Below are 71,200 nucleotides of genomic sequence, written 5' to 3' on the forward strand. Positions count from 1 at the left end.
GGCCTAGTGGGACAGGTAGTCGGATGGCGAGGAGGCTCTCCTATTTGTTTGTCCTGAGTGTGACGATACCAGAGCCAAGCACACAGAGTGAGACACAAACTGCTGTCAAGTCTGGATTTAAATGCTCAGTGGAGGTGTGGCCTCTGTGTGGACAACTATCTCATTTTCCTCTTTGACAACATTTCCAATAAGGTTTTGTGTCATATAAGCACTGCATATCCCTGTATATCTTATCCATTTCATGTTTACAATTGGAACTCATGACACACTTTAAAAAATTGTATTTGACTGCTATAGCAATGACTTTAGGTGGACATATTGAATCCACTGCCACACCCACCCACACAGAGACACACTGTTTCACCTGGAAATCGGCATCCACATTTACTGGAAATGAGCTAAATTTCACAACTTAAAATGTTTTACTATTGCTTCCATTCATACTGTGAAATTCCATTTCAGAAACATACATGTTCAAGATTCAAGATATTTTTATTGTCATATGCACAGATAACAGACAGTTACTCTGTACAATGAAAAGCTTATTTTGCTGGGTCCTCTTTACACACAGAATTACAATAAACTTAAGGTAAAAAAATTAAGGCACAGAAATATGGTAACAGTATTGCCCAATCAGTGTATAAAGTGCACTATGCATTGCTACAATATTCAAAGTAATCAATGTATAAAGTTGCATCTGTTCCCTGAAAGAAAGGCCCTTTATATTTCCTGTGAACACAATCCTACTGTTAAGTCTGGTTCAAGTCAAAGAGGGTGACGACTGAGACTCGGAGGCTGAAACTCGATACAAGCATTATGTTGTGTTCACCCTGTATAACCTTTTTGAAAACATAGTTATATAAAATTGAGAAAGAGTTTGGAACTTGAGCCGGTCATGTTTCTGTTCAAAAACACTTTGACCCGAGGCATCAGTTAGCGATAATAGTGGCACTTGACATTCAACTCCCACACAAAGAAAACTTCCTCTTCCTTCCTTTATGATACTACTGCATGCCCTAACATGGAAAACATACTGCATGATTGAAAGCAGCTGGAAGGATATTCTTGATCTTTAGAATAATCACTTCTTTTTTTTTACCCTGGGATAGTTGGGTGCAAGCTGTGAACAGAACACTGGCATATTATCACCTTTTAATTCAATATGGCAAACAGGTTAACAGTTAGTTAACAGATTAGCATTCATGTTGTGTTTCTGGCCACCTGGCAAAGTCCAATATTTACTCTTTCTTTTAGTTTTCAAACAACTTCTGAGGGAAACATCTGGCTCTTACGCAGTTTTGTGTATTGTGGGTTTTCAGAATTTTTTTTGCGAAATAAACAACAACATCTGGGTTCTGCCAAAAAAAACAGCACTATGGGAGGCATGAGAGTAAAACCAAACATTTGTGCATAATAGTAATTTGACCAATTGTTACGACAAAAACAGACCATGATAAGGTGCTTTAAATCAATCAGTGTCTTATATAGCACGGAAACATTTTAGTTGTAATTTCATACTGTGCATCACCGCTCTCTTTTCCACTCATATAATTACAACTGTTGTATTTTCCTGTAATACTGGGTCAAACATTAACAATTCAGTTCTCACAGAACGGGCTATTCCTTTTCTTATGCACAAGACCTACTTGTGCTGTCAGGACACGAGTCGCAACAAAACAAATGTAAAAAATGTCTCCGAGCAACACATGCCGGGAATGACACAGGGAAGAAAGTATCCTGGAAGTGTCACTTCCAAGCTCAAACTAATTATTATCAGGTTATTTGCCAGTCTTGATGGCAGCTAATAGCTGGTCAACAACATTTGGGTCAACAGTAGTAGAAAAAGGGAAAAGTCTGTGTGGCGTATGTCAACAGCGACCCTGTAGTACCGCTGCATGAGCAATAGCTTCACTTGTGTTTTACCGGCAGGGACTGCACTTCTTTGAAATACAGTGTTGTGCAATAACATCAGAGGAAGACTATGAAAGAGTTCAGGCAACGGGACAAGGGAGCTGATAACCACCACGTTTAATTCCAGTCCAAACAAAACAGATGGGATTCTTGGAGTTCGTGGCCTTAAAAACAGATTGCATCTTTCCATGCCGTAAATGTGAAACAAGTATAGGTAATAGTCATCCAGCTATGTTAGAATTGCTGCTCCTATGACTGTATAGGAGACAGAGGAGACACACCTATCCCGTGCCATGCTTAAATCAAATGACACATAAACAATGTGAGGCAGATGCAAATACAGATAAACACTAGGCAATTCACTTGTATGCATTTGACACTTAGCCTTGTGACACCTTTGAGCTTCTTCAAGGAAAGTGAAGTCAGGAAATTGATATGACCAAGACCTGGAGCAAAGATCAATGACAGAGCTATTGACGTAAGACCTATTTATTGTTGTATTTTGTGTTACTATTTCACAGAAGAGCACTATAATATTATTTGAAGCAGTTCCTGGATAAAAAAAAAGAAAGTCATTTGGTACTTTGCACAGTCATCATTGGGTCAGACCTGTTCTCCTTGTGTGTAATGGCTCTCTCTACTGGGACTCAGTGTGTATTACAATAGCTTCCTTTTCCCCCTACAGTCATGCCTCTTCTCATACATTTACTGTGTGGGTTTCCATGGGTTATAATAAAGTTATAAATGTTAGTAATTCATTAATAATTAGTCAAAGGTTTTATTGTTAGTGAACCATCAAGGCTGCAGTCAAAACTTTTAGTTATTAATTAATAAACTATCAAGGAAAATTATATCACTTGATGAATCATCATGTCTGCAGTTTTTATTGTAAGTCATAAAAAAGGGATTCCTCCACTGGAATAATCTATTATGTTTACGGTTGTAAATGTTAATGTGTTGTCCATTAAAAGATTGTTTTTGATCCTCTGCAGCTCTTTTACTAAATGTAAGTGGTTCAAACCGTATATTGCGTACTTACAAGTAAGTAGTTAGTAAATAAACCACTTATTTATGTATGAAGTGTAGGTTTATGATAAATTATAAAAATAGGGACCAGCATTCATATAGATTTATCAAAACGTGATAATAATCAAAACAATATTAGTAGTAGTAGTAGTAGTATTGTTATTATTATTATTATTATTAGAAGAAGGGGAATATAAGATTTTTTTTAAATAATTATTCACATTCTATTAAAAATGTAAATGTTTGCTCTTCCCAACCCCCCTAAACTGCTTGATTATGTCTAAAGTCCTTTCCTTTTAGTTGATTAAATACGCGTTGACCTTGGCTCTAGTAGCTTGCATCTTAAATGATCTGTTTAATGACAAGTCCTCGCGATATCACAAAATAGCCACACAGTGTACATTTCCACACACCAGACTGGTGAGCTATTCAACAGATGTATAGTGGAATACTAAAGCCTGTAGTCTGCAGGAAAGGCTGCTTAATCCACAGAAGGGACTTAAAAAATAAAAAAAAGAGGCTAAACTCCTTCTCCTTATCATCATTAAAATAATTCCTGTCATGATGCATGCATCCAGTATCAAGTGTTACATTGTAATACATCATATTTCTATTCAGGACAATCTGGAATACAAAGGCAAGGTTTCTGAAGCCTGTGTAATGATGATAGGGCTGAATTACCTTTAACCTGCTGTCAGTAAGCTGCTCATCCTGCACTGCAAAAAATAACAGTCTTGTTTTGTATGCATAGATTGGAATTTGTTATAATAATCCAAATAGAGATATCTTAATAGTGACTCATCGCTCCTCCTGTTGCAGTTGATCCCAGGAAATGTCGTTAACTAATCAAATTACCGTACAGTCGCAAACAAAATAAAAGATTTATTCCACAGCACTAGCTATTTTATATTTATAATTTTATATCAGTATTATTCATAGTTTTATATCAGTATTATTTAAATTATGTTATTATTAGTTAGTATTGTTTATATTATGTTAATTTATCCTTTTAAAAACAAATATATATTAGTAGGCAATATATATATCAGTAGGCAATATATTAGTATGCAAATATATATTAGTAGGCAATATATTTAGTAGGCAATATATTAGTAGGCAATATATTCAATATATTAGTGGGCTTGGTAAAAACGGGGAGACCAAATTAACATTTTTTTGCAGTGTGGTTGCATCACATGACCCGTTAATCTTCAGTGTATTTCCGCGTTCACGACGGCCGAGCTGTTATCAATGACTCTCCACGGGTGTGCAGGGCTTCCCCTCACGCATCGTAGCGGCTCTCGTCATCCTCTCCTCCGGCTGCGGCTGTAGTCTCCGCTCTGGATGAATGAAGCTTTAACCGTCTGAGGTCCTCCTCCTCCTCTTCCTCCTCCTCCGCCTCTTGTTCTCCATCGAGGCTGCCGTCGACCAGCACGGCCGAGCTGGGGGGGAATCCGGGGAAAGGGAGCCGCGGCGCCGCGCACCGGCCGACGGACGCGCCTCCGCGCCGCGCCACCAACATGCTCACCCGGGTCAAGTCCGCAGTGGCCGGGTTCATGGGTGGAATCATGACCGGGGGCGGCTCCGGCGGAGGGGGCCACGCTGGCTCCGATCTGCCGATGAAATTCCCATATATGAGACCCGAGTTCCTTGGCATGTCCCCGGATGAGATCGAGTGTTCCGCGGACCACATAGCCCGGCCCATCCTCATCCTGAAGGAAACGAGGAGATTACCGTGGGCCACCGGATACGCAGAGTAAGTAACCTGGCGGCAGCTGCTCTTAAATCTGCTGATAAAGTGTCACCAACACGAAGGAATTTAATATAAAGCATGTGCGTGCAGTCTTGTGGAGGCCGAAGTGCTTGCCAGGTATCCGTCACAACAGTTTTCTTTCACCACTAGACAAACACATGCTCAGCACCATGGAAGCAGACCTGCACCTGTTGGGACACCACGTGCATCTGATGCATTGTTTTGAAACCACCCAACACCTAACCTTTTGCTCTCCAGGCGTTGTTTGCACTTTAAACGTGCGTGTTGTGGATAAAGGCATTCATCCACTCTGAGAGCCAAGCTGGTTTTCACGTGCAAGAGGATGAGGCATCCACTTCTGTACCAGCAGCATCTGGGTATTAGTGTCTGTCTACATGGTGCTCTATTTACAGGCCAGCTGTATACTGTCTGGGTGTGTGGGATGGCTCGTTAATAGGCTCTAGATACACTATATCCTAATGCACTTTGGTATGCTTGCCATTGCTGCCCTGTCAGAATCCACACACTGAAGTATAGTGCAAAACCATCAGTGTACTAGTAGTAATCATGTCATATTTCTCCTTATAATCTGATATGAAAGCAGTGGACCCAGGATATTGTTCCATGAGAACATGCATTTGGCTCTTTAGTTTGTTATTGGAACAATGGCGTGTCACCATATCAGTGTGAGGGTGGTTAATTAATGGCCAACTCCGGTACATGGATGAATTACAAGTTGACTCCCCTCATTACTACGTGTTTACTACAACTGTTCCCTCTGTTGACTTAATGATAAGTGTTGCGAGTCGTATTGTGTGAGTTAATAAATTCAACCCATAACTGGCTACTACGACAACAAATTTCCCCTTGGGGATTAATATCCATCCATCCATCCATCCATCTATCCATCCATCCAACCAACCAACCAACCAACCAACCCTGTCTAGACCCAAAACGGTCTGTAAGGCGTCGTAGAACGCACTCCATCGAGACGCCAAACGAGCAGCAATGAATGCAGGCTCGAAGTCGTCGTATACGACGCGCCAAATAAAAAAACAAAATTAAACTTACAAAGCTGTCTGCCCGTTTAGCAGCAGCGAAGTACAGTGTGTTTCGTTAGCTGTTAGCAGTCGGCCAAGATGTATCGTCAGAAAAAAATAACATTGAGCCACGCAGTGGGTGTATGGTAGTTATGCTAACTAGCTGTTAGCTAACAGCGTCCAAAAGTAAAAGTGAGCCAGAGAACAACGGGCCCGACATACTGGAGGAAGAGCGAGCTCAAATTGTGGCAGCGGCAGCTAGCTGTGGCACTTCCTGTTAAAGCTCAACTGTTAGCACTGTCTGTGGCAGCTGCTGTGGCATGTTGTGGCAGCTGAACTTGCAACAGGAAGTGCCACAGCTGGCTGCAGCTGCCACAAGTTGAGCCAGCTCCCACTGACATAATGGTTTGCAGCATGCCAATTTTCTCATTATTGAGGAAACAAGAATGCGTTTCAACAGAATTGAAGCGTGCTTGAGCAGCTGTCGTTTCCACCCTCGGTTAATACATATCACAATAAATTAATTCCGACATGACAATCTGCCTCCCCACCCTGATACCAGTAATGACTGTGGTTAATGTTTCACAGAAAGATACACAGAATCTTGAGTGATGACCGAAGGACAAATGAGAGGAATTGCTAATTAATCAATAGTTATCACTTTTGCTCCTGCATGAAAAAAGAGTAGATAAAGATAAGAACAGGGTGTGACTTAATGTTAAATGTCCTTAGAGGCCTATCTGTGAATTTATAACGGCTTTTCTTTCGAGCAGTTCTTCAACAGTTTTTGTGCTACAAAAAAAAAAGTTTGCTCCCATTCTGAATCTTGTACAGTTTGTCCCACACAGACATTGATTGTTTTATATCGGGTCCCTCCTTCTCTTTTCTCCCACTGGATTACAATAGAATAATACTGAAAGTGTTTGCTAACCGGGTCTTTGGTCACGTCTTCCTTTCTTTTTCTTTCCCTCTCTCTTTAACACACACACACACACACACACTGACACACTCACTGATACTCAGAGCAGACGTGAGTGTCTCTTTGGGACCGGTGTCGTTAATGAGTTCAGCTCGTACCGGCATTCATCTGTAATTAAAGCCGTCTGTGTTGTCATTACAGCAGCCATTTTGGCTCTCACCTCTACAAGTTGGATTTCTCCATATGCTGAAGTGCTGTGCATAGGAGTGTAAAGAGAGAGAGAGTATATATTAGTTAGTATATAAAGAGTTTTTTTTTTCTTTTTCTTTTTTTACCTTTTTAAGAAACAAAAACCTTTCATGTAAACTGTACATATAGCATGCCCTGTTAAGTTTGTGAAACACTTTGGTTTGTCCATATCCTGAAAGCCTTTTCCCTTTATAATGGTATAGATTGCACATACTATTTGAAATATACAAACACATTTTTAGTGTACATTTTCCACCATTCAATAATGGACTGCATAGTTCTCCTCACAGTCCCATCACAACTTCATATTGAAAACTCTCCCATTTTGCCATTGTGTTTTCTTATCTCTGATATTCAGGTGGTGCAATCATGACCAATACCCTCAAGAAAATGTACTAAATTTAGACTTTTTGAAAGACTGTTTCATGCATTTTACTCATAGCTCTTTCGCTGTTTTTGTTCCTTTGATGTTCTGAGTTAAACAAAGGCAAAGCTATATGAACAATTGTGCCTCGCCAAATAATTATCTCGGCCCAGAATCTGTTGCAGAGGGTAGAGAAACAAAGAGGGCATCAAATGTCTGACAATGGAGGGGGAAATTAGGTTTTGTTCCTAATGGGAGGAAAGCTAATTGTTCTGAATGAAACTTGATTGGCAGAGAAATAAAAAAATAAAAAAGATCAGTCTTCCTGCAAATGGTGAAATGAGGATGAATTAGATACAAGGGCACTTTCAATTACACACACACACACACACACACACACACACACACACACACACACACACACACACACACTGGCATCAGCTGCTCTTACCATGAAATAGAGTACCACAGAATGATCCACTATTGATTGGACCCATTAAACACATTGTAGTCCTGAAGGATGAGGACTGTTTTACAAATAATTTGTAGGGTTCAAAAGTTCATATAAACGTGTCTTTTTTCAAGTAAAACCAGCAGGACACACACACACACACACACACAGGTCATCACATTACTGTGATTGTTGACAGCAGATTCGATGAAGCAGACAAAGACTTCCCGGACTTGTCCATCATGAGCTCCAAAGCGGTCGATGCGTCAGAGTGTTTTATGGCCGCCATAACTCAGAGGGCATATTCGAGGGTGCAGTGGAAAAACATATTAGGTTTGAAAGCAGAGCTGCGTAATCATGGTGAAGACCAGCCCTCTGGACATGATGGCTTTCATACCATGCATGCATGGTGAATGGCACTTTATAACCAAAGCAGGGCCCGTTTTAGCTCGGTCGCTCCCTCAATGCCACAAGACGTAGCATGCAGTTGAACTGTGAACACATTGTGCTTCGTGGGACTTGATAGCACAGTTAAAAAAATCTGATGTAGTGTTGTAATATTTCCACTGTTTGTGCAACCTCAGCAGTGACTAATTAACAGTGTTCCAGTGGAACATGTTGACAGTCTGAATGGAGACCAAATATTGTCTTCCTGTGAAATCGGCTGTTTGATACAATATTTCTGTACACATTTTAAAAAGGGCTCCCTGGTTATTGGATTTTCTCTGCAGTCCACTAAAGCAAAATGGCTTCACTTGAACCAGATTCCAAACACAAAAGCCTTTATTGATTTGGTATCCTCCCATTTAACCACTGCCTCATCTGCAGTGCAAATGGAGCTCGACAAGACTTTCAAAGACAATAACTCTATCTCTCTCCCTTTGTCTCTCTCTCAAATTAAAAAAAATATTTAGCAAAGCAAGCATGTAGAAAAACATAAAATAATGTGGCAATGAAACAGCAAAAGCCAAATATAGAAATATATACACGTAGGAATACATGCATAAAAGGTCACTTTTGCGAAACATCGCTGTGCTTGTTTCACCGCTTCTAGTCCCTATCTGTCTCTTTCCATCTGAGGTGAAGAAGCATTTGAGGCAAAGAACCACACGTTTGATGCCGCCTAGTAGCAGAAAACATCCAAAGTCTGAGTCTATAAATAGGCATGCCAATTTCTCGACTCGCACACACATTCACAACACCCTCCAGAGACGTCTGTCTGACTCGCCAGCCTCACTGGAGCTGCCTCCACAATCTTTATTTGCTCACCATGTATTGGTACATACAGCTCCCATTACTGCAGCTATTGGCTCATTATTCGGCAAGTGTGTTTTAGTTTAGGCGTTTATTTTCACCCCCAGAATATTTTGGGGGACTCCATTACTGTTGCAAGTACAAACTGGAGTATATTCGTTGAAGTATCACTGCAATGTAAATAATAAGATAAGATAAGATAATCCTTTATTAGTCCCGCAGTGGGGAAATTGCAGGATTACATGTACAATATGCCATGACTTTCACAGTCGGAGCCGTAGATAACATTGCAGACAATCAAGTTTATCTCTCTGGGATTTGGAGGGTGTAGTAACCGGGAGGAGTCGCATGCTTAAAGGAGGCCAGCCATCTTCGTGTGTCAGCAGTGAACACAAAGTGCAGCATCATTATTTTTGAAAAATAATGAATTGAAATATAAACAGTATTTCTCCACCAAATTGTATTACTGGCAGTTTGTAGAAGTCTTTTAACCAGCATATTCTATGTTTAGTTTGAATGTAACTTTTAAAATGACAACAAATATATATCATTGAACAGTTATATTCAAAATCCTCGCCTCAGCGTTGCTCATATGTGTATTTTTTGCAAACTTCTTGTGCTGTTTGTGACCACAACACAAAAAAAGAAGCAAAGCAGTACGTAAAAAAAAATGTTGTCATATCATTTCTATACAAACCGCACAGTTATTGTGTGGCCGTCCTCAAACAGTAGTGTGGATTTTGTCCCTCTCTGTTGTCTGCCTAGTTAAATAAGGGACATATAAAGATGAATAAGGCAACACATACACACACACACAGCTTTGAGCTTGGACGTATAGACACACACAAAACAAAGACTTCTAATTCTCCCCGAAGCGAGTGTCCTGATGCATCAGGACACTCCCGGCAGAGAGGGGACCACAAACAAGCTCTCCCGTTTGATCTTCATCAGGAACATGAAACGCACAAAGCCAGCTGCTTCGCCGGGCGCACAGATAGAAACCTTGGGCTGCGGCTCTGACTAATTGCTGTGATCCTGCAGTGAGCAGTGAGTAATAACCATGAAAGACCACGGCCCTGTTTCATCCAACAACAAAAAAAAGCCTCTGATGTTCAGCTTTTATTCAACCGCTTGTTCCAGACCACAGCCGTCAGACTGGGCAATCTGTTGCTCGCAGCAAAATTGTATGATTTGTATGATTTTGATATTAGGACCTCCCCATGTCCGACAAACAATCAAAGCCTATAAAAGATGAGTCAACCGGTTTATATCATGCCTTTTGTTTCCAGAGTGATTAATGCGGGGAAGAGTGCACTGAACGAGGACCAGGCCTGCTGCGAGGTGGTCGTGGCGAGGAGGAGGCCGATGAGCTACTGCCCTCCCTCCACGCCAAGCAAGACTCCCACAGCCAAGAGGCGCACCTCGCTGCCCAACGGAGAGGGCCTGGGGCTCCGTGTGGAGCACAGCATGCTGGGAGAGGTAAGGAGACACAAATGCATGGAACGCGTCAGCATGTGCACAATGGATGTACAGCACAGCAACACAACGCACGCAGAAAGCACTTGGAGCTGTGTATGTGCTATTCTTCCCGTTTATTTGTGGCACGATGCGTCTCGAAGGATGTGTCTATGTTCTGCAACTAACTATCATTTAAATCATTGAATAATCTTCAGGTTCGTATGTTAATTAATCCATTGGTCGTTTATCACTTTGTCAATGAAATATCAGAAAATAGTGATTTCCTAAAACCAAAGGTGACATCTGAAACTGCTTGATATTCAATTTCCAGTCACATGTTCCCATCAGGATGAACTGTCAGAACTTTGGTGCTCTCTTTTCATCAAGGCATCATCATCATGTACGGAAGAAAAAAACAACAGAACTTTGTTTGACAGATTGTGTATTCAAGGTCAGGTAACACCAAGCAGAGTGTGTGTGACGGCACAGGCATGACGGAGGTGTGAGGGCGGGCCTTGTGCTGTGTCTGCCCACTGAGAGAAATGAAGGGATGAGGTGGTTTGACCTCTGCAGTTTCCAAACACTGTGGGACAGCATGAGTCAGGATGTTTTCTCCTGGATTTGTCCTCGTGGAGATGACTCACACGTACTTCAAGTCACCCAGCGGCATTAGTCATTGAGCTTTTTATTTTGTATTTTTCAAATGTCAGTTTATTTATTTCTTCAAATCACGTTTCTACAGCCTGAGTATGGGGTGATGAGATGGAGGAGGATTTTTGCGTACATGCGTCATAATATTTACAAAATTTTTAGTATTCAAGAAATCTGCTTCCATACTTACGTTGATTCATCTATCAGCACATAATGAATGTATTGCCAAGGACCGCCAGCTTGTTTGAGATAACAGCGAGAGGAAAATGTTGCATTCTTTACGTATTTTTTGCCTCACGTTTGAGCTGGTCCTGCCTGAATTACACAGATTTTCCAGTGAGAACCCATTGTTCTGAATATCCTGCCCCTTTTAAATACATAAAAAAGCAGCTCAACCAAACCAAGTTGGAGTCAAATGCTAAATATAAACTAGTCTAGACTAAGGATTTATGTGGCACACTGCATATGTAAAGCATTGTTTTTTTAATTGTTTTAAAAGTTGCTCTTTAGCTGAAACCGCACCGGTAAATTTGAATTCTGAATCCTTACAGATAGAGTCTCTTCATGGAAACTCTGATCTGGTAATTAAAGTGTAGGTGGGATAGTAATTAGTGTGTGTAAAGATATCCATCTATGAGCAAGAATATGTTTTTAATCATTTGTATCGTATCTTGAATGTGATTCTATTTAATTCAGCTGTTAGTTTGCTCTGTTACTTGATATAAAATGAGTATACATATTTTGTAAATGTGTCTGCAGGACAGTGAAGGACTGGTGTTCCACTACTGGGCCTTGTTCGACGGCCACGCCGGCTCAGGTGCAGCAGTTGTCGCCTCCCGCCTTCTGCAGCACCACATCGCCTGCCAGCTCCAGGCCGTCATCGAGATCCTACGCAACCTAGCCTCCTTGCCCCCGACGGTCCTGGGTGAGGAGCCCGACAGCAACCCCTACCTCCAGGGGAACACCCCGGGCCCTCACAGAGCCCTGACCCGGGCCGCTTCCCTGCGCGGGTCCGCAGGCGCGCCAAGTTCCCCGTGCAACACCCCGCCTCAACCTCGCTTCTTTACCGAGAAGAAGATCCAGCACGAGAGTCTGGTGATAGGAGCCATAGAGAACGCCTTTAAAGAGATGGTGAGAGTCTGCTGATAGGAGCCATAGAGAAGGCCTTTAAAGATGGTGAGAGTCTGCTGATAGGAGCCATAGAGAAGGCCTTTAAAGATGGTGAGAGTCTGGTGATAGGAGCCATAGAGAAGGCCTTTAAAGATGGTGAGAGTCTGGTGATAGGAGCCATAGAGAAGGCCTTTAAAGATGGTGAGAGTCTGGTGATAGGAGCCATAGAGAAGGCCTTTAAAGATGGTGAGAGTCTGGTGATAGGAGTAGAACGGCTTCAAAGAGATGGTGAGAGTCTGATGCTAGGTCGTGATGACTTTCTGATCAGCCCAGGGAGCCACTCTGTCATGCGTCACTACTCAACATTCTCGGATTTGGTGCTCATAGTTTTATATGGCCTATAGCGCACGGTGAGATTGCAGAACATTTTTCATTATTTTCTTGCAGAATCTGGTGTCTCACAGCGCTCTTAGGCTTTTCGTGTGTGTGTTCTGCTGCAGCAGAAAGACCGCTGTAATGCCTTCTGCTGCGCACACGGCTCTGCTGCAAAAGAACACACACACGAAAAGCCTAAAAGAGCGCTGTGCAATAAATAAGCATAAAGAAACATCAACGCTGGTCTGTTGTGGTCATCGTGCTTTGGGAAAATCAAGTCGGGAACAGAGAGGCGTTCCAGCAGTTTGTACGCGCCGTGCGGACCGCTGCCTGCCGTGTTCTGCTGGACTAGAGCGACACACAACACTTGCCAATTTAAAGAGTCAGCAAAATATTTTTTTTTATTTAACCAGCGAGTTGAACAAAAAAGCTGAGTCATTTACGTTATATTCTCACACCGCCCCCTGCCGGCCTCGCCGTCGTCCAGTGTAGAGCCACGGGTCTCCCACCGCCCAGCACCCCCTGTGGCGGACCACAGGCTCCCCACCTTCCCTTTGGCTCCAATAATCTGTTTTACCAGATACTCATACTCTCATATGGTCTGCATTTGGGTCCGCAACATTGTCCTCCCGTGACAGGTTCACACAAACACTCTCCATCCATCTGGTACTGGCCCGGCCCGTCTGTCAAATTTTTTTATTCAATGTGGCCCCTGAGCCCAAAAGTTTGCCCACCCCTGGTCTATGTAGCCTGAGAAAAGCAGTTGTGTAACGTCTTCTATAACTCTGAATGGAGCTTCCAAAAGTTATAAATCCGACAAGGAGGGTCTAATGAAAGTGCTCTTATTGTTAAAGTTGCATATGGTAAATGTAGGATCCAGTGTTTTTAACCCATTCTGGGGACTAAAGTTCAGGATATGTGGTCTCTTAAGTCCCCCAACCAAGTATTCCTTTAAGTTATTCAGGCTGCTCTGACAGTTTGATATATTGCATGTTTGGGGATTTATCTGTAAATCTGCACAAATTTAGAGCTGAAATTATTGGTAAGTTAATGGAGTACGACTGCAAATTGATACGCATCAATTTTGCGTATCAATTTTGATTTTAATCTCAAGTAATTAAAAAAAAAGGACCAATAGTCAAAAACAATTCAATAGTTCCAGCTGCTCAAATGTAGATATGTCTTGGTTTCAGTTGAATATCATTGAGTTTTAACTCAAACAAGATATTTGGATTTGTCTCTTGGAAGCAGCTTTCTGACATTTTACAGACCAAACAATGAGTCAGTTATTCAAGACAATCATTAAATATTATAAAGATCATGGAAAGTTGACTCCAAACATGCATTCATAAGCAGAAATGTGTTTCTCTGTAGCTGATGTAAGTAAATAGCTCATTTATTTAGTAGTTCATTTGGTTACTAAATATACATTTGATCGGAATCAGAACCATTTATTGCCATGTATGTTTTCACGTACAAGGAATTTGTCTTGGCAGGTGGTGCATAACATTAAACAATAAACACACAGTGCAAAAAAAAAATAGGAGAAAATAAATTACATTTACAATAGAAGATAATATAAAATTAAGATGAAGTGCATCCAGACTTGTCTTAGGGGAAAAAACTGTTAAAACTAATATATAAAATAATAAAATATCTTGAAATGCAGTCATACCACAAGGCCAGAAAGGCACAGATGTTCACCAACACACACAGTTTACAGAGATGCTCACAAAAATAGTTTCCCCACCGCAGCCTTTAGCGTCTCCATTTAGTTTATTTAGACATCTGGCCTCAGAGAGCTGGCTTATGAAATGATGGCTCCCGGCTAAACGCCACTCAGATACGCACTGCGGATTTCTGCAGTTCAAGGGCGGCATCTGACTAAATATGTAATTTTTCACAAGGTATTTTTTCCGGTGAAATTCCTAATTACGGAAGAAATCGCAGCAATCAACCCTTCTTTTTTTTATTCTACAAAAGAGATTCTTTTACAGCCTTCGGTCGTGTGTTTCTTTGTTATTTTCCTTCACTGTTTCTTTTAAATTGCTTTGCGGCGACACATATCCGGAGAAGCCAAGGTCTATGCAGTATTACCACTAGATGGCAATGGAAAACAGTGCACGCTGTTCCAGCTGGACCCTGGGGTACCCAGATTAAAAAGATCACTGTGAAAGCTCCTCTCCGATCAACCCACCACCTCCCTGTCTGCGAGATGAAGAAAAGAAGCTCTCCTACGTTTGATTTGACATCCTTTGTGGGAGATTTTCACTGCGGCATTGAAAGCTGTAGCCTTCATAGCAACCTTCAGGGGAAAATAAGAGAGTTCTGTCTGCAGGGTTTCTGCAAGATTGGAATGCAAAAAAACCTCAAACAAACTGAACCAAAAACGCAAGTTAATAAGCATTATTAAATATAGGGGTGGGGGGCATGTATGATCAGTATAAAGCCTCTTGAACCTTGACATGCTAAGGCGCTACATAAACCCTCTCCCATAACATCGCCTACATTATTCATGCGCGACCACTTCTTGTTTACTGACACGCGGTCAACAAGAGGTTCAGGTTGAAGCGATCAATAGTCTGCAGCGATGCCTACACATCCTGTGTCTTTCTAAAAAAAAAAGTTGATCAGATTTTCTCAGAGTTCTTGCTCAGTGTCTGTTCCTAGTTATTTGTCTCCAATGCCGTCGTATTTATGAACGTTTATTAAATAGACAAAGGCAGAGAGCATGCATTTAAACCTTCCCTCTTCCTGTGTGGGCTGCATACAGTGTGGGTTTTATTTGACTGTGTGGTTGGATGTGAGAGGCTTTTAAAACTCTTTTTTTTCCTATTGTGCTTCTTAAGTGAATCTTCATTAAAGATTGACAACCGTGTCTGTCTTTTTTCCCAGGATGCTCAGATTGAGAGGGAGAAGCAAGTCTTTAACATCACGGGAGGATGTGCGGCTCTCACTGTGGTTTACCTGCTCGGAAAACTATACATTGGGAATGCAGGCGACAGCAGGTGTGTATGCTCATCTTCTGTCCACTAAAAGGAAAGAGCCTGTGAATCAGGCAGTGATCCAGAGTACAGGGGCCCAAAAACATGTTTTGGATGCTCTCATGGCCAACCTCAGCAGGGAAATTGGCTGACACAAGAATGTGGTCAGCTGATCCGCTTAATCTTGGCCTTCAATGCTATAAATGCTGCTCCATGTGTCCTCTGTCTTTCCCTTCTTCACAGCTCACATTCTTTTTGCTGTTGCGCCTCTACAGCACACATGCTACACCCTCCATGCTCATTTCCACATTCCAAAATATGTTCGTTCTAAGTGAATCTCTTGCTGTTACATCACCTCTCCAACATTGTCTGTGCCTGCAGGGCTATCATCATTAGAAACAATGAGATCGTTCCCATGTCGACAGAGTTCACGCCGGAATCAGAACGACAGCGACTCCAGTTCCTGGTAAGAAAACGGCGTGCCATAAAGAGTGTGTATGTGTCTGCTGTACGACGCTTATGCCGTGTTCACACCAAAACAGTTGCGAATTTTCGCAACGCCACTTCGCCTATATCGCGCCGCAGGTGAAAAATTCGCTCTGTGTGGTTAATCCGTTTTTTCGCAACCATCGCTGGGGAAAGGGGGCGGGGCTTATCTCTGTGTCTTGAAAGCATTTACTATTTCCGCCATTCAGCATTGAAATAACCTCTAGTTCTGCTTTATACTTGTTGAGGAAGTCCCACACACGTCGGGACATCAACCGCCCCGTGTCTGGGTTCATAATATTATCCGTAGTCGCACACAGCTCCGACTCTTCCAGGACGAGTGTCTGAATAATGAAGCCGTTTCCAGCGCTCCTTCAGCGGGCCAGCAGCTTCATTCAGTAACGGCGGTGATGCCGGGCGGAGCTTCTCAACGCTGATTGGCTTTCGCAACTCCGCGTCATGCGAATTATTCGCTGGAGTTAAAATATTTGAACGCCAGCGAAAAAGCGGCGTTGCGACGCCGTTTCGCTTCTATCGCGACGCCCGGCGAAAAATTTGCATTTTCGCAACCTAACGCGGCTGTGCATTGACTTAACATGTAATCTGGACGCGCGAATATTTCGCAACTGTTTTGGTGTGAACACAGCTTCCATCTGAAGCTTGACAAATATATTGAGGTACAAAAAGCCAATGGGATTTTTCCATTGGATTCTGGATTATTGCAGAAAATAACATATATATATATATATATATATATATATATATATATATTTATATATATATATATATAAACATTTTCGATACTCACACGTTTTGTTCAGGAAGATAATCTTCACAAATGAACACAGCTGATCCACGTCTGTGGATTTTGAAGCGTGAACGCAATCGCCATAACGTTGGACTACAAACCAATCACGCCAGTAAACTTCCAATTTCTAATTTGACTTTGCCCAACAACCCAAACAACCTCTGTCGTTTCATTTAGCCGCCTTTCTTTTAAATACATGAAAGAACCCATTGACTTTGAGTCAAGGGAACCGGAAGTGCAAAAATGCTGCCCCATTTCCGGGCCTTGGGCGTCTCTATTGTTGTCTACAGTCTCACACCGTGTGTTCACACAACAAGGAACACAATCAGCACGGCAGCTGAAGTTCATCCGTTTCCTAGAGAGCCGTGCGACAGGGGATATCGACCAGTGTGAGCGCAGCTGAGAATCGCTGCCCGTGATTGACCTTTTTCATCGTCCGTGGCAGTAAGCCGTGACGCATCCACGGTTCCTTTTTGATTTCATGAATCAATCTCAATGAGGATGTTGGGAGAAACTCTCTCGTTAGTTGGAAGAAAAGGAAAGCTCACTGCCAAAACATCTTACTGCGGCCAATATTGCCTGCACAGATATCTACGTACGGTACTATATATCTAGACTATTTACAATGGCTTGTCTGATATTATCAGCATTATCTGCCAGCATGTATGTCAAGTAAATAATAATAAATTGCAGCAGGTCTGTGTGGTCATTTACAAACAGTGTCTCCGTTAAGTAGTTTATTTTGGTGCGGTGGAAGATGACTGTCATCGTTTGATCCGCGCACATTTATTTCGCTGCTTGACTGACTTGAAGACCATCGTTGTGTCCTCCAGGGTTTCATGCAGCCCCACCTGTTAGGAAATGAGTTCACGCACCTGGAGTTTCCCCGGAGAATTCAGAGGAAGGAAGTGGGCAAGAGGATGCTCTACAGAGATTTCACCATGAATGGATGGTAAGTCTTTTTATTCATTATGTGCCTTACACGCCTTTCTCACTGAGCAGACGAAGCACGTCAAGATGGCAGACACCTGCGTCCTCAAAGCGAGCGGCCTGCCTCCCTGTGATTTCAAAGCGCTCGAGTTACGATACGGACGTCCCCCCCAGCTGCATCCACCTTAAACGATAATCGGGACAAATATTCCAAGAGGCTGATCTGAATCTCAGCCTCTCTCACTCGCCTTACCCTCCTTTTCTGCTGCTCACACCCTTCTATGCAGCCAGAGCTGAAGAGCCCAGCAGAGAGCTAATGAGGGAGCAGCCTGACTTGATGTGATATAACGATACAGCAGAGATGGATGGCCCCTGTTTGTGCAGTGTTCTGTGGTGCTAGCCAGGCACCATGCTGTGTGACCGGGGCTTCAGAGGAAGCCGGTAACGAGATGTGCTTTTACTGCTGCTCTCTCTCTCTCTCTCTCACACACACACACACTGACTCACTGGTGCATAGAGCCACATACAGCACTGTGTGTGATGTGATGTATATTTCAACAGGAGCAGAAATGTGCCAGCCAGGATGTGCCACTATGCACACACTGCTATGTTTCCCTTCACACACCCGAGCGAGGAAGTAGTTTGGAGTCTTTTTGCTCATATCTCGGACAGACTGGGGTGTTGTCACGGCCTGCATCTAAAACTGAGACCAAGACCGGGGTATACTGAACAAATAGAGGGATTTATCACCCCAAAAAAAAAAAAAAGTTGAGTCAAACTAATGGATGTAAAGACATGGGTGTAAAAAAAAAAAAAAAAGAAGGTGTGTGATGAGAGGCCACCCAAAGACCGGGGCACACCAGGCCCAGGTGTGTCCAATGTCACTGATTACTCCCCAATCAGGTCTGCCCTGGAGATAGAAAGCACAGACACCAAACAGAGGGGCCATCACAGTAGAGCTGGGACATTTTCAACATGAACCAAGGCAGCGGGAGAATCATTTTGTAGGATTTGAGAAAGCTAAGAGATGTATATGTATTCTACTTTTGGCTACAGGGGCTTAGCAGCCACTTCTGAGATGCCCCTGAGCAAGGCAGCGTTCAGGTTCCATCAGCCCGAGGTGATGGCTTGAATTTGCTAAACCTCACGGATGTTAAAGATACAAAACAGAGAAAAAGCAGCAACAACAACCCCACATTTGAGCAGCTGGGAACCGCAAAATGGTGGCATTCATGATGAAGAACTAAACGTGTGTAACTCACTCAGATAAATTAGAGCAGTGCGTGACTCACTGTTCAACCAGAGGTGTTCGGCTTGAAGAGCACACTTCCAACACAGAGGCAGACAGACCAGACAGATTGCTGCATTTGGGACTGAGAAGTACTCGTCTCGCTTCTGAGACAGACGGACGGGCCGAGAGAGCCGGAGCCGACCCCGGTCAGATGCAAATCCGTTTGAAGCTGTTGATATTCCCCGCTGAACTGGTGACACCGAGTCTAATCTAGCTAGTTTAAGTACATCAGCATCAGCCGTGGAGTCTTTCAGGCTGACATCAAAGCTCCATTTTTATAAGTGCGTTTTCACATCGCCTGCCTCCGTTCGTGCACTTGTCAACTCGTTTTCGTGTCGTTTGCTCGTGGAGTTGGAGATCCCCCCCCTCCCCCTCGCTTTCTCTCGCTAAATTTTTCAGCAGTGAAAAAACTTGTTATTGCTCTCGAGAGGGACACAGAATGAAAACCCAACCATAGGGATGGTGGCGGCTTGGTTTTCCTACCTACAGTACATGTTTAAGAAATTTAACAAGAACAAATAGTGGGGAAAAAAGGAAATTAACATTTAGTTTAATGCAAAACTGACTGAAAAAAAGTTTACACTACCAGATTGCCCCATCAAGATCAGTTCATTCATCTGGATGGGCCTCACTCTGCCTGTGCCAACAGTTTATATCATTTCTAATAAATCTACAAATAACCCTCATGATGACTTCACGGTAATGGGACGTGTATTGTTTGGAGCTTGTCCCATACTAGGGACTAGAAGTCAGGATATCCTGGCACCTGCCGCACCAATTTTGACTGAAAGATGTGAGACATCTTGACTACAAAGCATTCGTCACTCTGAAATTCGTTACATCTGGTGGATAATGATACACCCGAGGGAGAGGCTGTTACTCTTCTCACTCACTCCATTATGTACCTCTTGAGTGTGAATGTGTCCGACGGGAAGAAAGGAAAGATTCATTCTCGGTCTTGTTCTGCTTTTCTACTCTTTCTTCAAACACAGGGCGTACAAGACCATTGGGGATGAAGATCTCAAATTCCCACTAATATATGGGGAAGGGAAAAAGGTAAGTGTGGGTGTGTCGACTCCAAGTTCTGTACATCTACTGTGGAATTCAGAACTGCAGAGAAAATCACTCGCTAACATTGTCAATCTGACACACACACACACACTGCATGCCTGCTAGCCACCCAGAGAGTGGGCGAACACTCGGTCTCTGATGTTCGAGCACCACACTGTGTGTGTGTGTGTGTGTCTGTCAATGTACACCCTCAACAGAAGAGAGAGGAGACAGTCCATCTGTTTCACTCCGGTAGCTACATCTAACATACGCACACACACACAGTCAGACAGACACACACCACTCGGGAGATGACAGTCGTCTCTGAGAAGTGAAGTTAATCCCCACTGGGACTGCCGGGGGATGAGAAGGAGAGGAAAAAGACCCAAAATGGAAGCAATCCACCAAATAAATTGCACAAAACGCTTTGAATTTCCAGTCACGTCGGTTTGTTTCATTATTTCAATCAATTCGGTTTGATGCAAAGAGAGACAAAACTGAAGGGATACGGCATCCGTCGACCACAGCGCCAGTGTTGCCTGATGAATAGCTGTTGACAAAATCGAGTTTTCACACAGAGATAAGAGTGGAATTTGATTGTTGTAGAAATCTGAAGGAGTAGAGAGAGAAAGAAACGGTGAGTTTCCGCGTGCTTACAACACTTCACATACCTCTGAACAAAGTCACATGTAGTGATGTTTGTTTAAAGCGCCACCCAACATGTTTAAATGCAATACACCAAAATTCAAAGGTGTATTGCGACACACTGTACTGGGAGCCGCCCACATGTTTTAGTAGAGTCTGACTGGGAGCCGACGGGGTGGAACACCTGCCATCTGTCAGTCAATATGGGAACATCCATACATTATTAATGGTTAACAGCAGACAGCGGATTTTCTGTCAGAAATGCATTGTAAAAATATTTTTTTTGGAGGTGTGAGAAAGCTTAACTAAACCAGTCTATGTTTTACAGGCACGAGTGTTGGCCACCATCGGTGTGACCCGTGGGCTCGGTGACCATGACCTCAAAGTCCATGACTCCAACATCTACATCAAACCGTTCCTCTCCTGTTGCCCTGAGGTGAGAGCGAAGTCTGCAAATAGCCTCCCGACACAAATCCAGTCGTTGATGACTTAAAAGTGGGCTGAAAGGCCACCTGAAATCAAACGTCTGGCAGGACCAACTTGGAAAAGGGATTTGAAAATCACTGCGGGACTATCCTGGATCAATAAAGGTTGAATACAAAATGTAATACAGACGCTGGAATGGAGTCACTGAACAAAAAAGTGCCTCAACCCTTTTTCGACACAGTTCAAAAGACACTTAATTGAACCATGAAACAATGCGACGTTGCAGAGGATCTGAGGACAAACGCAGCAATAATCTACCTTATAATTCATTAAACGTGGAGACGTGACTCACTCCTAGAGTGTAAGGGGGAAAATATTTTCCTAATTAAAGGCTAGATTTGTTTATACGGCTACCAACCTGTTCTTAGGACAAACACAATTATTGTCTATATAATTCATACATGGAGACATCCGCTGACTTGGCCACCGTGATATATTTTCCTCTCTTTTTTTCTTTGACACGTACGTATGTACATACGCGTGACTCAACACTGTCCTGCCAACAGTTTCCACTATGCCAATGATCTACAGGTGGTTGTTACACAGAATGTGTGCCAACAAAGGCAGCGATAAGAACGCCATCTGACCGCCAACAGTTATAGATTATAGCAGCAGGTTGAAAGTACAAAAAAAAAGGGCTTCCAGTCCCACTTGGGCAGAACATAATGAACTTTTCTTGCAGATGGCCTGTGTTTCAGTTTGTCATGCTGGGCTTTCCAAATGTGAGGAATTGTGCATCCGTCTCCTTAAACCTATTTACCCTCCGACTGTTTGTGTTTCCTTCTGATGCCGCTGGTACAGTTACAATGTCAGCCAACCAACTTCTTAACGACCCGAGCCAGATGTTGCAGATGTTTCTTTGCACCATTCATCCGAGACGTGTGTCCTGAATGAGAGGACAGGTCTAACACATGACCCGCTCTGCGTCTATCCCGGTCATACCTGCACTCCGGTCCCAGCTGTGTCTGTCTGAAAAAGGTCCTCCTCTGCTGTGGGAGAACTTAAGCTCACCTGTCTGACTGTCTGGCGCTGGTTTCAAAGCTCTTTCATCTCCTGATGTATTGCAGTTTGTCTTATAGAGTTTTACATTTCCCCTCCCAGAGCTCCCTGCTTGATCTTTAATTCATTAATACCCAGGTTCATGCCAGGTTCACGTGGGAGACTCAACTCCTCTCGGCACTCTGCGTCTCCGTCTCTTTCGTTCTCGTTCACCCCTCAGCAGAGTCTTTCAAGTAGTTTTTTTTTTTTTTTTTAGATGTGCTCGGTGAATGAGAACTGCCCTGAATTCATTAACTTGTCAAAGACGCCATGCGTTTGGGTAGCGCGAGGGCCAGGTCAGTATGGATTTCGGGATGTCTGAGAAACTTGAGCTCCCTTCGCTGAGTGTACTTGATCTGGCAAGCCACTTAAAGGAATCTTAGGTATAACATTGTTTAGTGAATAATTATTTAATGAACTCTTCATGTTTTGGCACACAGGTGAAGGTGTACAACCTGATTCAGTATGAGCACGGGGCCGACGACGTTCTGGTAATGGGAACCGACGGCCTCTGGGACGTCCTCTCCAACCAGGAAGTAGCCGAAGCCGTCACAACATTCCTGGCCAACTGTGACCCTGATGACCTACACAGGTCTGCTGTTCGTTTCTTTTTTTTTCTCTCCTAATTTCTTGATTTGTCTGTCTATCTTTTTTGTCCACAGTTAGCAATGCAGAGAAACTTCAACTGAACACAAAGGCAGATTAATTGAAGTAAAAAGTCCAAAAGCAGTTGGGCGGGTAACAGGGAGTAAATCCGCAAAGCACGTCCCAAATCCCAATCTCCACCCTCACGGACTCACAGACTTTGAGGCGCGCTCCCACAAAGTCCGTGAGGGGTTAGGGCAGTCCCAGTTTGAGTGTTTGAGTCTCTGGCAGACATTTTGAGTCTTTTATGAACCCATCCCGTAAGTCAGCATTAGAGGCAGACTCTGCTCAAGGGAATTACCCACAATTCATAGCCGTGTGACGTTCAACTCGCAGTTACCAATGGAAGAATGGAGACGTGAAAAAGGTACACAAAGGACGGCAGATGTGCGTTCAGCCTGGAATATTACATGTACACAACAACATTAAGAATTAAAGATAAAAACATATGAAATCAGAGGAGATTTATTTTTTCATTAAATCCTTTTCTTTTTGTCATTGAAGGTGTTTTGACAAAAACGAGTAAAAAGATTATTTGAAATGACCTCTCATCATCTCGTGAGGAAAGAGCCTGGAAGACGTTCAAATCAGGGAGTGAAAAGTATAAAATAAATACCCACAATCGTTCACAATATGTTTTGACGTTGTCATGATATGTTGCAGAAAGTATTTCATTCATATTTCATATTTCATATTTACAGCATTTCAAGCCCTCGCAGCGTCTCACACATTCTAATATTAATGAGCATTTCCTTGAATTGCAGCCGTGTTTGAAAGGTGCTGTGACATTAAATGAACCTTCTTGTCACTTTAGACAAGCCAGCAAAATGTTGCAGAAAGAAATGTTCAGGTGTGTTTATTGAATTATTGTATATTTTCAGGCTGTAGGATGCAAATGAGAACTCATCAGTGATTGGCCCTTAATTCATACATTAAACATGTTTTATCAGACATAAAAAAAGAAATTGACAGTAGTACAAAATTAAGTTTTTTCAACGACTTGTTGAAATAATTTCGATGATTTAAATTTTTTTAGAAAGTATTTTGTGTGTGTTGCTGAAGGTGTTTCAGTTGCCCAGCCCTTTAGATGGAAATGAGTGAAAAACTCCCCATGAACTTTAGGACATGGGGAGAAAACTCTGAAAAGGCCGAAGAGAGATCACCTCTCCTCGGGTGGTTGGGCGTGTCTGGTGGTTGGTAGGTTGTGCAAGGGGTTGCATTAGGTATTGTTTTATGAGGACTAGTTCCAATTTTACACCTGTAAAGTGAAATCACTTCACTTCCAAGTGTAAAATTGAGTCTGAACCATAAAACAGCTGCTGCTTAGGGGTTATATTCATAAATAACAACACTAATACAATAACTAATGCAACCCCTCGCACAACCTACCATCAGAGGTAGGTTGTGCGAGGGGTTGCATTGTTATTGTATCTTTTATGAGGAATAGTTCCAATTTTACACCTGAAAAGTGAAATCACTTCACTTCCAAGTGTAGAATTGAGTCTGAACCCTCAAACAGATGTTTGACAGCTTAGGGGTTAAGACTAATCCTCATAAATATACAATAACAAATGTCTGTTTGATCCCTCAGCATTGCCTTTGGCAGGAGGGAATCAAGTGTCTGTACCACTTTTTCCTGCGCTGCGCGCTCTCAATCTGGGCTTTCAGCTCTTCGAGCTGGACTTGAAGCTCTTTGAGCTCGGACTTCCAGGAGGTCTCTTTGGTCTGCTGCTCCTCTTTCTGTTGGTCCAGAATCAGTTTTAAGCCTTCAGTGGCCTTAAGGAGGGAGGTCTTTTCCACAGAGAAAGGAGGCTGATGAGACACAGGTGGAACTAATCAGGGCAATCACACAGGCGGGAAACACAAAGGGTTTTCAAAGGAAAGACGAGGTGAAAAATAACACGGGAAACGGAATGAACGAATGAAAAGAAACAAAACTTAACTTCAGAGCAGCTGATTATGAGACTTTCTATTTAATAACAGGTTTACTGCTTTAATTCTGTAAAACCTGCAGACTGGTTCTTCTCAGTTCTCAAGTAAATGTTGAGTATCTCTATCTGCATTATACATACATTAATCATATACTGTTAAACTGTTTTATATAACAGGCACTGTTTCCCTCTCAAGGATGAATTACACCTCCGGTCACCAACCAGTTGCTCTTTTTTTTTTTTTTTTTCACGCATTTTAATAATACAAAATCAGAGGAGGTCCGATAACTTTGCATCTTGTGAAGTCTAAAGATGGTGCTTTGAGGCAAAATGAGACTAATACAGTGGGGACGGTATAATGACAAACTAGTGACTTGACATACTTAACTTAACCTCACATCCTGAGGATTACAGTTCATGTTGTGTTCTCTGTGGTCCAGGTATACCATGGCAGCACAAGACCTGGTGATGCGGGCGCGTGGTGTACTGAGAGACCGAGGCTGGAGGATCACCAATGAGCGCCTGGGCTCCGGGGATGACATCTCCGCCTTCATCATACCGCTGATGTACGGCAACCGTCAGCCCTGAGGAGCCCGACAGATGCTGCGGCTCAATGGGTCCCAGACCAACAGGACGGTTGTGAATGTGAACTGAGAATCCCCGTTCAGTTTTCCTCGTGTGCCGTTTGCACATTTTTGTCCTTAGACTAACGATATCCTAATGTTTGGATGTTTAGACTTGTCGGTGTTTCATACAGGAGTTCAGAATTGGTCAGCCACCAAATTTGGCTGCTCCGGAGACCACGACTAAAGTCAGAGAAACATACAAATATTGACACTTATTTCTGTCATGAATCAAAATTGTCTAGAAATAATTTGGATGAAAAACAGCGACTGGCCCTGAACTCCTGCAGAGATGTGAAAGCTGTAATAGATGAATGTTCTTCCAAAACGAGGAAAAGACCTCTTTCCTTTCTGTCCTTCTTACTTCCCTTGCAGTGCTTTACATGTCCCATCTTCCTACCACTCTTTTAGTCCTCCCCTCTTCTCCCGTACTGTACACTCGACTTGTTTATAAAAAACAAACCTCCTTTTGGACCGAGCTGACGGGTCAGCTGCGTTTTCTGTTTTGCCACAGTGTGGCTTTGAAGGACTCACTTGCTGAAGAACTGCTTCCAGGTTGATTTTTAGACCACAGACTGATTGCAGCAATGAGATTTTGGCTTGACCCAATCTGAGCATCATTTATTTTTATTTCTTTGTGGCTTTCAGCTGGTGTGAGCCCAGGAAATTGTGGGGTGGGGTGGAGGGTGAACATTATGTTTCTAAGAATGTGGACGCAGAAGAAAAAGAGACGAGGACCTCATGTTGACCTCCTCACAGTAGCGAGGCAAATCAGGGTGAGAGCTCTGTATGAATAACAAGTTTAATTAGAACATTTGCATCATTCAACATCTGCACAAAAAAAGATGTTCACTATTACAAGTCATTTCATCTAATATGGAGTCTTACAAATTTTCCTTTCAAATGCCTTTTCTTGATCTCCAGTGACTTTGGGTTTAGTTGGTGAATAGCAGTCATGGTTATGGTGTTTTTACTTGGCTGGATGTTATTATTTTCATAAAATATTCATGAAACATCCATATTTCATCATTTGGGGTAAAACCCTGGCTGGAGTGCCGAGCATTAGATGAGAAGTTTGATACCAATCGCTTATCGTTAGCGAGACCGTTAGCTTACCTTAGCTAAAGACCGGAAGCAAAGAGAGCTAGCTTACTTCCGCTCCAAGGTTACAAAAAGTTATCTAAAACCACATATTTTGTCTGAATTAAACAAAAGAGATATTTCATGTTTCCCTATGAGCTTCACGGGTGCTGGTAGGCGCCGTTAGACGGAGCCAGGCTAGCTGGTCCCCGCTGCTTCCTGTCTCGCTAAGCTAACGGTCTCCTGGTTGTTGTGCCGTATTTAATGTACAAATGTGAGTGGTATTAATGTTTTCATCTAACTGCAAGAAAACAAATGAGTTTTCCCAAAATGTCAACCTAAAACCTTTTAAGTCAATATTGTGTTATTACTTTAGTTTCCTAAAAAAGGGACAACCTCACAAGACTAATCGTTAGATGAGATGACTTGTACATCAAGATGCTCGCACTTTAGACTGACCCACATCATGAACCAAGCAGCCACGATGTCTGAAATGATGAAGGGACAAATATTCCCTGCAGCAGGGAGGATTTAATTAAATACATAATTGTAAAAATAAAGAAAAATAAACTATCACGAAATACAATCAAAGTAAATCTGGACAAAAGTTTGTCAGAGGAAAAAACACAGAAGCTTTTTGTTCGCTTTAACATGTTTTGCATGTTTCATACGCTTTACATGCTCGATACGGATCCTGTTTGTCTTCAGAGGGTCAGGTCTGGCGGTAACAGCGTACTGAGTTTGGATGTAGTGATTTTGTCAGTGCATGCAGTGACATATTAGGCCTGGGAATATGAGCGACGGTGCAATGGTTTACACTGCTGTTTTTTATATGGACTGAATTCGTATTTCTGTAATATATCAAAGCGTTAGTGATAATGTTATTTGTTTGTAGATGTGCATAAACCATGCATATAATTCTAAGAGCTATCAGCATCCCAGACATTTAGCATATGAGCTAAGGGTATGATTTGTTGTGAGAGACGGTATATGAAATGAAACAAAAATGCTAATGGCGAACCACAGAACTTCATTTTTAATTTAGCACTCTTTTTTCTTCCTTTTTTTTGAATCATGTTGCCTAGACTTGAGGAAGAAAGGCGACTGTGAAGAGATACGCTTGTCTGAAAACGAGAGTCGCCGCCTCAGAAACTTTATGTGCATTTGTATTTTTTTGTTCTCTTCCCTCCATTATTATTCTGCATTATTATTCTGCATTCATACAGGCTACACTGCTCAGCCAGCCACACTGGGTTGAGATGCAGTGCAGGCAGTCTGGTGGAAGGAGAAACTATAAACTTCAGGATCAATAAATACAAGTCATCATTTTTGAAAAGTTTGATTCCAGTCTGAGAAAGAAATAACCGCATCAAATTAATAACTTCTAAAAAAAAAAAAAAAGTGATAGTTTGGATTTTATGATTTGTAGCATAGATTTTACTTTCTGCAAGGTGAGAATTTGTCTCTTTATTTCATTAAATCGGGCGAACAGGAGACTGATAGAATCCAAAGATAATTTGGAAAGCGTGCACTGCCACTACCTTGTTAAATGGAATAATTTGACATTTTGGGACACACACACACTTTCTGGCTTTCTCACAGAATATCACACTTTAGTTTTATGACACATGATATGTGCCATTGTGTAGCATGGGCTATGTATCATCTTAGCTTTGACTTTTTTGCAGTTGACAATTACCGACATTCCTCCCAGCAGCAGTCATTTACATTTGTCTAAAATCCATTTGGTGCATTTTTCCTCCTGTACATTCCATGAAAGAAATATTTCATTTCAAAATTCCATTTTGTAAAATGTCATTATTTGCTAATGCATCTGTAATTCCATCATATAAGCTATTTGAAAGATGCCAAGTTTTTTAAGCTTGTTCTCTTTATTTTATTGAATGTCCTTCTGTTTTATTTCCCTTTTGTTGAGGAAAATCTTTCCTGCCGCCACCTAAGCGTCGTCTTAGCATGCGTCCCAGATGTGGAAATCTTTCAAACCACAAACATGTTGAGACGTCAAAATGGGGCATCAGGCAATGTGTTGAATGTTCATCCCCATACCTGTCATTACGCCTTGTTCTCTTAGATGAATGTCAAAGAATGAATATATAATTATATATAATTAATTATATATATAATTTTTTTTTTCATCCCACTGTGCCACCCAACTGCTGCACATCAACTCAGGTTAAATTATCATGTGTGGTTATAGTGGACAAGCTGTTAAGAGTCATTTTCTAAACAGTGGGGGAATCCTCCAGGGCGGTTTATTGGTTCCACTACATTTGTTAATACATGAGAGGAATCTCCTGAAAGTTTACTTTGTCCCTTCAGTTCGACTGTAGGTGTCCCTTTTTGAAGTTGCTGTATTGTGAAAGTAGTCACTGCTGTTGTTTTTTTTTCTACCTTTTAGACTATAACGTTTGTAAGGGGAGAAGAGCTGGGCGGGTTTTTTTCTGTAGCAAAGAGGAAGTTTGAAGCCCAGTGGGGAACCATTTTTAAGTGACCATTGTGCTATAGCCTCGACCTCCCCGTTTGTGAATGTGAAATGTACATTTTGTAAAACAAGATAACTTATGAAGTCAAAAAAAAATATTTTTAATGTTTCCTTGTGCAAAAAAAGCAATGTTTACCTTCAGTGTTTCTTTTCCAGAAAGAAAAAAGAAAATAAATGTTACAGATAAATGTAAAAAAAAAAAGAAAAAGGAGTTTGCATCATTAAAAAAAGGAAGAATATGTCGAGTAAATTCAATATGCCAGCACTCCTCTCCGCTTGCAGTCCAAATCAGTTTACCAGACCAAATCAATCTGAAGGAGCAAGAAACAAAAGAGCAGACGTGCAGAAGAGCTAACCAATATTATTGTTGTTTCTGTCCCCTGGTTTCTTATTGTGGGAAAGCAACAACAACAGTTTGTTCGAATTTGTGAGTGGACAGCAGAGGGATCCATTAGTGGAACTACACGGCGCTCACAGAAACTCTAAACATGTTACAGGGCAGAACAGGGTTGATTCAGACAGACGCAATTCTTAATGAGGATTAACCCGAGTAAAAGTTTTGCATCTTCATTTCACAGAAGACATGCAGAGAGAAACCGATGAGTGTCCCCATTATTTGCGTGGTATTCGTATTAACTGGTATAACTTAAATTATTAGGTTTATTTATTGCTAAGGCCACTTAAAGGTTGATAACATTTGCCTTTATCCAAAACCATGAGCCTCTAAAGGGACCTTACAAAAGCAGATTGGTGAGAGAAGGGAGGGCTGAAAATGATGTTTTAACTTTAAAAAAGAAAAGACTCCTGTTTAGTTCATATTTTGTATTTTTATATATATATATATATATATATATATATATATATATATATATAAATAAACACTTGATTGGCTCAATTCAGTTAGCCATTAATACAGAATATAAGATGTTGTACATTAATATAGATAACAGTGGGATTAGAATTGCCAAAATGACATGCATAGCAAAATATGTTATTTTTTTAATTTTTTAAATCATTTTGGGCCAATAGCCAAAACTAAAATACCTAAATAAATGCACACACTCCTCCAAACCTAATAACTTTTTTTACAGTCCCTAAACTTTACTTTTAAGTTGCACTAATTATGCTTTGCAACCCCAAAGGTGAATTCCAGTGGAGTGGATAGCATGTACATGTGAAGTGAATTCCCTAAATTCCAAAATACTTAATGAAAAGAAAAGCCTATTCCTTTTGACTCGTCTTGACTTGCGTTGGGTAATGAATAAAAACATTTTTTTTAAAAAGTCAGAGAGAAGAAACACAAACGCAGGTGATGCATCCCATTAAAATCACTTTATTCCATGTATCACGTAAAAAAAAAGAGAAGATATTTTAGCCTTACACTTAGCCTTTAATGATTATTTATGACTTCACAGGAGACGTGCTTCTTGTGAAGGCATCTTCGTCCCCGTTCAGTGTATTCTGTTTACAAACACCACAGTGAGCTCAGTCGTTCACGTCGATCCGGTTCGTCGACTCTGTCGCAAGTCGCCAGCGCCGGCAAGGCAGTAGATTGCGCAGTCATCTCCACATGGGGCAATGTGACAGCCCGACCAACAGCACAAACTACTACCTCACCCGGCGCGTGGCACCCGGTGCTCTCCGCCTTGCCTTTTGTCCTCTTCGCTCCACGTCCAATCGCCTCCGCTTGGTCCGTGTCGCTGTGCGTAAAAGCGCACGGTGGGGAAAAAATGGCGTGCGCGCAAAAAACGTGGCCGCAATAAAGCCAGAGACAAAAAACCCCACCCAAAGAAAGAAAGAGAGGAAAAAAATGCACCTCCTGTACCTTTCAGACATTTCCTGCACCCGCTGCTCTCTCCTCGGATGACCTCGGTGAAAATGGCATATGGCAGGTGAGGACGGCTCCTGAGCGGCGCAGGCGACCCGCATCGATTTTTCACATCGCAAAATAAGATTATTGTGGTATTAATGTTGCTTTTACATAATGGCATTAACAAGTAAAATCAGCATAACACGAATGAGCCGAAGTTCGGCGATGCAAAAATGCTGCAGACATAAAAATAAAAAACAGATACATTACGCGTGCAAAGATCCCCTTAAACGCATCACAATGTCTAGCAATTTTAAATAACACTACAATAAAAGTCATTTATTTTAAGTGTCAAAGGACAAACAATGGATTTATAGTATTTTCTTTGCGTTATGAAGCACACGAGACAGACTAGCAAAAAGTCACAATAAACGCATCGCGGTGTATAAATATTACCGGGATTATGTTGGATGCGAGAAACTGTCCCAAAAAAAAAATCCACGTCGTCTCCCGGGCTTCACCTTGCAGCTTGAACTGCAGCCTGTTTTATAATCTATTGTTGTCCGTTTCTCCCTCTGCGTCGTGAGGAAAAGTTGTCCCGCCATCTAAAAACCGCTCGGTCCCGAACACGGTAACGTGCACCAAGTCCACACCGGGAAGATCCGCGGGTTCCTCTCGAGTTTTCTCTCCACGAAAATGCCGCATGTCAGGTAGGTGTGGAGAACGATTGGACTTGGCGGAGCGGCGTGGATAAAATTCGCGGGGAACGTCAGGACGGGTGTAGGCACGATCGGAGATCAGAGAAAACGAAGAGGTCTCACTCTCACGGGTTTTTTTCTTCTCCCAAAACCACCAGAGTGCGCCCTCAACTGGTTGCTTTCAAACAGGGAGGTTCTTTATGACGCTTTTACGAGCTGCTAGACATTAGAAGTGTTAGACAAGATCTGCATGTGATGGAAATGATGAACAGCAAATTATTGCAAGTGATGGAAAGATTGGACTGCCGCGTTTCGGTAATTATCATCAGGTTGTTTATGTTTTTCTGGTAAACCCAACTCTTTTTTTGTTTTGTTTTATCCCCCCAGTTTTCTAGAACAGTTGAAATGGTGATGAAATGAGTTACAACATAATGTTTGTCGACCTCATTCAATTTAGTAAACTGGTTTCAGTTTTCTCCGAGGGAGTGAGCCACTGTTCCGCACACAGCTGGATCTTCTTCTCCTCCTCCTTATTGGTCAGAAGGATGCGCCGCTGCTCTGGGGAACCTCCCAGCTGTGAGGGGCAGAGAACCCGTCAGAACCCGGAGAGAACACAGTGTTCCTCCTCACAGACCAGCCTGCAGCTGCTGCTGCACACTGGAGCAGAGAGAGAACGAGATAAGTAAAATGGAAGCTTTGTTTTAATTCCTACTCAAAAAGAACATCGACATCTCAATGATTCAGAGCTGAATGTGCCCGCAATTCTTTAAGGGAACTGTAGCTACTGCAATAATTAAATGATCATTAAAAATAAGCATCTTTTGGTATTTCCCTTTTAACTTTGTAGTGATTATGTGAGAACCAACATGTGTTCCGTAAATTATTGATGACGGATACACAGTGAAACACTTCAGAGACCTTCTGGCAAGGAAAGGAGACACACAGAGGAGGCACTGCAGTGCACAGAGAAGGAAACCCCAGAGCCGAAAGAAGCTTTACACAACTTTATTGAAGATTGTGTATAAATACACATGCACATTTCAAATGTAAACCCAAGTGAACTCAAGTGCAGCCAAACCTGGAACCCCTTTGTTATGTCGTCATGCAAGGATGTCTGGATTATTTGTATTACAAAAAAGTCCCAAAACAACGGAGCCATCCTTTTTTTTTTTTTTTTTGTGAAAAATATTCCCTCCTTGACAAGAGCCCAGGCAAGAGCTTGCCAACTAGTGTGTACGCGTGGACTCGAGCCACAGACATGTCAGGTCTTGCCAAGGTTTTAAATATATTGTCTGTTTATTATTAAATGCTTACATATAAATAAATAAACTTTATCAAATGTGCACTCACAGAGTGAACTCTTATGTACAGTATTGTATAAGCCTATAGTAGCAATCACATCTCACTCAGTCGTGATGGTGGGGTCGGGGGAGTCGCCCAAAAGGCAAGGCGGCGCTGAGGCAAACAAGCCGGCTAAAGTCGAAGCACAGAGACGCTCGTAGAAAGGCATGGTACACATCTAATATTCTGAGGCAACAACAGGGACGCTAATGCTGTGTACAATGGAAGAACGGGTAGAAAAAGAAAAACATAACACTCCACCATGGAGAATAGTTTCATCATGAGTCACATTGATGGAGGAATATCCTGCAACAATCTGCCACAAAATATTTTCACTGTATCATGATCCCAAAAGCTCATCGGCCTTTTAGGCAGACTCACCCCACTTTTCACTTTTGTCCCCTCCTCCCTCCCTCGGAGCTCAGGACCACAAGCATCCCACCCACCAGCTAATGCCAAAGGCCAACTACCCTTTACCATCACATTCAACCAAACCAAAATAGGGAGCCTTGGAAAAATAAAAAAAAAATAAAACTGGCCCTATAAAGATAAAAAAAAAATAACGAAAAGGCATCAACCACATACATCCGGTCAGTGTTCATACCATTCAGCTTACATTCTGGCCCTCTTGCGGCGAGACGACGTGGCTGCAATGTTAACGAGCAGAGAAATGAGACGGACATTCGTGCACGCGAGTTGGTGAAAGAGGGTGCGATTAGTTATGTCCAAAAAGAAAAGAAAAAGGCGACCGGTTTGAGATTAAGAGTTAAGGCCGAGGTGATCCGAAACAAGAGATGATCCATCTGATGCCGGCGAAGTCACCGATGTTCCTAATCTCACAGTGCCTTGAATATGAATATGAAGAGCAAAGAGAGAGAGTGTCTTAAACACCACCTGTGAATAACTCAGAGTTGATGAGGAGATTTGTGGCGGAGGATTTAAGAGCCAGCCAGCTAACTTTTAAACGGATATTTGTTGCAATGCCTGCACATTATGTTGAGTTTATTAAGACAGAGTGAAACATGTTTTACTTATTCATTTTTGCAGATAAAATGTGCAAAGTTAGATTTTTTTTTTTTAAGTTAGCTGGATAACTTCTAAATCCTGCTTCATATTCAGGTTTCCAGAAGTACAAATGATCAACAGAGGAGGCCAGAGAGAGACGGCTAAAGCGGGACCTTAAATCGCTAAAGTTCATGCCGATATTAGATTAGCCTAATAATCTGTCTAAAAATGCAAGATCACAGCAGCAGCAGCACAAAGCTAAGACAGTTTGGCTGTTCGACACTTTATAAAAACCAACTATGAGCATAGCTTCTCTACGTGAAGTCTAGACTGTACACACGGCTCACTGCAGGCTTACTGAAGGCAGCTCCCTAAAGCCTCTGAGAGACAACTCTTATGGTACACAATTGCAGTATGTCTGGCAATGATACATTTAATAAAAAAAAATTTTTAAAAAAAAGGTGGATGGTTGGTGATTGTGCAAGTTCAAAATGTTTCAGCGCATCATGAAAACCTGATATAATTCAGTGTTTAAAATATGTACACGGCCTAAATGATAATAAAATGATATTCCAATATGCATTGCTCTCAAAAAAAATAAAATTATATATTTATAAAAAAAAAAAAACAAGAAACCTCAAAAGCAAAGGGGGCGATTGAGAGCGCGACGCCGTCCATTTGCCCCCAATATCGTTCAGTGACTCTTTTACAGAGAGGAGGTGAGCAAATCCTAAACAAATGGACGTGGTGACACACTCACACACACACGCACACACACACACACAATGATCCAACCACAGAAGAGGAGGGCCCTGATTTTTGAGAGTTGCGTACCACGGCAGCTCCCCGACCCAACAGCCGCCGCCCCCCGCGGTGGCTCGGCCTGTCGAGCGGCCGAGTCCGAGCCGCTGGGTGGGGCCGGTGGCGCCTGCTGCCATGCTGTGTGTCCATATGGCTTTGGATGGAAAGATCCTCGTCTCTCTCCATGTATTTGTGTCCTCGATCGCCTCAGTTGGTTTTCATGGTGACATCTCGATTGGGAGTCTCCTCCTCCTCCTCCTCCTCTTCATCCTCTTTCTCCTCCTCGGCCTCGCCTTGCTCGTTGTCGTTCTTCCTGCGGCGGTTCTCGTTCAGGTCCTCCTCGTCACTCTGTGTGGAGGCGGCAGCGGCGGCAGCACAAGAGGCCCCTTGAGAGGATGAGGGGGTGTTTCTCTCCTGCCTCTCGTCGCCTTCATTCTCCCCATCTTCTCCTTCTTCCTCGTCCTCGTCTTCCTCTCCCTCCTCCTCCTCGCGGTCGAGAGCGAAGTAGCCAGTGCCTTTCATCGTGTCCTGGCGCTGGTAGAACAGCACGTAGCCGGCTTTGGACTGAGAGAAAGACAGCGAGGAACAACATGAGCTTGCCACAGGAATAAAACTCACTGCCGTTTTATGCATAATTCCCTTTTTTAACTTGCGTCAACTCTTGAAGTTCTAGGTTCTACTTCCAATAACTATGAATTTTTTTTTATCCTTCGATAAGGAGTCAACAGGATGCTGCGTTAATTACAGTCGACCGCAAGGGCCAAGACGAACCTGAATTTTAACTGGTTAAACAAATGATGACAAATTTGTTGGTTGAGGAAAAGCTGAAGGATTAGAGACAGTCAGCTTTGGTCTTTTCATTTCAGAGGTTTTCACATTGCATGTCAAGCAGCATCAGTACCAACTATATATTCAACTAGATCAGCCTATAGCAATTCATGTTTGTATATTTTACAATGATTTTAGTGAATGAATGTGAGCGTCAGTCAAACACACACACAAGCATGTTTCACTATTTTCCTCCATGACTGCATATGGACCCGACACATTTTCCAAATAGCAGAAGGTGTTTGTTACTTCCAAGTCATTAAAAAGCATCAGCTGTGATTGTGCCATGAACCTGACAAACTAATTAACGTAGGAGCTGTGGAATCTACTGAAATCGTCAGTGGGTAGTGAGGTGGAAAAAGCTTTTACAAACTTTCTCAAACCCCACTGTCAACACATCTTAATGAGACTTCACATGGTTTGATTGTGAGCTCTCCCGTCTGAATCACAGAGTTGTTTAAATGTACCAATTACTGTACATCAACAACTGTCCAAGAGCAGTAAGAGAAACAAAATACTTTTCTTTTTTTAATCTTATTAGTGCTAGTCGGATGTCTTTGACAAAACGACAATTTAATAATTAATCCCAATTAGTGACAACATAAGTACAGCATCACTTTGATGAAATGAACCATCCTAGTTTGTGTCCAGCAAAACTGCCTTTGATGAATAAATATACAGTAGTTGCTTCGCTCCTGCCAACGAGGACACTCACCACTATTTGATCTTCGTTGACGGGAGACACGCTGCTGTCATCAAAGTTGTACCACTTCCCGTCGTCTTTGTTCTTGGCATACGCCGTGTCTGAGCAGGACGGGATCAAAAGGCAAGAACATAGTATTACACGGGTTTTACTCTGACTTTGTGTACCAAGAAACACTTTGGTAAAAGTACCGAGTCATGTACTGACAGCTCGTGAGTAGCAAGTCCAAAAAGCATCAATCAGTACGGCGATGCCACCGTTTGACAGAATGGCGACGCAAACTCTACACAATTTAGGTCAAGAACATTTGTTACAAGGGCAAACTTGTGGTGAGCGTCAGAGTGAAACAAAGCTCCAACACTAGTTATGACTCATGTTTACATCCAGCTTGCAGGCCTGGTGCAATCACTGGGTTTCAGGCACGTGATGAATAATATATTTGCACAGCAGCGCGTTTCTTGATAATGGTGCAAAGTGTACACACAGCGGTCGGACATTGCTCAGCAAATATGAGTGGTGTATCTTACAGTGGCCTCCACCCATCCCGCCGTAGTGGTTGGACACAGCAATGAGGTCATACTGACAGGGGCCGGAGTTGGGGTTGATCAGGAACTCGGACATGTCCAGGTCTCTGCAGGAAACACATCACATTGTGTACAATAAGTATACAGGAGTACTACAACATTATAAAGGTTTCTGAGGTATTTCAGGGTACTAAAAGGGACTGTGTAGCTTTAACGAATGGCAAAACATTGCAGTGCTAGCAGTAGCAGACGTCACACTTGTGAGTATGTTTTGGTGCAAAAAACTACTGTTAAAATGTGTTTGCGTTGTGGTTTAGCAATACAAATAAAATACAATTTTGACTGGCAAATGTATCTGATATCTAACATCTCAACCTGCAAATTCAAATCAATCTGTAGTTTCTGTCATTATGCATCACAAGTCAAATGTAAATATGAAATACCTTTTCTTGTAAAATCATTTATTTTTATCTTATTTTATTATGCCTTTTATGTCGTATTTATATATTTAAAACAATTGCATGTGGTCTCCATGTACTGTTGCTGAAGTAAACCTTGAATGGCAAAAAAAAAGAAACAATAGATACATTGCAGAAAATGCAGTGTCCTGCTGCAGTGATTTATAGCATTATTAGCATGTGTGTGTGTGTGTGTGTGTGTCTGTGAGAGAGTGAAAGAGTGTGCGAGTGTGTACCTGAGTGGAAAATCAACAAGGGAGTCCAGTTTGTCCCTCATGTATCGGCTGTAGGAGAAGCGTTTCAGATGGACCACCAGCACCGGCGGCAGAGACCACAGGTCCAGCTTCTTGGTGGCCTGTTGGTGCTGCTTACAGTCTGGACAGTACCTACGAGACGGGACGCACAATGCAGTTGACCGAACGTGTCGCAGCGCTCAAGAGAGGCGAGAGGCGGCATCACCTCCTTGCTTTTGACGCGTTTGGAATGTGCGGCGTTTCTCACCATGGGTCCTCTGCTCCCAGTTTCTCCTTTGTGGTGAAAAGTTCAATGCAGTCTTTCAGCTTGAAGTAAGCCTTCTTCTGGGGCTTGTAGTCCATGCTCTCATGCTTGTCAAAGTCCTGCTCCCACACACACAAACAAATATGCTGTCAGACAACTTTTCTCATCGTCCCCTTGTGTCTCACTGAATGCACATGCATTGTGCTTGAGGTTTTTGTGCAGTCATAATTGTTTTACAGCTAAAATATGGACTAATAAAGTGTTTACTGTAAAACGACCTAATTTGAATGTAAAAGAAAATGCTATTATTCAAATCTAAGAGGAACATTTTCATTTTAGCCACAAACAGCTCATCTTATGAGCAAGGATTTTTTTTTTTTTAAGGATGCGGTGGCAGCAGACATTACATCTGTGACTTTTTGATGGCAAAACATTTGTTGCTGGTGACCGAGACTGCCTGCTGCTCCTGTCTGGGTCACAGTGCCATATTTTGTCACAGAATGGCACACTGCCCTTGTTGCACACTGCACAGGCGCATACTAAAAAAAAGTGCACCAGCTGCTCAGCTGTATTAATACTGTAGAGTTGTTGTATGTGTATCAGAGATCGTCTCTTGATATTGGCTTTACCTCGACAACAGTCTCGTCAAAGTACTTCTTCTTCATCTCTGGTTCCCAGTCCAAGGAGAGATAAGAGCGATCTGTCAAAAGAAAGAATGTAGATACGCAAATTAGATTAGTCATCTTTTATTATTACGATCATCAATCAGCCTGTTATTTCCTCCACATCTATCTTGCCGTTTACAAAATGATTAATTTACATGTGAATACGACGTTCCAATGACACTCGATAAATAACTTCTGTAATGATTGGATCCGAGATGACAAGTCTAAAATCTATTTATTTTAATTAGAGGATATAATGTGAGGATGTATTCCCCCAGTTCCTACCGCTGAGTCGGAGGTGGCCCTCGTCAAAGCGGATCTGCCTGGTGTCCTCCTTTATGAGGGAGAAGTCTGTCTTTCCCATGTTATTGAACTGGAATGTAAAAAGTCTCTTCCTGTTGAGCCCCGCTGTCGGCTGGCCTTTGGTGGAGTTCTGAGGGCCAACCACACCGTTCTCCAGTTCGTTGTCCACAGAGTCCTCAGACTGGCTGTTGTCGTTCTCAGAGGGCAGCTCCTGATCCTGACTGGACTCGTCGTCCTGCTCGTCGGTCTCCATCTCGCCTGAAGGAGGACACAAAGGATTTGAAAAGCGCCGTGGCTGCTTCTAAAGAGCAATGACTTTCAATAGCAAATGCGTTGTGGCACAAAGCGAGACCTTTGGAAAAGGTCAACACTGTTACAGGTATCTGACTAGAACACGTCTGAGTGTGGGGGCGGCTGTGCACTCACTCGGCGACCCCTCCTCCGGCAGTCCATTAGTGCCGTTACCGTTGACGGTGTGTGGTTTGGGCGTCTGTGTCTCTTCACAATCCTCTTCCTCCTCCGCCACTGAAGATCGCACAAACCGGCTGCAAACACAAAATCATTTCTATTTACAGTCAAAGTGGCTTGGAGACAAGCTGCCATTCAAAGTTGAGAAGCAATAGGCCAGAGTCAATCTTCGACAATGACCCTACGATCAAACGCAGAGACACATGGACGCACCAGAGGCGCAGGAGCAGCATGTTGTAGAGTTTGTCTTCACTGAGGGTTCTGGGCACGGCGAGGAGGAAGGGCTGTCCGAACAGCGGCGTGCTGGTGTGGTTGTATCCCGACTGTTTGTACTTCTCCCGCAGGTGCACCGGGATCACCACATGGTCCGCGTCCTCCACCCTGTTCACCGCCAACTCAAACCTGCACGGACAAGTGTGGTGCGTTTTGAAGTCAGTGAATGTGCTCTGTGTGTTAGCGGCAAAGTGAAATCCTAACAGCTGCATATTTATTGCGCTTGGCAAATCAAGCGATTTAAACTGGTCGACTGCCAGCAATTCTAAGCTTTAAATCTGTGAAATTGCAAAACCTTCAGCAATAAAGTCAAAACAGTCGATAGAGTTGTACTTGGACGCCTTCAAACCAATGAACGATGCGGTTTGAACCTGTCAAATTACACTGTCATTTAAGCTAAAAAAAAAATCTATGTTTTCAAAGTGGTAATGACAGGCCAGGAACCTAAATTCAGACGGCATTTAAAACTTTAGATAACGACACTCACACGTAGATATCATCTCTCTCCATGATGCTGCTGAGGTTCTCGTTGGTGGCGAAGATCCGATGGAAACGGTGGTTGTAGATGTCAGTTACAATCATCTGGGGGGAAAAGGGAAACGCAGTCAGAAGGTGTCAGCAGATTGAACCGATATATGAACCAATTCCTTATTATATTTAGTACACTAGTATAGCAGGCTAAATATGTTGGACACATCTCCCCACTATCAGCTGAAGCTGGGTGGGCAGAGACAGTGGAAAACAGAATGCCGGTGCCGTCTGCAGAGATGTCAGCATCATTGCTGACCAGAGCAGAGCTGACTGTGATGTTTATACCTTCTCAGCAGGCACCTCAGACATGTTGGAGAGGGAGGTACACAGGTCAGAGATGTAGCCCACCTTCGGCACGGTCAGCTTGTACTGAAAAGGAAACACATCACACAAAATCATGATGCCAGGGTACAACACTCAGTGTCGTTCAGCTGCTTTCCCGGCCAGGCCTAGCGCGTTACCTGTGTGGGTTTGGCCAGAGGGTCCAGTCTGACCAGGTAGACCTCCAGTGTCCGCTCCTTCTTCATGGGCAGGGGTAGGGTCAAGTAGCAGAAAGGATCAAAGGTCACAGAGACCTTGGAGCACAAAGGACACACCAGGGTGGACTTGAAAAGGCCGTGGAAGATGTCCACAATAATGGAGTCGTTTCTCTTGACGTGGTTCTCCCACGCCTCCTCCGCCACCACCTGGGATGAACAGCAAAACATAAACTAGCAGTATGAAAGTGTGTAAATATAAAATTGTGAAAAATAAAAAATACTTTAAGATGGGGAGACAGTTTAACACATTTGCAAAGGCTTTTAGATCTCACCTTGTCAGGCCTGCCCTTTGCGTCCTTTAGCTGGATGTAGGGCTTCTTCCTGATGCGGTTCAAGTCTTCGTGAAGGCCGTCCAGGAGAAAGGCCAGCAGCTCATGAGAGTCCTGCTGTTGGTAGCCCGAAAACTGCGGGGCAAAGCGGCCCACCTGGGTCTGGAGGATGGAAGACACACAAAAAGAAAATAACAAAAAAAGATAGAAAAACAGTAGAAAAAAGACAAACTAGGATACTTTCTCAAATGAAATTAGTCTATTCTCACAATAATGTGACATACTTCAGTGCTTTCTTGGGCATCGGTTTTAGTTTGGAACTTCATCACCAGACACATCGATTTAGCCCTCACATGAAATCCTCACTATGAAAACCTTCAAACAAACTAATAATATCAAAATGCTTATTTTCAACTCATTAAATCTTTTATTTGAGGATTGAAACTGGTGGTCCCTGAGCTTTAAAACCCTTCACTCACCAGGCATTTACCCCTGGTGTGTGGGGCCATACTTGTTCTGCTCATTTCCTACTTTGTATCTTTCAGAGTAGCAACGATAGTGTGGTATACTTTTGCTTCCTGCACCAACTGCCTTACTGTGGGTGACAAGCATTTTTTACCATCCTTTCCAAAATGTATAAACAGTGCACAGCTTAGCTTTTGTCACCCCAATATACAAAACTTCTCAGAGAAATATACATTTTTACATATCTCAAGTTTTCCCAGGTAGTCACCTTGAAAGGCCTGGGGGTGACGTAGCTGAATTTGCCCGACCACAGCTGCTTGATCAGTTCGGCGTAGGCTTTGGCGATCTCCCCCTTCATGCCCAGCGGGTTGTCCTCATTCATCTCTTCTGTGAACTTGTCTTTGAGGAAGTAGTCCGTCAGAGGAGGGATATTGCTTAAACACTGAGGGGACGCAAAAGCAGGAGAGGACAATAATCAGCAGAGGATTTAGGATCTTTGCAAGATCACCATTCTGAACAATGGTGCAGTCACTTTCTCTACTTTATCTACAGAATGGTGACAAGTTAAAGGAGGAAAACACTATGTGTTATCGTTGTGGATGCACCACAAGCCTTGGTTCTTTTAGACTTCATGAACAAACTTTGGAAGAATTAGAATAACTTTCCATACTTCCTGCGCAGAGTTCCCTGAAGGCATGCTTTTACCTGCACAGCAGAGTTCATGAAGCAGGTGTTGCCCAGGTTGGAGAGTCCACAGAGGCCCGAGCGCTCACTCTGCCTGCTCTGGTCTGAGTAGTCATAGCTGTTGCTGTAAGGGTGGTAGGACGGTAGACTATAGCTTGAATTCTTCACACTGTGCAATAAACATACAAAAGCACAAACAGGCACGTTATATAGGTTTAAAAGGGGTTTGTTAAACTGCTACAAGTAAAGAAAAGGTCATGAACGTCCTATTGCAAACATAAATGTAATGATGCTACATCTATGTTAAGCTAAATAAGATGAAGCTGTTAACACACTCAAGCTGTTAACAATACATACAAAATACCACCAGGCAAATATGCAGCTTCAGTTTCCACTACTTCCTCTTCGACAAAATAAACTACAATCCAGACTTATGAACCCCCCAAAAAACACTTTCTCAGGCGTCCTAGACAATCCGAGTGTTAAAGCTAGGCCTCCCAAACTGCAGCAATCGGCAGACCTCTGGGAGGGCTGCAAGGCAGTGTTGGTGGTTTCTGGCTCCCACTGGTCAAGGGAAACAGCTGTGATGGCGGTGGAGGCACTGGCCTCGCAGTTCAGTACGCGGTGGTCCACCCTCCTGCTCTCCAGCTCCACCGCCTCTGGCCTCAGGCACCACCAGCAACAGAGGAGCATGACATCTCAGCCCCGCCCCGGCCCATGCCGGCCCGCATGTCCATACAAAACTGAACGACCAGCAGCCTGGATGTGGTTCTGGTCGGGCTCGCTTCAGGTTCCGGCGCATGCAGCGCCTGGTATTTAGAGGGGCGCGTCGAAAAGTCCAGCTCCAGTCTCCACTATTGGGTCCACATGTTAACGCAGCTCAACCCAGTGCAGCTCCAGTAGCTGTTAGAATATAGTCCGAACCAAGTTTAGGCCTACAATTTGACTTCCAAGTCCGGCCAGGCCAATAATCAAATCACAGGAAGCATTAACACACAAAAACACACACTCTTCCTCTTTCTTAGAGCTAACTAAGCAGCTCCTCTCCTCTCTTCTCCCCCCTTCTTCTTTTTCGAGCTCGGCCGCTTGTCATCTCGTTATCCTCTCTGCCTCAGATCTCTTCCCCCTGTCCTGTCCTGTCCTCTGGTCTTCTGCTCCTCCCTTTGGCCTGCCTGCTCTCTCTGCCACTCTGTGGCTACCAGCAGATATTTATAGCAACATCAGCAGCAGCAAGGATGCTCAAGACTACTGCTACCGAAGCTAGAGGTGCACGGAGAGAGAGGGAGGGAGGGGGCGAGAGAGAGAGAGAGAGAGGGAATAGGGGGAGGGGCGGACCGCACGGGGATGGGGGGGGAAACAGAAGAGAAATGAGATGGGGATGGAGGGAGCAGCTGATCCACTGCATCCAGCTGAGGCTGCAGTATTCATAGGCCTGACTCTTTAGCATCTCCCTCTCCAACGCACATATACAAACACATTAACACATTCACTCATGCCGACATGCCACCATTTACCCTCTTTACTTACACACATTATATTGCCATCCCTCTCATCTCGACACACTAACACACAACTTGTGCTCTCATTTCCCCGCCCCTCCCTGTTAAAATTACACCCTGTGACATTGTTGTAATCCCTCAAACACACACTCCCTCTTTCATCATCTTTAATGTGTCATGGCTGTCTGTATGAAAGCTTTTAAAAAAAAGGGAGGGTCTAAATAAATAAGCTGAGAAAACTCTGAAGGAAAGGCCGGTATGCGAGTGTGTGAAGGCAGGCGATGAAGAGGAGAGCAGATGAAATGTATTCTGAAGGTCACTTAGACTGCAGAACGTGTGCATCGCAATGAGCAGGGGAGGTAAAGAGACAGAGAGAGACGGGGAGAGAGAGAGAGAGAGAGAGAGAGAGAGAGACTGCCTGCCAGAGTCAGGGGACACCGTAAGACGCTGAAACTTACTGCTGTTACAAAGCGGCTAAACCGACCAGGCCAAAACCGCAAAATCAAAAAGACAAGCGTTTCGTAATGCGGAAATGCTTCATATGAGAGAAAGAAAAGAAAAAAGAAAAGAGGCGCCCCATGCATAATTCAGAGGAAACGACAGCTCTGGCACTACAGTGAATCAGGGACAGGAGGGCTGCTGGGAGTAAAGATCCAATTTCCCCAAGTCACCCGCTCTGCGCAAGGAAAGATGCCACTGCTATCAAACAATATAATGCAGCTGTGAAATTATAATGTGGAACTACACTCCCAAATGGAAAGTACAAGGCAGTAGTATTGTACTGGAAAATATTTGGGGAGCTTTTCTTTTCAGCTAGCGAGTGTAGCTCACCCTGCTTCCTTTTTCAATATTTATATTTTTCAGGGTGGCCAAGTCTGTGGCTGTTATTTTAATCTTTACCTAAAACACACACACACACACACACACACACACACACACACACACACACACACACACACACACACACACACACACACACACACACACACACACACACACACACACACACATTCCAGCATGCAGTAAATGACACACATAAGGGGGAAGGAGGGGACAGTAAAGTCTACTCGACAGCATAGTCAAAAAGCTCCACCCACAGTCGAGCAGTGCTCTCTAGGCTGCCAGGTATCTCACTGCTTTAGTAACAAACCACAATCTGGTTTACAGGAAACGGGAGCCATTTTCAGAAAACAGAAACTGAAGGTTAAAAAGAAAGCGAGCAATTCATTTTGGCACGTCAAGAAATCTAGACTGACTGATTGATATTGAAGTTGTTTCTGTGACTTGACCAGGTACTTGCTTCACCTCCGCCTCTTGTTTTAAGATGGTTAAGAAAAGTAAAGCTTCAGAGAATGTAGACTCGTACCTGAGCTGCATGATTAAGCTCACACTGTGGTATTCTTTTTGAATGATTAACAGCACACTTCACGCGATCTCCTAATGTGGTACGGCAGTTTCCAAACTGAGATGAGAGTAAAGATGAGGATGTGGGCAGTACAATCTTAAGGAGGCCACATTTGAAAAGGGTCGAAGAAGAACCGAAAGCATCCTGTTTGGTTTAAGATATGGGTTTTAATGATAACCAAGAGTTGCAAAGATTCCAGCTTGCAGATGTCCCCGAAATACAGTAAAGTGCAGATATTTTATCACTTGAAAGTTGTAATTACATACTAAAGAAGAGTGTGGCTAAGTTCACTCTCAAAATGCACCGGGTTAAAACAAAACAAGGGGCTGCGACACAAATATGTTGTTTGTGGGCGTATTGCTGGGATATGAATTAGGATCCAGGACTGTTTTATCCAGTTTGAGTAACAGAACCATGAGAACACGGGTGCACAAAACAGACATTTACAACTCTGTAACTCTACCATTGCTTAATGGTTCATCTTTCATCGATGCAGTTGCGAGGTAAACTGTAGAAAGGAGGAGATGGCGGCCGAGAAATCTCACATAGGCCAACTTTAAAATAAAATAAGCAAAGTAGAATGCATCAGACTTAGGAAAATCCTTCAAATGTTTTAAATATAAAAACAATTCAGTTCATTAAAGGAGATCTTGTTGTCTCCTTCAACACCATAACTGTTATGTCAAATACAACATTTTAATGTTCTGTACCAAGCGTGTCTCAGGCTCGTGTTTGAGCCCCAAATACATTGCTCATATTCTATAATTTGAACAATATTTTGGATCAAGTGGTGTACAAGACAGTAAAGGTGAAATCAAGACCGTGTAACACAAATTAATGGGTAAAATAATTACCACTCTAACTATAATCATGCAGCTCTAGCAAGAGCTATCAATCAGTCAGGTAGCAAATCAGATACAAACGATCAACTAGCAAGATGAAATGCTGAGTAAGGCACCCAGAGACACCGGAGGGCCATTTACAGAGAGCACTGCTGTCGCTGGAGAAAATCAAAAAGAAAAGATCAATCCCTCGTAAGCCCCCCCCCGCCCCACACCACACCCATCCATGCAATCAGCTTTTACAGCTGAATCTGCATCACCACAAGATGGCTTTCAGACCCAAACCACAGGCAGAGATAGACCTATGCAAAATTAAATTCGACAAACTTCATACTGTAAGCCGATCGCTTAGTATGACTGAGTTAGGGAAGAGTGCAAATTGAGCGGAGCATAACTGAGGAAAAAGTCCAAATAGATCAAACTAAAGTAACTTCATTTCTGCAAAAATTTCTGGAGAAATTTCTCCGGGAAGCCAATTTGATAAGATATTCTGGCGGTGTTAATGTGAAGGTTTGTGCTGAGCAACGCTCCAGACTCCATCTCTGTCTGTTGGCAACCAAAACCCACCCCTGAGCTACTCAACCCACTACTAGGCCTTACTTCCTGCTGTTGAAGCTGCTGTTATGATTGTTTGTGAGAGATGAAGGCGAGATCTTTGGCAAAGCAGAGAGATTGGAAGCACCAGATGACCTTCAAAAGATAAAGAATAGATCATGAGTTAGAGTAGAGAAAAGGAGCCGTTCCAGAAAGGTGTGCGAGTGTCAATAAAACAGAGATGAACTCAAACAAATAAGAGGGATATGTGAGCAACAAAAGGTCAGGCAAAAGTGGTGGACGGAGGCGCCATAGACAGGAAAGTTTTGAAGATGATAAGGTGCTGTGGTGACATAGCAGGGAAACTATTTAAAAAAGGGTGTAACAATCAAATTTCGTCATTTCCAAAGAGGCAGCTATTGAAAAGTGTTTAGAACGCTTCAAAGACAAAGATTTCTGGAGCTGTGCAACATCATATCATTACTTTTTCCCCCCTTCAAACTGACCAAGTAAAACATCTCTAGCAACTCAATAATACACCACCTATGTAGGGATCTACCGGTAAATCAACAGTGTCTGAATAACGCGTGATAATTGCATTCTATTTATGTGGTTACGTTTTCCTTCAGTCAACAAAGAAGTGCAAGCCAGGCGATGTGCCGTTCACTCACTTGGGTGCCGTGGAGCCTCGAGGCCATGAGCCATCCTCACTCTTCTGCTCTATTACGAGAACCTGTGGGAGACGGCAGAGGGAAAGTAGGGCTCATCTGCTTAGTTTAAAGACACCCAACGCTTACATATTTGCATCCTGTACTGTGAAACACAAGATGACGTCTTTACTTAAAAAGGCTGTATTCACCTTATTATTTTACAATTCATGGGATATTCAGATTTTGACCAAAGAACAGCTCAGAAGACATTGTGACACACGCTAAAGATCCACCAGTGACTTCCTAAATGCTACCAGCAGAACCAATAAGTTACTGCTTTCAAAATGGGGAAAGACAGGGAGCCGGACTGTTTCATATGGTGACGCTTCGTCCGAGGCTCAACAATCCTCTGGAACAGCTGCTGCTGGTGAGCAGGAAAGCCACGCAATCTGAAGCCTGGCGGCTCATTGTGGCCAGGTGTCTAAATTAATCTGGGCCTGCACAGAGACGGTGTCTGTTGTAGACGACTGCCAGGTAGATGCCAGGACATGCGTGCACAGTTTAAGAGGCTTAACATAAGAGGTTGAGCGCCTAGCGTGGCAGCCGACGAACAGATGTTGTGGGTTTTGAAGTTGAAACCAACTCATCACAGGACGGTCGTACCATATTGTGCTAACGCGACCCCGCAGTCTTTTCAAGTGAAATTCAAGACGTGGATTTAAATCACCTACATATCATATAAATTGGATTCTGCGTTGCTGTTCGCCATTACGATAGATTTTAAATTGTGTTGCATTTGTTGCTCTAACAACCCTGTGTCAACGTGTCTTGGTGCCTAACATGCATTACCCACGAGAGAAACTAGGGTGAACAGTAGAGAATTGAGCAAAAAAGGTATTTAAGAACGTTGCACTGAGATTAGTTTGACTGCCCTCTGCAGGTAGTGACCACCTGTTGGACACGGATTTAAACCAAGCAGAAAAAAGGGTTTTCTAAAGCGTCACCCTGCTGCGGCCTCAAAGGGCTGACTGACAGAGAGCACAAATAAGGATAAGCTATCTGAAAAGGGCGATTGAAACTAGAGCACATTTCACTGAGTTCAGAAATAATAACTGTCTACATAGCGAGCCATATTTGGACAGCTCTGCATTGGTTTCGTCAAATATACGATTTATTTTCTTTTTGCTGACTCCCGAAAATGAACCCTGCAGAGGCAGTCAAAGAAATAGTCCCCACCTGTCCTTGGTAGAGGCCGGCATCTTGAATGGTGCTGTCAGGTTTGTTGAGAGGCTCAAAGGTGTTGCTCATGTACCTGTTCCATAGCCTGGTCTCCTTCTCATCAGGGATGGTGAACAGCTTCCTCATCTCCTTCTCTATCATGTCTGCATGAGAGAACGTCTAATTAGTGTGCGTCATCATGACGGTTGTTTTCAAAGTGACCTTAATCAAAACACAGCGGGAAATGTAAACAATGGAAATCCAGGATCAAAATATGAAATCAGACGGGGTGCAAGTAAACTTTGAACTCCTTGGCAGTGTAACTCGACAGTTACTCCGGAGTGACTCGGGCCTACCTATTGTGTCGGCTTTACTGAAGCGCCTGGTGATCACATTGTCCATGTTGCCGTCTTCACAGAGCTTCAGCTCCGTCAGGTACACCTCAACCTTGCAGTGCTTCACAAACATCCCCTGTTCTACCACCTGGGGAAGAAAAACCTATGAATCACTGTCCACATCATCTGAATGAAACCATGATGAGTCAAATATATTGTATATGTGCAGAACTCAATATCCATGCACTATATATGTATCAAGTACTTGCAGAAATTATATAAACACATGGTTTTCTTACTACAGTAAAGAGGCTCTAATGAGAAAGATGCATAATTAGCTAGCAACTATTTCGACATGTCAAGCCAAAACACAAGATAAATCTCTGCTGTCACTATATTCGATAAAATGCAGCCTCCTGCTAATCATAAAACAAAAATGGACTCTTTTACAGCTACCAACATGGAACAATAGCCATGAGCTGATTATTCTTTAAATAGGAATTGGTAAGTTTGTGATCGTTACGTCCGTGTACGTCCAAGGTACACTTCTTACATGACCTCTTGCTAATTATTTGTTAGAGATCTCAAACAATGAAAAGTGTTGGGGAAATCTGGGGTTATACTAGCTTCTGTTTCTCATGGTTAACAAAGTACAGCCTGCTGATCTGGTTGCCACTCATCTGATACGAGCAGTGTCAGAGTGCCTAAATTAGAAGCGCCTCGTGGAAACAGCTGAGGGGTCCCAGCCTATTTATTTCCCCGCTGAGCCCCCTCCCACACCCACACCCACACACACACACTTCACAAATGTCCCCGAGAACTGCAATAGTCATACATTACAAACATGGCTGAGTTTCTCTCTCTCTTGCCCCCTCCCCCCCCCCCCCCACTCCTCCCCTATCCATACCCTGATTTCCCGGTGGACCCATCCTACCGACACCTCAGCACAACACCCTTGTGTTTGTAAACTCGGAGCAAAAGCCCAACTCATCGCCAAACTCTGGCAGAATTTGTCAAATCAGAGCCGGGCCAAAACCCTTTACCCCACCCACCACCACCCTCCTCCTCGTCTAAAACTGCGTATGCCTCTCGCACTCCTTTCAGAAGCTATCCCGCTGCCTCACTCAGTGTGACCTCAGCCGGCATTCCTCCACAACAAAAAACAAGGACACGCAGGACCACTCCGGCGGTGTGGGCATATCGCACCAGAGGTGGACAACGGAAGGAAACGTAGCGCCAAACCTGAGACTACAATCCTCCTAAATCCTTTTTAACGCTTGCGTTCCTTCCGCACCACAAGATGGTTAGCCCAAAAAAGGTTGAAAGGAGTTGAAAAGAAGAGGAAAACTAATAATGAACCTGTTGCATGTTGTGTCTCGCAGATCGCTCCATGTAGCTTTTCAGTCATCCAGAACGTTGCCTGAAAATAGAAACCCTGCAGCCACTCGATACGTCCCACGACATACATGGCAAAATGGGAGGGTCAATGGAAGGGAGAGAGAGAATGATAGAGCGGAAGGGGGGGACAGGAACCTCCTCTAGCAGCCATGATGCCATGACTAGCGAGATTTGAAGCGGGGATTTGGTACGGTGGGTCCTGTTAAGTTGTCGGCGCCATCATGGAGTATTCCTCTAACTACTCAACTGTAACCACGCATACAGCCATTTAGTAGTTTGTAAACTACTAGTTTAGTACTTACTAAACCTAAAATAAATAGTAGCAGCTTGTGACAGAAATTAATGAAAAGATTAAGGAAAAACATAATTGTTGCTTCCTTTTCATGCAAGGTAGGTGATACCCAGTATCATCTTTATCCGTTACCAGCTCCTGTGCAGTGTATCTTTGCACATCTAACTGGACAATCAAGTCAACCAATAAATATATACTCCAACATTTCTCATTGCCACACAAGCCTGAAGCATTTCGTTCCTAACTAAATTTTGTGCCAGACTGTTTTTTGCAATTAATTTGGTTAAAGATGTATAACGAGCAGCTACCCAGTATCATTTGGCTGGTTTTTATTATTCTATGTTGAGTAACTAATTTACAGACCTCAAGTTTCTTTCTGATATCACAATCTCAAATGGCCATAAACAAATGCGTTTCTCTGTTTCATACCAACACAAGCTCAACAGCATAGCAATAAACTAAACACAACCATTAAACTGCAACACAAAAAGCCACCTTTGCTGGTGTCATAATGCCCCACTGGTTATATTCTCAATGCAGTGAGCAGCACATCCTCCAACCTGAAATCTATTTATAGCCCTATGCTAATGACTGAACCCTTACCTTCCGTGCAATTGGCTCCTGATTCTCTGTTAATCCATACCAGCTGACAAGCTTATTCCAGCCCTCTGTTGGGACCAGGATGTAGTCAAGCTCATCGATGAGGTGCTCCTTGATGGCCAGCACATCCCCATCTAGAGGTAAGGACGGGATAACAGAAAGGTTGAAAAACAAGCAAGTAGACAGAGGGAGGGAAAGCACATTGTGGGGCGGCATTTACAACAGTGACCCTGCACTGACTGTCTCAAACGACACAAAACACACACATGGAAAAAAAAAGGTATGCTGGCGAGCTTTCTATGAACCCCCTAAAAAGGCTACTCTCTGGAAATTTGTCAACAATGTTGTTTTTGTTCCCCTATTCCTCTGAACTCTTTGTTACTACTTCCAGAATAATAAAGCCATACTGGCCGGCAGTCCGTGGTACACCACACAGTATTTACAATATATCCCACATTGTGAATTAATGCCCAAGGAGGTGAAGCATCGGCCGTCTTACCTCTGAGAAGGCCAGAGTTATCAACTGGTCCTGGGTAGACGTTCTGGTCACCCATCTGGTATTTGTCCCAACTGTCATATCCCACATATTTCTTCCACTGCTTGAACCAGTGACTGTCCACCAGGTACCTACAGAGAGGGAAAGCAGCATTATGATGTCAGCTCTGATCAAACACGATGGGACACTGATAATTGCAACAAGCTTTTGAGGTGGAACCATTTCTCATGTTCCAGGTTAAATAGGTGACACCAGAACCACTTCAGCAGGCGATGGATACCTTTCCGTCAGCGCTCTCAACAACTCTGACTTGACGAGGCTAAGATAACACAGATTGATATTTGTAACAGCAGACTTGAGTTCAGGTTGCCGCATGCCTGGCCAGCTGGCCCTGTGATTTTGACAGGTGCTTCTTTTGCGACTCCGCCCTGCCGAAAGTCGCCGGATGAACCCACTGGCTGGAGGACCACTTAGTGCTCCGGTAGGCTAGCCAATTAGCTATTAGCCTGCTAACTAGATTAGATGAACAAAATGCAGCCTCATTGATGTTATGTCACGAGACTAAAAGAGAGATGACCACGTGAAAGTAGCGGACATAACCACCAGAATACGGCATTTAACGTTAAAATATATGTGGGGAGACAACCGCAGTTCATTGACAGTCTGGCGGTAGCTCCAGCGCCGCTAGCATGCCGAGCGGACACACATGAAGCTGACAGGCTCCCGTTAGCTGAGTCGAAGCTAACTGTCAACACGGCCCGCCGCCTCGGGTTTCTTATCCTCCGTGGCGTTGACAGCCTCTGCAGAGCCAGCCCACGGCCACGGGGTATCTTTGAAAAGGTTCCAGCTCAAGTCTCACCAAGTGTCTCCCTTTCTCAGCTGTGTTTTCAACAGCGCCAAGACCTCTCCTTTCTGGGTATCCAGATCTGCCGCTCCTCCTTCCGCCATCTTTCTTCAGACATCACCCGGTGCATGGTGGGAAAGTGCGGGGCGTCACCGGGGCACGTGGACGTGGACGGCTGTTTCAGCCAATCGTCGAGCTCACCGACAGTACAGCAGAAGCGTGACACCCAGTGGTTTCGATATTCTAGAAAATGCTCCAAAACTGCTCCATCATTGTGGCTTCTTCATATCTATTAAACGGTCCTTATCAATTAAACACCTCTCCGTATTAAATTATTTTATATTTTTTGCTGAAATATGCCTCAAACTGTGTGAGTTCAATGCTTTAACATATTTTTAAGCAGAGACTTATTTTCTAAAGTTTTTTTTTCATTTGAGTTTTAATTTATTTTGTATTTTTCGACACCATAACTGTACCATTATCTACTCTGGTTTTCCTGAATAGAAATTCGGCTATACATTTTTTTTTTCCTTTTGCATGTATGATTTTATGCCTGGTCTCTGGAAAACAGCGCTGAAAGCATATTGTCGAATTATGCAAACTAAGCTTTTGGAAGGTCAACGCCTGCTGTGCTCCTTTAACAATTAATAATGAATGTGTCAAGCAAACACAATCATGAGCACACAGCGTCATGATCAGTATAAGTTAAAGAGGCACTGCAGCAATTTAGTATTGCACTTTCATAAAGGTGGGGGACTTGGAGAGATGTTTTTCTTTTCATCAGACTTTAATACAGCACTGCATAGCAATTATTCACGAAAACATGACATGTTGCATGTTTATTGGAAAAACATACTTACAAGATTCACATTTGTACAGTCATATTCCGTTACAGTACAAAATATGAAACTACGTTGTATATGTCATGTTAGTTCTACGGCTACTGCTACAGTATGATACTTTTCACTGACATCTCCTTTCATTACACGGCCTATTCATGTGAAACACAACATTTTATTCTGATTCTTGTAAATACAAAAGGGAAACTTTCCCCAATCATTTATGATAATACAATATATGATACAAATATGGCTAAGTAGCCATGAAGCAATGTCAGCTATACAAGGACACTTCAACAAGTATCTTAGATGTATTTTCTTAGTGTTACATTTACACAAACAATATCTTTATTATGCAAACTAAGACATTTATTCTTAAGCTTTTGGTGGTACCTGTGTGTTTGTCTCTACAATTGGTACCTTTTACATTGAGACAAAAAGGCCATAAACCTCCATTATAAAACTGTAACGTGACACTTAATGGTGTTGTTTCCCTGCAGAGATCTTTGGGATGGAGGCAAGGGTGCAGCAGTGTCAAGGATGGAACCAAAACACACATGTCTAATACACATCGCCACTGGGGGCTTTATAAGTTGGAGTCTGTCTCTGAGACAGGATAGTAGCCGTTTCCAGTCATGGTAGCTTCTCCCTCCGGAGCAAAGATGGCCAGCAACTTTTCCTGCTCCCTCTTGGTTTTGGGTAAGGTGTCCGATGGTGTGATAAGCAGCTGGATGCGCTGTAGAGAGTTAAAACCAGTGTGAACAAGCTCATGTATCTTTAGAAAAAAGATAAATTAAGTCAAGTCAAGGTTCAGATGGGTTGGGGACAAGTTCACAGGAAGTCTGCTTTCAAACCAAGACTAAAACTGGCACATACATCCTTTAATTTCAGACCCTGTGATAAAAAAAAGAAGAACTAAACACATCATCCATGGTAAGCAGGTATAAGATAACATTAATCTGATGACACCGCCCAGCTAACTGAAGAACTTGAAATCAAATGTTACCTCTCTGAACGTCCCTTCGGTGGTGCTGATCTTGTACACCATCCAAAGTGGAATGCAGACCATGGAGGAGAGAGCGAGCAGCCAGCCGATTCCATAACCCCACCAAGGGTACACGTATTCGTTGTTGTACTTTAGAGGGGTGTATTTGATGAGAGAGAAGGCAAAGGTACCCTAGAGAGGCAATTAGACATGTTAATATTGCTGAAGAACGAATAACTGATTTGTTTTGATTTCTACGAGAGGAGATTAGACGAGACAAGACGAAGCCTCAGTTGGTGTCCGTCTTTGTCATTTTTGGAAAGCCTTGATACTACTTAATGAATCTGTTGATACTCACAATGCACGTGGCCGGGGTGAGGAACAACCAACAGTACTTAAAGTACGGTCCTGGACGGTAGCCAATCATGTCCTCAATGTTATCATAAAAGCGGTCCGCACCTGGAAAAACACAGTAAAGACATGTCTGTGTATGCTGACAGTAATCAGGACAACTATTCCACAGTGTCTACACTGGGAAACACTCATGAGACACATTTCTATATTTTCACCAGTCATTTCACAGCCTTTTCTGTTTGAGGACAGCTTACCATAGACCCATGCAATGCAGACGGTTTCAAAGATGGACATGAAGAGAAGACACATGCCACTGGCTGCATAGTAATCAAAGAGCTGGAAAACATACATGCCTCCCTACAAAGAGAGAGATCAAAAGCACTGAGTCAAAGTTATATCTGGGAAACATCCATGCAACAGTTTATTTTGATTTAAGACACATTGGAAATGACTTAAATACTAGAATTGAAGTTTAATTCATGCTCCTAATAACAACACATCTACCTTAAACCAGAACTATAAATAGGAAATAAACTATATTCTGATGAAATTGCTTGTGTGACCATTCTAGAAAAATCTTGGACTTATTATTTCCAGCAATATATATATTTATATATTTTGTTGTATGTTTCTGTTGAGTTACAGGTGTTTTTTTCTTTGTAAACATGAAAATTTCCCTCCTGATTACACATCAAGTGGTCATATATATATGTGGTCCACATATATATAGCGGGCACACTGGAGTCTGTGTTGTCTTCATTAATACATTGTCAGTACAGACGCACTGGTGAGAGCAGTTGACAATGCAACATGATGGTGTCAGGGCACCAGGCAAAACATTTTGTTTCTGTATAAAAATGAATACCAGCCTCCAGATAAATCTACTCTTCTACTGTTGATATTTAAAGATTTACAAGTTTGCGAAATAAATTTGAAACGCCGAAGCCCAAAACTGGAGACTTCAGACATGCTCGAGACTTACCTGAGACGTGTTGCACAAAACCTGTGACTTGCTTGTACTTACAAAATGATGACCTGTTGACACCTCTGCAGAGCATTCATGTATCCAGCTGTGCAGAGGTGAAACCATGTCAACTAGGTGGAACTATGTAAGAGCTTATTTCAGCAGAACAAGGCATCCTGTGCTGGTTTACCCCTAAACAACCATCAGGTGCACCTACCTCCATCAGCATGATGAGGCCCACCAAGAAGGAGACGAAGCTCACGCCCAACAGGAAGAGCTCCCTGCGGTTCTTACGCCGGAACACGGTGGGGTACATGTCGACTATCGCCGTCACGAGGCTCTCGACACACACAAACTGATGAGGAGAGAGGGGAGCGCTGATCAATAAATTAAACTTTTTTTGTTTGTCAGCTATGAAGGAAGGACTTACTGGCTCAGTTAACACCAGTGGTGGAGGAAGTATTTAGATCCTTTACTTAGATATAAATACTAATATGACACTGAAAATAGTCTTGAATTGAAAATGTTACTTAATTAAGGAAACGTCTATCAGTAAAAAATGCAACATTTACTTATTAAAGGTCAAAGTACCAAATGTAATCAGAAATACTTTATTGATCCCCAGTGGGAAATTGGTATGTTACAGTTGCTCTAATATATAAGAAAAATAGAAAGGCTATCGGAAATGTAAATTATGTTATAATAATACAAATTCTTCTTATTATAAATGGTATAATATACAGTGTAAATACAAATGCTAAAAGGTGGGATATATTAAGTGTGTTAAATATAAATGCAAGAATAGTATAAATAGGAATAAGAATAGTCCATTCCATTGATTTAATCAAAATATATCACAATTTAAAAAAAGGAAATGCAGCATTCTAAAATGCGTGTTGTTTAATTCAAGGCAAAGTCAATTCACACCGTATTTTCTCAGTAATTAATGCCATCGTAGAAAACAAGAGGTGTTAATTAACCTGAGGTACGTACCTGACTGTCAAGCCCCAGAAAGACGATCATGATGAAGAAGAGGGCGGCCCACACAGGAGAGAAAGGCATCATGCTCACAGCGCGCGGGTAAGCTATGAAGGCCAGGCCAGGACCTACAGGTGGATTCATAAACAGATTATTTTAAAACTCTATTGCTATTCCCTTGTTTCTCTGAGTGTTGAGTGCATGGGAGGAAAAAGTCTCACCAGATTCTGCCACTTCTGAGATGGGAACATTCTGCTCATAGGACATGAAGCCCAAGATGGAGAAGATCGCAAAGCCCGCTACAAAACTGGTGGCACTGTTCAGAAAGCACAACGCCATGCAATCTCTGCAACAGACAGCACATAATTCATGGGGATGGAACAGATGTACCGCAGGAGATTCATTTCAGTATTATTTTCCAGCATCAAGTTGACTTTTTTCCCATATTAGACCATGTAAATATGTTCTAGGGAAGGAACTCCAGTTCATTTGAGCATGTACAGTATGCATATACATTATTTACCTACCGGTAACAGTTATTGTTGTATTTGTTGTAGCTCCCCAGAGCAGTCAGCGACCCTAAACAGATGGCGTAGGAGAAGAAGATCTGGGTGCCAGCATCCATCCATACCTGACACAAAAGGCAAAATCAAAACAGTAAATCATTGGAACTAAAGGGACGCCGAGGCCTGTGTAGGCGCACACACATTACTTTGGTTGATTTACAAACATGTGCGTTATATCATCCTTAGTGTTAGCTTTCATAATCATTGACTATTGTCCTTGTACAATATTAAACTGCCTCACGTCTGGCATTGGTCTTGTTTGTCTCGACATTGATTAACGAGCCACGCTTCCACAAATATGGAGAATGCAGGAAGTCAAAACTCATCCCTTACTAGATACCAAGAAATGGTTATAAAGTACAAAGGGAATGAAGAACCAGAATATGGAGAGAGAAGGAAATGTCAGATAGAATGATTGGTTTTATGTTTCCTCTAGTTTGTTTGGCTCAGTTTTGTGGCAAACTCAACAGAAATAAGACGACACAATAGAAGCAGAATGAAACAATAAGAGACACGGGAAATGTTTTGGGGACTCTTCTGATCGCAGTCGAGCAGAGGCAGTTGAGCCCGGCTAGCTGACTGGAGCTCGGTCCTGGTAGAGCTCGTGTTTACGCTCCCTCGTGGTGTCCTGACCCTACAGTCGAGCCCTGCAGTGCCTGCCTCTTTCATGGAGAGCAGATGGACCCAGCAGAAACTAGGCTCCCGAGCAGAGAACCATGGGATAGCTGCACCTGATGCACCCTCGCCCACTGGGATCACTGCATCCTCTAAAAGGCCCTCTTAGGGACTCAGTGGTTTTGTGTAATGGTGATGAGCGTGGGTCTGCGTTTAGGCTTGCATTAAGTAAGCTCTGTGGGTGACGTCAGGTACCTGTGGGTCTGCCAGGCGGCTCAGATCTGGGTAAAGGTAGAACTGGATGCCGATCCCAGCACCGGGCAGGGTGAGCCCTCTGATCAACAGCACAATCAGCATCAGATAGGGGAAGGTCGCCGTGAAGTAGACCACCTATATAGACACACACGTACAGCGTTGATGAGAATGCAAACAAATAAAGAAACATCCATCCATCCGGGGTCGCAGGGATCGGAGGAGGGGGGCTGTAACCGATAAATAAAGAGACATGTCAAATAGAAATAATAAATACCAGATGTCATCCTTACAGTGTTCCGAGAGCTGTCTCTGGTAGAACAAAATGCATCAATAAAAAGGGTCACCAGGTCACCCACCTTTCCTGTGGATTTCACCCCCTTCCAGATGCAGAAGTAGCACATGACCCAGGCGATGAACAGACACAGGGCCAGGTCCCAGTTCAGAGAGCCCATGTGGTCGAGGCCCGGGGAAATCCTCAGCACTCTTCTCCTGCGGACACAAGCAAAAGAAACGCGGATATGATGCATCGCTGTTGTTTTCACAACAGTACGGGATCACCAAGCGGAGGTGAGGCGCTCTGGAAAACTCACTCCCAGAACTCGATGACGGGAGAGGTGACATTTGGGTTGATTGTTTGTTCGATTGAGGTGTTTCTCCTATGGAACCCCACGCAGTTTTCTGAGAAAAAGAAGAAAAAAAGAGCAAAATGTTGTAATTTTTAAGAGCATCAAAAACGTCAGTGGAAGTCCTCGTGTGTTTTGAAGCGCGCTTGTTACCTGTGTTCCAGGTGTTGTTGCAGGACGACCAGGCCAGGTCCCAGGAGAAGGAGTAGGACAGGTAGAAAACGCCCCAGGCAAGAACAATGATGTAGTAGAAGTTCAGCAGAGTCACGATCACCTGGGTGCCATAGCCAAGACCTGCAGGTTAATCAATACAAATAATCAGTAACATTTTCAATATTAGAAGATATTGAAAACTCGTGAAAATCTGCACATTTTCTTCTTCTACTTCAGGATTCCATCTTTTAGGTTTTAATATCATGGCGTCATGACATTTTCCAAATGTGAATGCTTTGCCAGGATCCCACATTGCTTTGTGTCCTATACCGACCTTCAAACAGCGGACTGATTTTCCTCCAGCAGGTAATGCCTCCCTGGCTGGTGTACTGGCCCAGGGCCACCTCCAAGAAGAAGACGGGAACGCCGCAGGTGAACAGGAAGATCAAGTAGGGGATGAGGAATGCACCTGAGTTGAAAGAGAGCAGAGGATGCTGGGTAAATGTAACCCAGGGCCTTCCTTGTACTGCAAAAAATGTGGATCTAAACACAGACTTGCAGCTCCAAACGTTAGAGTCAATTTGCTCAAATAAGGACAAATGGTCCAAAAAGCCCACATTGAGCCTGTGTGCGGAGTATCCCGCAGAACAAATCTTAAGGAAACTGTACAAGATACAAGATTACATAATAGTGATTCATGGAAAACCCTTCACTTCCCTTCTTGGATTTGCTATTACTAATTACATATTACCTACAAGCTTGTTTTTCCTGCGCTGCATTTTGAAATGCTACTACTGTTGGCAACAGATCACTTTTAAATAATCTGGACCAATTTAACCTGGTATGAACAAACCTAAATGATGTAGTATTTCATGTACAAGAGTTAATCATTTTAACTCTTGTGCATTAAAGTACATCTTTTACTCTTGAAGCTGAAGCTGCATTATAACTCTAAGACCACGCGTTAAAAGGCACGAAGAGGACATGAAGAAAAGTTATGAAAAATAATGTTTCTTTAATTGGCATTTGGTGCTGATGTCCCGCCGGGTGGCCGAGGATGTTTGGCGTGCTCAGAGTTCCGCCTCTCTGCAGGGACAGCTGCTGTGAGCGAGGAGCAACAACAGCTGCCTGACCCCGCTCGGCCCTGAACCCTGACCCTGACACCCCATGGAGGGATGAAGAGGGGCGTCCGATTAAGCACCTACACAAGCATGCCCAATGGGGTCTGAGGGCTGGTTTGCTTAAGTGAGAGGACTTGAATATATATGTTTTTATTTTTTTCACCTGAGCTCAAGTGACTCTAAGGTTAGCTTTTGATTGACGGATTCTGAAAATGAGCCTCAGGTGTTCTGTAGTGCACTATATGTGTTTTTTTTTCATGTCAGCTATCATGAATTGTCCACTTATTTAGTGCATGTTCAAAAAAATAACTGCATGGTTGATTGTAAAAGTGAACTGGAGCAATATTTAATTATTATTTTTTATTTATTTCATAATTTATTTATTTAAAAAAAAATCCTAGAAGGGGACGACATGCATGAGCTCCTTCCTCCATCCACTCACCTCCTCCATTCTTGTAGCAGAGGTAAGGGAAGCGCCACATGTTGCCCAGGCCGATGATGGAGCCGGCGACGGACAAAATAAACTCGAGCTTATTGCTCCACTGGCCCCGCTCCTCCATCTTCTCCTCCGAGGGGGGCTTGGCTTGGACGATGCCATTTAGGGCGCACGCTTTGGCAGCGTCACCTGCAAAACAGGACGGGAGGCTTGCAGCATGGTTATAGAAGCTGGATCGTGGAGATGTCCTAAAGCAAGGCACCAAAGAGCTCCAGATGCAGAGCGGGAGACACTGGAATAAAGTAGTTTACTACACATATATAAGATCTGGGTTTTATCTGAAGAGATGTATTGCAGTGCAATAAACAGAAAAAATACAGTACTTAAACTAGCAAAATAATTGACCTTAAATGATAATCTCCAGACAGCCAATTTGAAACATGCCTAACATGTGTCGCTTACCTTTCATTGCAGTGTCCCTGGATCCCCTGTGTGTGGCTCTAGTCTCAGGGCTGAAGCAGTCTCTTGAGGTTTATCAGTAAAAGCTCAAGTTTTAGGAATTTAACCGGACTGGAGTGAGGGGCGGGGGTTTGTAATGCTAAACTGAGGCCAGCCTCTTTCTTTCTTTCCTCCTTTGCTCTCGTCTGCCCCTTTCGGAGCAAAGTACATCACCTTTCTTGACTCCATGCTTAAAATAAGGTGCGCCATAGGATGACACCGGAGCGGTCCGTATCGTGTCAGTGTCTGCTCCAGGGGACCACCTCTGCTGCAGGAACAACAAGAAAAAATGTATCACGCATTTCAATAATATAAATCATAATGTCCTATTCTATGCTTTCAGAAAAGAGAAGCATCCGAATAACATGGTTTTATGATTTGGGGTTCCATACTTTTCCATTCTGCGATACAGTGCGTCCCAATTTCATGTGTGAGGTTCAGTTGAAATAGAAATCTATCAATTATAAATCAAAGTATTCGATGGAAGGAGCTCATGTTTGAGTCCGGCAAAAATATATATCTGCATCACACGTTGCTAAACAGTATTGCCGCCTAGCTGATGGTCGGAGGGAGAATGGAAGCCATAAATACGAAAAACTAATCAACAGAAACTATAGTATGACATAAAGTGATGATTACAAAAGGCTTTTGTGGCCATTGAGAGATCAAACGAGTCTCAGTCTGACATTCCACTCGCAGGCAGAATGAACACAACACGCAGCGGGTGAGGAAGATGTGGCGGTATGAGATGACAGAACAGACGTTATGCAATCAATTATGTAGCATTACGGTTCATTCTGTTGATGCCCTGCAGCCCCTCGTGATCGCATATCTTTAACTCTCCCAGTCAGCACGGTGGCAGAGGTGAGCGACTCAGGCGGAGGCAAAAAGCAGCTCGGGTCAGTTCGCACCGGATTTGACTCGGCCGAGTTAGAAGTGACAGCGCCCAGCAGTAGCGCCCCCTCCTCCACAGCCCCCACCCACAACCCTCCCCTGCCCTGCAGACAGCATTCTTTCTCCACATCTACATATTCACGTGTAAATCTTATGAAAGTGTTGCTTTTTCTTTCTTTTTTTTTTCCACCTAGAAAATCAGGGGGACCATTTTGAAAAACTGAGGATCGCAAAATAAAAACTAAATCTGAAAATAAGTGGAGGACTCCCCACTCCACCCTCTCTCTCCCTAAAAAAGATAGATCTATCAATTCATTTGTTTTTCACAAAAGGCACATTTTACACTGCGTATAACTGAGAAGAAGAAAAAAACACGTGAAAAAAAAACATGAAAAAAGAAAACATTAATTAAGCAAATCTTACAACATGCCAACACATCTCTCCTCTAATTGACCTTAACGAGTAACACAGGAAATGTGAAGATTAACCAACAACTTGGAATCAACCTCTCAATGACACGGCCATAAATCACCTTTGAGCGCTCAGAATTTGACCCACCAATCATCCTGACATTTCCCCCAAGGACACAAGAGCTCGGTTTCTTCCGATTTACTACCCGCTTGTCTTAAATTGTGTGCGACTCGTCCACAACATTGCTCTTTTAAATTGTACTTCTGCTTTGATTTGTTTGCTAGATGAGTTGTTGTCCTGTCCTCCCTCCAGTTTCTCTCCAAGACAACCATAAGAATAAATTGTTTTAATTCCTATACATTCAACAAAATGTTCAGGAAAAAAAAAACCTCACTGATCATAGACCATGAATTAAAAAAACATCACAATTATCAATCATTTGACTAGGAATAGTTTATTAAAGGTGAGAAAACAAAACAAAAAAGCCACAATCCATTTGTTTTAATTGCTTAAAAGTATGTACATTATAAATAATTCCACTACATTACAAACATTTGTGTTTTTCCTAGTCTGGAGTCCTACATATTGAGATGTTACTGACTGAAGGGCCACACAGAGGGTTCAGGGCTTCCAGTAAAACACGACTGGGGACACATTTGTTTATTCGCCCGTTTGCACTGAATACAACAGCTGGAGAATGTGGGTGTTTGACTGGAAGTAAGTGTACCAATGACGTGTTATTGTTCCGGGGAGGACCAGGAAGTAGCTGGTGGATGCTTCTTGACTTAAAACCGTCGTGGGAGGATTAAGTCTTGAGTGTGTACTAACAACCTGTTTCAGCAGATCTCAGTGCTTGGAGCGAGAACGTTGCTGAAGCCACGGGGTGACAGCAGGACTCTCCTCTGAGTTCCAGATGCAAGGTATCTTCCTTCTTGTGCTCTATATTCAAGGCGGTCACAGAAACACATCTGGTGTGTCCCTCCTCCTTCAGACTCATTCATAAAGGGCTTTTGTTTTACAGGTTGAGAGGCTGAAACACTAGGTTTTGTGTTATGCTCGTTGTGTGAGGTACAGTATTCAAACTCAGTCCTGGGTATGTTTTTGTTGTTGTTTTTAGCGCTAACTGCCCTGCTGAGGCTCTTGCTGCTGCTGCTGCTGATGTGAAGCTGCTGGGTTTAGAAGCGAGGCGGTGGCGACGTGAGACCACGAGGCCACGACGGACGGCGGTGGCAGACTCTGCACGCTGCACATGGACGTGGACAGCACCACGACGCTCTCCTCCGCCACCTCCTCCTCCTCCTCCACGGTCATCCCTAACCCTCCATCCACGGCCTTCCCGGAGGAGCAGTCCACGCAGATGTAGTCCTCGTTCTCGGCCATTTCGCACGACACGCCCACGCACACCTGGTGGAACCACTCGTCGCAGCCGCCGTCGCACTGCACCCAGTCCACCTGCGAACGCACGACGCAGACATGTGAGGAAAGATCCAGACGGACGACAAGGAAAACACGTGGCTGTGGTTTGTCAAGCAAAACACATCATTTGGAAACAAGAGCCTGCTTGATAAATGTTTAACAGCAGCTGTTGAAGCTACTGGTCAGTCATTGTTTTTATTGATCTAATGTACAAGAGAACAGAGCTGAAACACTGATGAGTCATGTGATTTACACATCATGACGTCATCATGTCTACTCCTCCCCCTGAGCTGCGAGCCCCCCAGTTCCTCCGCTCTGATTAGCTGCAGTTGGACACACAGGGGCAGGCGACTGGCCACTGGTTAACTCGGTGGGCAGTCTCTCCGAAAAAGCACCACATCCGTGATGTCCTGTTAATACGTTATGTGTAACTCTCCTTAAGGTGTACCAGTGCTATCAGCTGTTGATATTCAATAAAGTTCCATGAGGTGTTAACAAACAAAAAAACATGTGCGACATTCACTGGGAGACACCTGGGCGGTTTTAGACTTTTGAGGGCTCGCCAAGATCCTGTGATGAAAGTTTAAACCGGATTTTACTGCTTCAGGGCCACTGTGCTCCAAAAGCGTTGTATAGTTACAAGCCCAGCTACATTTTAACACGGCATCGAGTCCCATTTCAGTCAGTCATCGACGGAAGTTTGTACTAAATTTGACCCGAAAAACATAACATTGCGAAAGCATAAAAAGAAAAAATATATAAAAAGAAAAAGAAGGGAACCCCAAAAACCTATTTGGACCGGCGAAAATAGAGTGAACTTGTGTGGAAACACATCTAACTGTTGCATTTCGGTCTCCCAGATGCGAGACATCTCAACCCACTGCAGCTGTTTTCATGCCCAACTGTGTGAAACGTCCAGCCTCATGTAATTGTAAATTCTAACATAACTTATACTGATAATCTGTTTTCTCTGTAAACGGCAACGTCTTTGAGTTTTGGACAATTGGTCGGACAGAAAGGGACATGTGGAGACATCACCTTGGGCTCTGGAAAACTGTGATAGGCATTTTTCACTCCTTTCTGACGTGTTTTTTTTTTTTTTTTTTTTTTTTTTACAAGAAACTAATTGGAGGATTACGCAGCCGCTTTGGACTCAATGGGACCTTATTGAGTATACTATTTTACATTGTGACAATTATCACACAAATTTATTCCATATTCCTCCTAAATACACAGATTTAGATGAATATTCAAAACAGAACTTTGAGTTTTAAAACCGTGTGCAGTAACATGTCCCCTTTGACCTCTGTTAATTGCTAAACTGGAGCTATCACTCATCTACTCATCCTTGTGCCTCTTTTACTGAAACTTCTTGACAACACAATCTCAAAGTACTGAAACTCATTCTATATTTGTGGGAAAAGACGCATTTCATTATCTAATCGCAACGTTCAGAAAGCATATTTTCCCAAAAGCGGTGAAAAATGCTCACCTTATCTTTACAGGGTCTCTGGCAGCTCTTGGATGCGCACACGGCGTTCTCGTCGTTGGAGTCCTCGGCCCCGGACCAGTCATACTTGGAGGGAATGTCGAGAATCTTCTTCTCCTTCCTCTTCTCCACCCCTTCCCTGACAGACTCTGCCTTGGCCGCCGCCTTCTCCTTTCTCTTCCTCTCCTTCTCCTCCTTGACTAACCGTTTGGCCAGCTGCTTCATCTCCCGGTTCTTGTCGAGGTTGAGCTTCAGTTTCTTCTTCTTGGGTTTGCCCCCGAGGCCCAGTTCCAGACCGACCCTCTTCAGCTCCTTGGACTTGGCTGGTCTTATTTCGCCCATTGCTGAGGCTCCACCGGCGGCGGCCGCTGCGGCCATCAGCATGTGGTGGTGCTCGGCTCTTTCCAGCTTCCGTTTCCTCTTCTTCTCTGAATCTTTAAGCTTGAGCTTCAGAGGCTTATCCATCAGAGAGTCGTCAGGCTGTGGAAAAGGAAAGGCAGACAAAATGAGATTGTTATTCATAATTCCTATACATGATCTCAAAACTCGTCTACACAGCATTTGCCATGGAGCCCAGGTGCGCCACCAGGTTGCATAATGGATGACCTCCCTACCTCCATGACTTGCAGGAATCTCTCCTCAGAGGGGGGATGCGTGGCCTGCAGGATCCTCCAGATGTGCTGGGTCTCATCCAGGGACACCTCCAGCAGATCTCCCAGCATCATCAGCTCCTCCAGCTGGGCCTTAGCCTGCGGGGACAGCTCGAGCACTGGCGGCTCCAGGCTGCGAGGTACCAGAGGGGTCTTCCGGGGCTGCTTTCTGGGCGTGCTCATGTCTAAAAAGTAAATAATGTGAGTGTGACGCGATGAAGGCCCGGCATTTGTTACTAAACCAGAGATGCAAACAAAACTGGCATCTCTCAATGTGTATGTGACGGACTTAAAGTAATACAAGGAATCCTAGTCAGTGAACGTGGCCTCACTTTGCACACAGGACTTGGAGGCTGAGGAGTAGGCGTGTTCGGCGCAGAAGGAGGGCGTGGCCACCGGCCACATGTGACTGACCACCTCCTCGGACTTAACAGGAATCTCCTCATCGCAGAACAGGTAGGGCTTCACCTCGCCCGGGTCCTGCAACAAAATAGACAGCAACAGCGAGGAATTATTTAAAGAAATCCTGCCCGCTGACAGGCGGCTTGAAGAACAGCCTCTCGCCTCACATACCTTCATGTCATAACCGTAAGTCTCCCTTATGTCCTCGTCCGAGTCGGTCTCCTCGTCATCATAGTCCACGGATTGGCGCGGTGATGCGGCTCTGCTGAAACCGGACTGCTGGAAGGTCTGGATGTGGCCCTGAGGAAGAACAGAAATGTCTCTTATGTTTCTAGTATTTGATGAGATACTTCTGTCACTTAGGTTTATGGTCTGTGTTTATAGTCCTTTTTAAGATTTGCCTGATTCAATGGTTTAAAGTCAGACCACCTGTCGTCTGCAAAACCCTGCATTTATTCACATTAGAGAACCAGTCTGGTTGTTTACTTCACACATTACTGCCCTCTTCTGGTGCATTCTATTTTTACATACAAGGCTCCAGTGGAAACCGCAAGAATTACAGTCCACACCTCAAAACAGCATTCCTAGAGTCTCACTGACGTCCTGCAACAGAAATTAGAACAATGTAAAATGATTTAAGATGGAAAAAAAAAAAAAGTACCTGCAAGTCTGGGTTGGCAGCAGCCTTCTGCAGCTCTGCATTGATGATCTTCTCAGTTTTCTCCCTCGCCGCCTGCTCCACCATGCGCTGGCTCAGCACCGACAGCTTCGCCAGGGCGGAGGACAGCTCCTCCGTGGCCAGAGATTGACGCGCTCGGTCCTGGTGGGACAGCAAGACCAGTGTGAGGAAGGCCATTTTAGTAGAAATCAAAAGAAAACCCCGGAAATGAAGAGATCAACGTAGTACTGATCCGCAATCCCATACCTGCCAGCTCATCGCCCTCTCTGTCAAACACTGGAGGGCTTCTCCTTCTGGAAGACGCAACGGCAGCTTCTGCAGCGAAACCAACAGCGACAGGATGGTCTCTAGTCTCGGCCTCCTAGACCGCTGACACAGCGGACACAGGAATTTGGAGTCTTTGCTATTGCTCTGCCAGCTCACACCCGCCTTCTTCTGAGTTCCCGTCTTAGGCAGCGGCACGCAGGCTCCGTGGAACCAGTCCTTACAAAGCTCGCACTGCAACATGAAGCCGCTGGCCGTCTTTCGACACAGGCAGAACTTGACCTCCTCGATGCGGTCGGCCATGGCCATCTTGGCTAGATTGGCGGCGCGGAGAGAGTGGATGGCATCCACTTCTTTATGCTCTTTGGATTTGAAGGCGGCGACAACGGTGGAAGGGTCTCGCACCTCTTCCAGGCTCTCCTCCAGGTCGCTGAGGGCGTCGGGGTCAAAGCCTCCCCTCTCCTTCTCCATGAGCTCCTTGACGCGTTTCCTCTTGCTCTTGCTGTTGCCGTAGATGCCGATGTCCACACGAGGGCTGAGGACCTAAAAGATGAGGCGCACAGGATAGAAACAAAATAATGTTTTTTTTCAGCTGACAGTATATAAAAAGGCACAGTCAACAAACCTTAATGGTACAGAGAAATATGTGATCTGGAGACTCCACAGCCCTTACAGTGCATTTATTTGCCTTTAAGTTCCCAAATACTCTCAACTTCAATTTTAAGATGTATACATCTGAGGGGCAAGCATCAAATCAACTTTATTTCTCCTAGTGGCCCACCTGGAGCAGTGTGTACGTGGAGTTCTTCTTGAGGAAGGTGCGACCGGTCCTCTCCCTCCATGATCGAGCTGCGGCCACCTGAGACTCCACCTGGACCAGTGGATCCAGCCGGACCGGAATGGAGCGACCCCTGGCCAGCAGGCTCTCCAGCTGCTCCAGGTAAGCATAGCTGCTGCCACTCTGTGTGAGGTGGAAACAGAAGAGAAGTTAGAAACGATTCAGCTGATGCTCACTATTCAGACATAGGTTAAGTCTGAATCAAAGACCCAAAAATGGGAGACATGGCTTTAGATATGGAGCAGAAAGTACCTGAATGGCTTCCACCTTAGATGTCCAGTCCTTAGCCTTCAGTAGGGCCTCTCTGAGGGCTAAGATATTAGGTAGGTATGCTGGAATGTTCCTAGCTTCCAGCACAATGCTCTCCAAGGTCACCATGCTGTGTCGAGGCCTGGGGTTATTGCAGGACAGACAGGCATGGGGCGATCAATTAGGAAGGTGCAAACATCCTCGTGGAGTCTTTGCAGATGTGTCTGTGTGAAACCTTACCTGGCCTGCAGGCAGGCGCGGGCCTTATCCTCCCATCTCTCGGAGACGGTGAGGATCTCCTGCAGCTCGGCCATGGCCTTCTCCACCGCGTGGTGGGGGGCAAGGCCCACCCCGGAGTCTATCAACCTCTTCATCAGCTCCAGGGTGACGCGGTGAGGCTCGGCCAGGGTGACGCGCACCTGGGATATGATGAGGACGGCAACGTGTTACATTAAGGCCGCAATTACAACAACTAGGCCAAACCACACAAGTGTCTGTGGGTGTTGTAGTAGCCCACCTCATCGAGCCAGCGGGCCTGCTGGAGCTCCTGTTTCAGTCGGGGCAGCTCTGGCAGCTCTACATCCAGGCCACTGCCCAGGTCCAATAGCGCCTGCAGCTTGGAGGAATCGGGCATCTCGTCTGACAGTGCCACCTGGGATCGCTCGTGGAAGTCCTCCACATTCTCCAGTAACTCCTGGGGACATGAGAGGAGATAGACACATTGTGAGTAAAGGAAAATTCAATAGTATTGATGGATATAAGGGCGTTTATATAAGAGTTAGGAGGGAAAAGAGGGAATAAGGAAGAGAATAAAAAGGAAAGTAATCAAGGCGTGACCTGTATTTCATTGATAACAGAGTGCCTGAGCCAGCACATAGGTATTGAGGGGACTCACCTTGACTTGTCTGGCCTGGCCGATGATGCAGGGCAGCCTGTAGAGCTGATCCACGAAGGCCTTGAGCTCATCCACCGTCAGCTTGGTACGGTTACGACTGCTCTCGGAACGCAGACGGGTGCTGCAGACGTACATGGAAAAAAATAGTGACGGTTTAGTTCGCCTTTGAACCGGAGTAGATAGAGAGAGTATTGATTTGCAAACGGAAAAAAAAGAAACGTCCATTCATGCCGGGTTATCAGTAAATTGCTTTTCTGTTGGATGACATTAAGGCCTTGTGTATCCATGTCCACTGACCTGTGCCGTTGTTTGCGGCTGAGCAGCAGCTGAGCTACAGAGGAGCATGTCTCTGCCTCTTTGACCATCTCTCTCAGGCGTCGGAACAACGCTTTCTCAGGATACTTTCTGTCCTCTGCGTCCTCCAGCAAAACCTTGAGCTCAATAAGATCTATGGGACACACGAAAAAGAAGGAGAAAAAAAATCATGCAATGGCACAAAGAGATGTGCAATATGTACATATCTTGTAGTAGTATTAAAGTTTGTAACCTTTCTTGTTTTTCTGGTCGGCAGCCAAGGCCTCTGTGACCCTCTTTGCCCAGGTGTCATAAGACTGAGCCCGTGTCTTGACCCCATACAGCATGGACGGAAACTCCTCCAGATCATAGCGATACCTGAAATACACCGCGCAGATATATATACTTGTGTATGAATGCCGAGGCCAAAACAAATTGGATTTATTGAAGGCGTGCCGCTCATGTACATGCTGTTAGACATTGTTTGTACATCGGATCGCTTACCGAAGACACTTGTTGCCGAGTGGGCAGTCACAGAGATCTGCTGCGTGGTTGAGACAGACCAGTCGGTCGGGGCTGCAGGAACAGGTCAGCGCAGACAGGAAACAGGTCGTCTTGCACTTGTAACACTGGCGCTCATCGTCGGGTAACAGCTCAAAAACCTCCTGCTCTGACGACAGCACCCCCTGTACATGAGGAGAGGAGCGTTATGATCATAACATACTGCGACAATATCAAACTTGCCATTTGATAGGGTGCACAGAATAGGCACTAGTCGAGGCTATTAACAGCTATATTAAACTACAGGTATGGCACAAGTTCAAAGCCAGATAACTGCCAATCACCCAGAACTTCTCCATGCATAAACTAAGCAAAAAAAAAAGACAAAGACATTTACTATTTCTTGGACAGCCTGTCTGAGTTTTGTCTCCTCCTCCATCATTTTCCCCATTTCCTTGCAGACGGCAGCGGCCAGCTCCACGTCAAGACTCTCTGGATCGGCAGCCATCTTGCACAGCAGCTCCTCGTGGGAGAAGACGCAGTAGCGGTGGAGCCGTCGGTAATGGGCCACACACTGACGACCCATCGGTAACTAAGGAAGGGCATGTGTGAACAAAACCTTTCAATTTATCCATTTTATTAAAAAAACGTTTTATAAATGGAATAAGTATTTGGCGTTTCCCTCACCCAGTCAGCGGTGCAGAAGTTAACGGCCTCTGCAAAGTTGTAGCCCTGGTTGAAGCCGCTGTGATAGGCCCTGGGGAAGGTCACGACAAACTCGCCTGCACACTGATTGGTCCTGTACACCTGAGGGAGGAAATATGCACACATGTAATAACACACTAATAACCAAAATGGATCACACGACCATCTAAATCAGATCCCACCACACAAAACATCACGGCTCAGACTACGTACGGGGACACCGTGCTCCATCAGGACGTTGGGATTCATGATGGTGACCAGTTGATGGAGGAGGTCCGGCTGGGAGTCAAACAGCTCTGGAGCCAGCTTTTTCATTACGGCCTCCAGCTTTTCTGCTGCAGAGGCTGGCACTCCGTACCACGTCTTCGGTTCACCCCTGGAGAACAAAGCATTCACGTTAAAGATATTCCGCTGATGCCCTTTTCCAAAGAGGCACACAAGTGGAACAGAATATGGCTAGTTTTTACGAGCATGAATAATTCAATACTTTTACAATTGTCTGCAGGATGTTTTGATGCTAATATTGCACTTTTCACCAACCATACATGTGTCAGGATTGTCTCACCAGTGCAGGAAGTTGATGGAGTAGCTCCAGTGGTCCTCGATGTGCCAGCAAAACGAGGAGAAACACATGCCCACATAGAGCCAGGGCACCTTCATCCCAGAGATGTCCACATTGATGTGGGTGAGCACCGACTGCTCCAGCACTGACATGTTATTCAGGTTCCAGCCTGAGTTGGCATACTCCTAATAGGAGAAGAAACAAATTGCTTTCTTTCACTTCAGGGCAGATGTCATGTTTTTACTTAATGTACCGCCATTAAGTAGAAAAGAAAAAAGGCTTTAAGGCGATGTGTGAGATGGAAGTCTGATGAATAAATTACCCTGGTAATGCCTTTAGGACCCAGGGGCATCCCCATCAAAAAGTACTTTGCTGGTTATAAATCTCTGATAGAAATAAGCTGGGCTTCTATTAAAGCTCAACGGGATATGCGCCTATTAACTCGAAAGGTTTGGAATAACACAACGAGTCATATTCTCAGACAACACATGAAAAAATAAAAACCCCAAACAAACACTTGGAACAGT

At 43.7% G+C, this 71,200-nt stretch overlaps 4 protein-coding genes across 4 annotated transcripts in view; 1 reads left to right on the forward strand and 3 right to left on the reverse strand.

Moving 5' to 3' along the window:
* Positions 1–4,457: 4,457 nt before the first annotated feature.
* LOC306752160 (protein phosphatase 1H-like) lies at positions 4,458–25,443 on the forward strand (the record flags this gene model as incomplete). The annotated part of the gene is made up of 10 exons (XM_079235874.1): positions 4,458–4,693; positions 10,257–10,446; positions 11,836–12,207; positions 15,457–15,569; positions 15,927–16,011; positions 17,673–17,791; positions 20,053–20,116; positions 21,084–21,191; positions 22,720–22,871; positions 25,296–25,443. 10 exons carry the CDS (start codon positions 4,458–4,460, stop codon positions 25,441–25,443), a joined length of 1,587 nt encoding a protein of 528 aa, XP_079092000.1.
* Positions 25,444–34,708: 9,265 nt separating this feature from the next.
* On the reverse strand, positions 34,709–52,141 carry usp15 (ubiquitin specific peptidase 15; the record flags this gene model as incomplete). Its single annotated transcript, XM_079235873.1, has 22 exons — positions 34,709–35,280; positions 36,260–36,348; positions 36,775–36,878; positions 37,466–37,615; positions 37,731–37,846; positions 38,357–38,427; positions 38,678–38,953; positions 39,122–39,240; positions 39,377–39,565; positions 39,924–40,018; positions 40,253–40,336; positions 40,429–40,653; positions 40,779–40,937; positions 41,509–41,682; positions 41,946–42,093; positions 46,271–46,360; positions 46,876–46,937; positions 48,091–48,236; positions 48,429–48,555; positions 50,701–50,831; positions 51,197–51,324; positions 52,053–52,141. The coding sequence occupies 22 exons, from the start codon at positions 52,139–52,141 to the stop codon at positions 34,924–34,926; spliced, it is 3,129 nt and encodes a 1,042-aa protein (XP_079091999.1). The 3' UTR covers positions 34,709–34,923.
* A 1,321-nt stretch (positions 52,142–53,462) lies between these two features.
* On the reverse strand, positions 53,463–60,065 carry LOC306752161 (sodium- and chloride-dependent GABA transporter 2-like; the record flags this gene model as incomplete). Its single annotated transcript, XM_079235875.1, has 14 exons — positions 59,933–60,065; positions 58,704–58,838; positions 58,370–58,510; positions 58,184–58,271; positions 57,950–58,082; positions 57,594–57,728; positions 56,685–56,788; positions 56,379–56,503; positions 56,173–56,285; positions 55,397–55,534; positions 54,470–54,572; positions 54,220–54,320; positions 53,883–54,053; positions 53,463–53,612 (listed from the first exon to the last, which is right to left on the reverse strand). Exons 1-14 carry the CDS (start codon positions 60,048–60,050, stop codon positions 53,463–53,465), a joined length of 1,755 nt encoding a protein of 584 aa, XP_079092001.1. The 5' UTR covers positions 60,051–60,065.
* A 2,133-nt stretch (positions 60,066–62,198) lies between these two features.
* The window catches only part of kdm5a (lysine demethylase 5A), a gene marked incomplete at its 5' end in the record, with an annotated part of 12,860 nt that continues 3,858 nt past the window's right edge, over positions 62,199–71,200 (reverse strand). The window contains 19 exons of the mRNA XM_079235871.1: positions 62,199–63,181; positions 64,638–65,114; positions 65,249–65,469; positions 65,617–65,764; positions 65,858–65,986; positions 66,348–66,506; positions 66,612–67,172; positions 67,411–67,590; positions 67,720–67,858; positions 67,957–68,135; positions 68,234–68,410; positions 68,612–68,713; positions 68,905–69,059; positions 69,159–69,283; positions 69,410–69,591; positions 69,804–69,998; positions 70,094–70,213; positions 70,325–70,487; positions 70,677–70,858. Of these exons, the coding sequence (XP_079091997.1) occupies positions 62,849–63,181; positions 64,638–65,114; positions 65,249–65,469; positions 65,617–65,764; positions 65,858–65,986; positions 66,348–66,506; positions 66,612–67,172; positions 67,411–67,590; positions 67,720–67,858; positions 67,957–68,135; positions 68,234–68,410; positions 68,612–68,713; positions 68,905–69,059; positions 69,159–69,283; positions 69,410–69,591; positions 69,804–69,998; positions 70,094–70,213; positions 70,325–70,487; positions 70,677–70,858 (3,927 nt within the window). The 3' untranslated portion in view covers positions 62,199–62,848. The remainder of the gene's footprint in view (positions 63,182–64,637; positions 65,115–65,248; positions 65,470–65,616; positions 65,765–65,857; positions 65,987–66,347; positions 66,507–66,611; positions 67,173–67,410; positions 67,591–67,719; positions 67,859–67,956; positions 68,136–68,233; positions 68,411–68,611; positions 68,714–68,904; positions 69,060–69,158; positions 69,284–69,409; positions 69,592–69,803; positions 69,999–70,093; positions 70,214–70,324; positions 70,488–70,676; positions 70,859–71,200) is intronic.

Source organism: Taurulus bubalis (assembly GCF_910589615.1).
Source record: "Taurulus bubalis genome assembly, chromosome: 20".
NCBI lineage: Eukaryota > Metazoa > Chordata > Actinopteri > Perciformes > Cottidae > Taurulus > Taurulus bubalis.